Source organism: Salmo trutta, chromosome 30, assembly GCF_901001165.1.
Source record: "Salmo trutta chromosome 30, fSalTru1.1, whole genome shotgun sequence".
Classification (NCBI taxonomy): domain Eukaryota; kingdom Metazoa; phylum Chordata; class Actinopteri; order Salmoniformes; family Salmonidae; genus Salmo; species Salmo trutta.
In genome coordinates this window covers 7,073,914-7,141,534 of record NC_042986.1, presented here as the reverse complement: position 1 = coordinate 7,141,534, position 67,621 = coordinate 7,073,914, and the positions used below count along the sequence as shown (strand labels likewise).

Here is a 67,621-nt window from a genome sequence, read left to right as displayed (position 1 = left end):
ATAGATTTGAAATTATATTGTCTATCCATCCAGTTTCAACAATCATGGTCAATTAAAAAATAACATTTTACACTGTACATCACAAAGCTTTTCAATGGAATACAAACATAATTATTTTAATTTCAAAATGTTCAACATAAGTCATAAACTAAAATAAGGAAAGAAATCTATTTTATCTACCGCTGGAGGAATCAAGCGAAATGAAAGCGAATGTAAAAGGAGAATCAGCTTCATGTCTTGTTCAGTTTACTGCTCTATCAAGTAGTGAAAATGGAAGTGGTCTGTAATAGCGCTATGAGCTGGTTCAACACTGCAGTACCCCTCCATCCCATCACAAGAGTCCCTGCAGCATCAACTGTCCTGTCACCTTTAGATCGGAGCACAAAATGGCCGCCTTGTAAACAGCGGGAGGAGGAATGGAGGGAAGAGTGGGACTAAGGAGTCAAAAAAGGGGGGTTTGACCTCCAAGTTTAATGTCCCTCTGATGCAGATGTTATGAAGAGATCATACAGGTGCACATTTAGTTTACCTCACGTCCACACCTAGTAACACAAAGCTAAAGAATTAAATCGCCTCAGTTTAGGTGATTATCTTCTCGATTCTTCTCTGTTTTTACCCCCCAGGTGTAAGAACCATAGCCTGGTTTCAGATCTGTTTGTGCTGTCTTGCTAACTTCGTGGCAACATAGCACAAACAGAAATAGGACCAGGTTATAGGAACCTGAGTTTGAAGGGCAAAACAGACTAGATATCAGAGAGGTGAGTGGACTTACCGGTACACTGAAAATAACTCCCTGATCTTAAATCGATCCCTCTTCCCCTAGAGAGAAAAGAGAACCTCTCCCTCTAGAACCTCTCCCCCTGAGAGAAGAGAAAACGCGCCAGGTGTCTGCTAACACCAGCATGAAGCCACTGCATCATCATCATTTTGGTTTTCAGCCACATTTTGGTGATTTTTTTTCTTTAAAAGGTTATGTATAAGAAAGAACTACAATCAACTAAAAAAACGAGCTCGATCCACATAACAAAGCAAGTCAGGTTTTTTGTTGTTGTTATTACATAAAATGACACGAAATGAAAGCCAATCCAGCTGTCACACGTCTGTACATAAATCCGCTCTAAGGGCACAAGCTTTAATGAAAAAAAAAGGCATTCCAGAAGCTGAGTAAAACGTAACAGTCTGGTTCAGATAATAGTGGTACTGAACTGCATACAGTAAAAACCCTTTTATCTTCTTAGGCACTTAACATGGCTGTATCGAAGTCAAGGAGAGCCAACAGGTCAAAGAAGTGGAATTTTGTAGTAGAAAATTAATAATAATGTACAATTTGGTAGCTTTGCGGGTAGGAGACTTGCACCAGTAACCGAAAGGTTGCTGGAACGAATCCTCGAGCTGACAAGGTAAAAATCTGTCGTTCTGCCCTTGAGCAAGGCAGTTAACCCACTGTTCCCCGGGCGCCGATGACGTGGATGTCGATTAAGGCAGCCCCCCGCACCTCTCTGATTCAGAGGGGTTGGGTTAAATGCGGAAAACACATTTCAGTTGAATGCATTCAGTTGTACAACTGACTAGGTATCCCCCCTTTCCCTTTCAAGATGTATTTAAATAGAGATGGAGAATGATTTAACAAAAGACCTGTTCAGTTTTGTGTGTTGTGTGTTTATTTTGATATAAATCTGACTGTGTTTGTGCTCCCCTTGAAGAGACACAGACTCAGAACAATTTAACTTCAACGCAAAAATTGAAGGGCTTGCGATAAAAGGGGAGCACTCTAAATACGTTGTCTGTGAAACTACTAGTGAATCAGAACTTTACTGTAGCAAAATCAATGAAGGAGGAGGGGGGCAAAAGATGCTTCTTTCCCTTAGAATAAGCTACAGCGTGATGAATAAAGACAACAAAGCATGATAACGAACAAAGGAATTGTGGGAATGAAAAAAGGCCAGAATAAAAATGGTTTGCTAAAACAGGCACACACACACACACACAACACACGCAAGACTTGAAAATGGAATTTGAGTCGAATAAAATCCTCCTAAATTCTTTAAAGGTATAATATAACATACATGTCAGGTTCCCGAAGAGTCATGAAACAAAAACAATAAAACACAAGGGAGAGATTCAAACTGGATGAAAAAAATGAAAAAGCATGCAGAAGTCCACTGCTCTACTGTAGCTTCACTCCTAGCAGACTACAAACAAGAGAGAGAGAGAGAGATGCCCCTGTCCTGAGCAGTTATAGCCACCTGGTCAGCCAGGAGTGACCCATTCCCTACACCACAGGCCACAGCAGGGTGCTTTCTTCAGTGGCAACTAAGTCCTCTTCTTACCCTCCATCTTTATCCTGCAGTCCAAGGGGGGAGGTATGGGTAAGGGTCAGTGGTGGAGTGTTGGAGGGTGGTTAGGGCTTTGGCTGCCCTGTAATTCAGCATGTCCTGTTTCTGGATCAGCAGAGTGAGAATGAGGATGGTGAGGAAGGTGGAATTGTTGTGAGGGTGAGGAGGGTTTGTGTCTATGGTCCATATGTACTATGTGTGTGGGTGGGTTAAAGGGGAAGGGGGGAAGAGGTATGTGTGCATGTGTGTGTTGGGTGGGGTTGAGGGTTCAGAGGGGGTTTGGGTACAGAATAGGGGGATAGGGGGTTCAAAAAGCCAACCTTCTTCCACCAGGCTTATAGGGCCTGAGTCTTGAGCTCGATGGCCTCTCCTCGGGTGTCCTGCTGGCTCTCAGCCTCTGGGGGCCTGGTGCCCTTCAGTATGGCCATCCTCTCAGAGAGGCCGCGCATGCGGGGAAACAGCATGAAATCATAGATAATAGCTCCCATAGCACCACCAATCATCGGACCCACCCAGTACACCTGGCACAGGACCAGACCAGACCAGGGAGAGGGAGACAGAGACACAAAGAGAGAGATAGAGAGGGGAATGTGTTGGTGAGTTCATCTAGCTATTTCACAGTTCTAAACTCCAAACAACATATTGTAAGTTGTTGTAAATTGCTGTAAATTGTTGTAAAATTTTTAAATTGCTGTACGTTGTGGCTTTGTAAGGTGTGAACAAAGTGTCTTACCCAGTGGTTGACAAAGTTTCTGACCAGGACAGCGGGGGCGAAGGACCTGGCAGGGTTCATTCCAGCACCAGTGTAGTACATCTATATCAAAGAGAATAGACCGGGGTTATATTTTGGTAACAGTATGTAGAGTGCAGTGGTGAAAAACCTACCTACATCATACAGTAGTACTTTTGAATGCACTCATATTGGTCTATCTAGAGTCCTGACCAACCCCATCAAAATAATGGATTACACACCCTTTCTCTCTTGTAGTCACCTGTTTAATCAGGCATTCCTGCTTCTGACATCATCTATTCATATACATTATTGGATTTTACCTATCCCTAAATATCCTACATTGACTGATGTTCTATATTGTTCAGGGCCGGGTTTCCCAAAAGCGTAATGTAGCACTAAGATCATGTTTCGTCCACTCAATTTCAATGGAATTAAGATGATCTTAGTGCTACAACGCATTTGGGAAACCTAGCTCTGATCATATCATAATGAGTCATAATGGTCTCTTACCACCCCACTCCAAGCCTATGTCTCTTAGTTTAGTTTATTGCTCTTTCAGCATTATTACAAGTTATTAAAAACAGTTGTCAAAAAAGCTAAGTAAATAAAACATTTTTAAAGTGCTAAAAATCTCTAAGATTCAACCCACCCAACCCTGTGTCTAAGCCCGTTTTCACCCAATACAATTTCCTGTATTCTATGGTCTATAAACATATATTTGATATATTTGGAACACATGTCTTACCCCCAGCAGGTGTCCTATGAGGACAGAGAAGCCGATGGCTAGGGCGGCAGAGCCCAGGCGTCCATTACGCCTCTCATCGGTCACAGCGAAGATGCAGACAACCAGCTGCAGAGTGAGGAACACCTCCATGGTGGTGGCCATGCCCAGGCTGATACCTGGCTGCAGCTGGAGAAGGGGGACGAGATAGAACAGACAGTTGAATGAATGATTACTGTTCACTTTTTGAAGTTATATCTACTCCACTGGCTGATATGAAAAACTCTTAACAGTCAGTCAATCAATCAGTAGGTTAAACCTTTAATGCATAAAAATAGCTCACAAAAAAATATATAATTGGCAAATCTTACATTGCACACGCATTCTAAAGAGTGGTGTTTTTGTACACATTTAATTACAGATATTTTATGACTAACTATTCATAACATCTAACATTGTATACGGTACCAGTCAAAAGTTTGGACCCACCTACTCTTTCAAGGGTTTTTCTTTATTTTTTACTATTTTCTACATTGTAGAATAATAGTGAAGACATCAAAACTATGAAGTAACACATATGGAATCATGTAGTAACTATCCTTTGCCTTGATGACAAGTGCTCAGCATATGTGGGAACTCCTTCAAGACTGTTGGAAAAGCATTCCCCATGAGAGAATGCCAAGAGTGTGCAAAGCTGTCATCAAGGCTACTTTGAAGAATCTCAAATATAAAACAGATTTTGATTTGTTTAACACTTTTTTTGGTTACTACATGATTCCATATGTTTTATTTCATAGTTTTGATGTCTTCACTATTATTCTACAATGTAGAAAATAGTACAAATAAAGAAGTCGTGGTTACACACACAGATGTTCTTTATCACCTGTCAAGTTAATTTCATTTATTCATGGCAGGTGACAATGGAACTCTGAAATGTATGATTGTCACCACAGACTTTCCTATCAGGGTTGTGATCAATTGACCCCAACCCTGGTTCATTCCTATATCACCTGTCATTGGTCAGGTAGTCTTACCGTGTTGAGTGCCAGGTTTCCCCTCATGTTGTTGGGGGTGACCCCGTAGAGCACGGCGGCCCCAGCCAGCGCCCCCAGACACTGGGCCACGATGTAGAAAAAGGCGCGGAACAGGGACATCTGGGAGCCAATCAGGTAGGCGAAGGTGACGGCCGGGTTGATGTGTCCCCCGCTGATGTGACCGATTGACTGGATGAGGGTGGCAGCGGCCAAGCCAAAGCAAAAGGCCACATGGAGAACGTTGTGGGGCCCGGTGGTCCAGCGCAAAGCCGCCCCCAGACCAAAGAACACAAAGAACATGGTGCCATAGAACTCAGCGAACACCGCCCGCCAGAACGACATGGACCGGAACTCCCACATGGTGGCCAAAAAGTCAAGAGGCTACCCCAAAGCAATGGAGGGATGAAAAGAGGAGCGAAAACAGGAGAAAATGTGTATTCTCCTTTTGAGTCACCAAGCTCTGTTTACCGTATCAATAATGACTATCTCAGTGATGCCTTCAAGGTAGTATAAACAAAAAACAAGACAGCAAACTTAAAAGCAAAAAGTGCCTCTCTAAACCTAAAGATGCTTCCGCACTTAAACAACAGTTCCACATGCAACTCTCTAGGAGTCACTAACTTTACTGACTTCCAATGACCTGCAACGTCGCTTTCTGTCTAGTCTAGTCATAGAGACCTGTGTCCTGTCTGTGTGGAGCGGAGCGTTGGTCTCTGTGCATCTATATGCCAACCCTGCTGGTGGTTAGTAGAGGAACATTGATAGACAAAGGTTGAGCATGTCCTGCAGACATTTAGCCTCACTGTCAGAACAGGGGGAGCCCACGGGACTATTTATAACGGCCCCAGGGCCACGGACCCCAGGGGAGGGGGCTGGGAGGGGCCACCACACAATACAACAAATCAAAACCAAAATACTTAACCCTTCTAACACCCTGACCTCTCTCTGCCCAGTGCCCATGCCAGGGTTCATCATCCTAACCCTTAACCCTAACTATGAGCTTCATATTGTCCAGGGGCCATGGGGCCATGTAGACATATTACTTTTGATCATGTGTAAACTCAGAAAATTCATATTGAACAGGAATCAATATTTTCAGTAGGATTCATAACTGGTGATGTTGTTAATGTTAGATGTTGGTTGAGGACAGGAAGGCCAGATGAATGGTTTATTGACCAGTAGTGGATTGCTTCAGACAAATATAAGACCTGGGCTATACATATGGGTCTGGCGGTGCCTGGTTAGCCTTTCCAGACTCCCATTTGGCCCATCTCATCTCTCCAGTGGGGTAAAAAGGGTCTGGTCTTCCTTTCTCAACATTCTTCAAGTGCTGACAGACACCAGAGAACAATCCCAGTATTCATAACACCATAGAGCAAGTGAGGCCCCATAACGGAAACCAGCCTGAACTCACTACCTGCTGCCAATAGAAAGACTGGAATCATATGTGTTGTTATGCATGCAACTCTTATGGACACAGAGAGGAGCAGTACTCTTATCTCATTATGACATGAAAGATGGGCCGAGTTACTGTCTGTTCTGACAATATCAATGTAACTCTGACAATATTCTTTGATTACTGAGGACTTAGAATGTGTTGCTTTATGTCAATGCAAATCAGTGATATAAACTATACTCATATTAAGAAACAGATTTGCCTCTACAATGTTGTTCTCAACTGTCAGTATTTTCCAAAGTAGATCTCTACTTGAACTAGTGACAGGACTTCATCCTTTAATCATGTGTCATGTTCTGTTTAACCCCCTCAATTGGCAGCATGCCGAGTAGCACACTGCACCCAGAGGAATCCCTCACTATCAATCGGCCTTTCTCAATACTCTTTTGATTGTGTCCTTTTGTCCCACATACTCAACTATTCTCATTCTCACACATCCACTCTATTAAACACTTCAATTAAAACTCCTAGTGAAGGATCATTACATTCATTACAATACATGTATTACTTTATTCTCAATATGGAGTGCTCTCCATAGTATTCAGGATGGGTGCAAGTTGGTTCTACGCAGCCCCAGAATTGATTAGGCAGACTTTTACATTGTATAGGGTGACTGAGCGGAGAGGCTCGGGCTCAGGACAGATAAAGCAGCAGATAAACCCATGTTTGGAGGGGGGGGGGGGGGGTAGCAGAAGGTTTGGCTTTGAGCTTCTGCACTGGAGCATCCAGCATCACGCTGACCAGGCTAGCCCGCCAGAGAGGGCGGATGGACTGAGCCGTGAAAGCATAGTGCTGTGGTCAGGGGCTTTTCCCCTCCCATCCTTTCATACGCTGGAGAAACAAAACGCTGGCAGTAACAGATTCTGTCGCTTTCCACGATCTGTTTTGTCTTCCTGCGCATGCTGTCGAATGTATAAGAGCTTCCCTTATCCATGGTGGAGCAATAGCTGGTCAATTTAGCCTTCGCTTTCCATCCCATCCCTATATGCACTATGTAGCCTACCCCTTACCGGAGTGCTTATAGTACAGCACCATGGAACTAAGAATACATTGATTTTGGGTGAGCCATGTATGATATAAATGACCATGTGTATTCAAAGGAAAGGGATGTTTGGTTTTTATGATAAGATCAGTGTAACTCTAAGCTATTCTCTCATGCCAGTCAGCTGCACACTTAAATGGCATTTCCAAGCCACCTCTAGAGAAATTAAGGAAATTCAGTTGAGCACTTTGGATGCTATCACAAGTTACAAGTTGGCAAAAAACTGAAATAAATTCTGTATTATCTCCAAGTCTGAGATGACCAAATTTGTTAAAACCAAGCAGAGAGAATCATTAGATCATTTGTTTTGGTACTGTCCATATTTTCGCTTGTTTTTGGTTGCAGGAATGGCTGAAGAATTGCAACATTTACCTGGAGATATCTCCGCAGATAGCACTGCTGGGGGATTTGAAAAGTCATAGTCAAATCGATCAATAATATAGTAATACTTTTAGCTGAAATGTTCATCTTTAGTTTACAATCTGTAGAAACTATGAGAACAGAAAGGTTCAGAACCTTTGTGAAACATCACAGCACAGTTGAAAAATATATGGCAAATAGAAGTAAAAACTGGATGGTGTTCCGGGATAGATGGGAGGGGTTGAGTGGAGCTGAAGGGTGGTGCTAAAAACAACAAGATAACTCATGTAAAATATACTGTGTCCGGAAAATGTATATAGGTTCAGAACTTTATTGAAACAGCACAGTTAAAAATATATGGCAAATAGAAGATAGATGGGAGGGGTTGAGGGGAGCTGAAGGATGGGATTGAAAACAAACAAAAGATAACTATTGTAAAATACATTGTGTCCGTATAATGTGCATAAGCAGGAAGTAGAAGCCTACAGTAAGTGTTGTTGTCCATTAGTTTACTCCAATTAGAGGAGGGGTGGTAAGGTTAGGGGAAATGAAAAGAAAAATTATTTAAAAAATATATAATATATATATTTACCCCAAAATATATGGGGGATTGGAAATTATGCAGAAAATTACATTGATGGAAGCTACAATCTATCTGTAATATTAAAAGCTGTTTTCTGCTTGGCCTGTAGGTATTGTTAAGGCAAAGACAGACCAGACTCAGAATGAACTCGTTGGGTGGTGAGTTGCTGTATCTCTTTTGTGGTCTATGCATTCTGCCTCCCTCCCGGCCAGTTCTGCGTTGGTAAGCCTTCTATTGTGGGTGTAAGCCTGTTTTACAGAGGACGGGGTTAAAACCTGCTAGAGTGGGGAATTTATCTTCTATCACCTCTCTGCTTCAGACTGCTGACACCTACACAACTAACCAATCCACAGCCCCTCTCTCTACCATCCAACCCATAGCTCGCTACCATCTATCTCCCACTCTCCAACATCAGCTCTAACACTATGTGGTAGAAACGCACGCTACAGCATACAGAAGCCAGGACAATCTCCTACTCTCCTCAATACCAGCCCTGGGCTGCCTCACAGCCACTACATTGTGGTAGAAATTACAACTCTCACTACAGCACAGACAGACACCTGGTGAACTGAGTAGAACATACATAGCTGTAGACTAGTAATATAAGAATATAATGCACTGTGTACAAAACACTAAGGACACTTGCTCTTTCCATGACATAGACTGACCAGGTGAATCCAGGTCAAAGCTATGATCCCTTATTGATGTCACTTGTTAAATCCACTTCAATCAGTGTAGATGGAGACATGGATTGTGTATGAGTGCCATTCAGAGGGTGAATGGGCAAGTCCAAATATTTAAGTGCCTTTGAACGGGGTATAGTAGTAGGTGCCAGGCGCACCGGTTTGTGTCAAAAACTGCAATGCTGCTGGGTTTTTCATGCTCAACAGTTTCCCGTGTGAATTAAGAATGGTCACCACCCAAAGGACATTCAGACAACTTGACACAACTGTGGGAAGCATGATTCATGATTTCTTTTAAAACCACAATTAGAATCTCTCCACGGCCTCATAGAGGATCTAGATACTTTTGCTATCCTCTCTGGATTAAAACCAAATTATGATAAGTACTATATTACGTATTGGATCACAAAAAAAAGCCAATTTTACATTACCATGTAGTTTACCAATTAAATGGTCTGACGGAGATGTGAACATTCTCGGTATACAAATCCCCCCAAAAAGAAATGATCTCACTCCAATACATTTTTATAGAAAGTTAGCAAAAATAGATAAGATCTTGCTACCATGGAAAGGAAAATACCTGTCTATTTGTGGAAAAATCACCCTGATGTCACGTCCTGACCCTAGTAAGTTGTCATTTTCTATAGTAGAGTAGGTCAGGGCGTGACAGGGGGTGTTTTGGGTTTTTCTATGTTTTCTATTTCTATGTTTAATTAAGTTCTAGTTTTTCTATTTTTATGTTTTTGGGTTGATCTCTAATTGGAGGCAGCTGATCCTCGTTGCCTCTGATTAAAGATCATATTTAAGTAGGGGTTTTTCTCTTCCTGTTTTGGTGGGTTATTATCTTTTGAGTAGTGTGTTGTCCTCTCTGCGTCACGATTTGTTGTTTTTGTGTTTTCAAGTATTTAAGTGTATTGCATTCAGTTTCACGTTTAATAAATATGTGGAACTACGAACACGCTGCATTTTGGTCTGATCCTTCGAACAGCCGTGACAGAATAACCCACCACCAAAGGACCAAGCAGCGTGGAATGGAGCAGCAGGACAAATGGACTTGGGAGGAGATATTGGACGGGAAAGGACCCTGGAGGCAGGCTGGGGAGTATCGCCGCCCGAAGGAGGAGATCGAGGCAGCGAGAGCGGAGCGGCGATACTATGAGGCGCTATATCCACCCAGAGGCAAGTGCGAGAGGCAGCCCCAATTTTTTTTTGTTGGTGTGGGGCCCACAGGAAGTTGGGCAGAGTCAGGGTGGAGTCCTGAGCCAACTTCCCGTGCTTACTGTGGGGAGCAAGTGACGGGGCAGGCACCGTGTTGTGCGGTGATGCGCACTGTGTCGTCAGGGCGCATTCACAGGCCGGTACGATCTGTGCCCGCACCCTGCAGTTGTCGAGCTGAGTTGAGCATCCAGCCAGGGCGGGTTGTGCAAGACATACGCTCCAGACCTCCAGTGCGCATCCGCGGCCCAGTACGTCCTGTGCCTGCTCCTCGCACTCTCCCTCCAGTGCGCCGCCATAGTCCAGTACGTCCTGTGCCTGCTCCTCACACTCTCCTTTCAGTGCGCATCCATAACCCGGTACAGCCAGTGCCTGCTCCTCGCACTCTCCTTTCAGTGCGCATCCATAACCCGGTACAGCCAGTGCCTGCTGTGAGCACTCGGCCCTTAGTGTGTCTCCCCAGTCCGGTAGACCGATTCCTGCTCCTCGCACTCTCCCTCCAGTGCGCCTCCATAGCCCAGTACGTCCTGTGCCTGCTCCCCGCACTCGCCCTGAGGTGCGTGTTACTAGTCTGGTGCCTCCTATTCCAGCTCCACGCATCAGGCCTCCAGTGCGCCTGCCCAGTCCGGGGTGTCTTGTTCCTGCTCCCCGCACTCGACCTGAGGTGCGTGTTACCAGTCTGGCGCCACCTATGCCAGTCCGACGCATCGGACCTCCATACAGAAGTGGGGTGGATCAGCGGGCGGTGGGGGTACTACGCCCGGAGCCAGAGCCGCCGCCATAGACAATTATCACCCTCCCTACCCTCCCTTTTTGTTTTGTGGTTAATTTTTGTTGGTTATGTTGCATTCAGAGTCTGCACCTTTGGGGGGGGGGGGGGGGGGTACTGTCACGTCCTGACCCTAGTAAATTGTCATTTTCTATAGTAGAGTAGGTCAAGGCGTGACGGGGGTGTTTGGGTTTTTTCTATGTTTTCTATTTCTATGTTTAAGTTCTAGTTTTTCTATGTTGGGATTGTTTGGGTTGATCTCCAATTAGAGGCAGCTGATACTCGTTGCCTCTGATTAGAGATCATTTAAGTAGGGGTTTTTCTCTTCCTGTTTTGGTGGGTTATTATCTTTTGAGTAGTGTGTTGTCCTCTCTGCGTCACGGTTTGTTGTTTTTGTGTTTTCAAGTATTTAAGTGTATTGCATTCAGTTTCACGTTTAATAAATATGTGGAACTACGAACACGCTGCATTTTGGTCCGATCCTTCGAACAGCCGTGACACCTGATTAACTCTTTAGTCAGTTTACCTATTTGCTTATGGTTTTGCCTACACCTAGTGACCTGCTTTTTAAATTCTATGAACAAAAAATATTACATTTTATTTGGAATGGCAAGCCAGACAAAATTAAAAGGGCCTATTAAAATAACGAATATGAATTCGAAGTGTGATAAATAAAAACATATACCAATTTCATTTAAGGACCAAAACTGCTCTACCAACTGAGCTACAGAGTACCACTATTCTAGTGCGCTTTAGTGCAAGATGTTTATCTGCCTGTGAGCAAAAATCTGTGGCCATTGTGTAACTTCTCCTTCAAGAGGCAGTGAGTCTGGTGGGAGTGCTGATCTAGTATCTGTTATTCATTATGATTTAACAGGCAAAACTGATTCTAGATCAGCAGTCCCACTCTGGAATGTGTTTTGAATATGGGCTAGGAGGCAGGTGAATAGAAGTATGCTTATCATTGAACTGTGGACACTCCAGATGGCAGTTGGTCAAGTTATAGAGTTGTTTTAATCCCTGTCTTAATCCTCTTGGTGTTGATCTTATCGCTGTTTTGTGTGTTTCTTTGTCTAAAAAAGGAAATCAATTCAAGAGTCGAACGATTATATTGTTTAGAAGACATACAAATACTGTTACATGCAAAAGGATTGTTGCCTATATTTGATGATCATGATGAAGTCATTGAGGCGGGGCTTGTTAAATGGAATCAGCTGGGCAATAAAGGCATCTATGATAGACAAAACCAATGAAACCAACTATTAACAAATGTCTAAAGTAGTGACACAGCGATCACGTCATGTGTTGAATTTAAATCCATAACACTAGATCTAAGTAACAATTATGAAATTATTGGAACTAGTCATAACAGGAACAGTGACTATTGGAACAAAGCCACAAATAACAAAACTCTGGTGACTAACAACTTTTAGACTTTGACATCCACGCTCACTCAATTCCATGGAAAATATTAAAGATAGTTGAGTAGTTCTTGAGAAATCCTCAAATGCATTCCCTTGATTCCTCACATTTATTCCATTGGATGAGTTCAGAGGTCTCTGCCAGAGTTGATAAAGCTGCTGTTGAGAAAAGTTATGTTTTAGTTTTGCTTCAGACTCTGTTACACTGTACTTGAACCCTACTTACAGATGTAGGATCTTAATTTAGTCACTTTTGTTGCTGAGAATTTTCCTGCAAAGCAGGAAATGCAAACTTGTAGTGTATTCAAGGTTTTAAAAGGCTTCTAAAGTTAGTCATTTCCACTTTAAAATATGAAAAATGTATCAACCCCTACAAAGATGTTCCATTATTTATAATCCACATAATAATTCACAATTCCTGTTGCTGCAGGATTATTATCCTGCTGTAACAAACTGGCTCAAATTAAGATCCTACAGCTGTACATAAGGACTGAATAAGACTGTCATAGCCATGACATGACAGATGTCGTAAACAGTTGTGACAGTTTGACAACTCTTTAATAGTTCAAAGGAAAATAAATCTGAGTGAAGGTGGGTTGGTTTATATAGCCATGGGATTGACAGGAAATACATTTATTGTGGAACTATGAATAATTATGACTTGTGAAGCATTCTGATTATAGTGCACACCCACTTCATTTGCTCACAACAAATTTAAAAAAGAAGAGAGAATGCTTCCGAATACATGTTTGAGCAAAATATCAAGATACCTTTTCATAGTTGAGAATAAGACAGAATGTATCATGGAGTACGACATTCCCTTAGAGATAACAAAAGCGGCTCCTGGTCATTTAAAGGTAACGTAGTAAAAATTACAGAGAAATAACAAAGCATTGAATAGAAAAATGTTTTGTATAATACATATACTATCATAATAGCAACCTATATTTGTGTCTACTCATCTGAAACAACTATATTTAATCTCATCATCCAACAATCAATGATTTAACATCACATTTACGGACATTAAAACCAGATAAAACTAAATTATTTACAATAAAAAGAATACTTAAAAATGGAAAGATATTTTCATTTTAAGCATTGGCGATCCAAAGAGAATAAAAATGATTTTTTGTGGGGGGGTCTGAAAGTGTGGAAGTCCTCTTGTAATCTACTAGGATATGAGGAATGTATAATTTGTACATACAAGCAAACAATGGTAAATCATCAAACTACTACATAGTGAACTATCACATTGACAGGAAATAATGATGCCGGTGTATTAAAGAAACACTTCACCTATTTCTAACCTCATATTCATTATATCCAGCCCCATAAGTGTCTACATATGTGCAAATGGTGTTTCTGAAATACTCCTTTAAATGGAAACAAAGTTTACTGAATAGAAAATATGTATGTAAGTACTGTATGAACACCCAACATGTACTTAATATGGCTGTGATCTGGTTTATTCCATTGTGTTAGAAAGCCTAGAAGTTTGTTCTCAGTCTCATACTGTAAGTAGCCTGGTTCCATATATGTTTGTGCTGGTATATTGCTAACTCATATGGTCGTTGTCTTGGCTATACTATACTATTTATGTTGTCTGCATAATGTGGTAGTCTTCCCTTAGTGTACATCCATCAGTCTCATATCCTTTATCCCAAAGAAGACAGACTCGTGACAGACGAAACAGACCAACGCGCATGCGAGATTTGGTTCTGGGTGCCAAAATGCCAGGCCGCAGCCTTTGCAAGAGTTTTACTAAATAGATTAATCAATGGCTTTTAACACACTTCTATATTCTAAACTAGGGCAGTGGTTCCCAGATCTGGTGGGCCTCAGCAAGGAAAAAGTTGAGAAAGGAGTGATAGGGAGGTCTATGTCTCTGAGAACATCTCGTCTCTATCAATACTCTGAGTCGATATTCACGTCATAAGAAGAAAGAAGAAATTCCCCTTGACCACGGCCACAAATTGGAGAATACAAACATTGTTTCCCATTAACCCACCCCCATTATAAAAGAGCTAACTTCGTTGTCAATTTTTTGTTATACATAAATAACAAAACATGCCGAAAAGCTGCCGTGTTGTTCAATGTACATGTAACCAGGTAAAAAAATCCCAACCTATGGTTTGCAATGCTCCCACGTAGGGAAATAGAGCCTGCGAGAAGAGCCCTGTGGCTTCAGGATTTTTGCCGTGGGAGTGTGGGAAATGTGGGCACCCGGTGTCCAAGTAGGCTACACATATGTGTATGGAAAACATTACATCACAGGTAAGACATTTAACTTATTTAGTATACTCTGTCATGAAAAGGGGCATGAGAGAAGGTCTACAATATTAGAGCTAAGTATTGAGAACCCTCGGGAGCAGGCAATGTTGAAAAGTAATCTTTAAACATGTTTTACTTGTCTTAAATGTAGTTTTGTAATTGACTAAAATAAGCAGACAACAAGAAAATTGCGTTTGAAAAAGGTTGAGGTTTTGCTGTGAACCAACGGGGTAACCTAGGTAACCCCAGGTTATTTTCCCCACAGGCGGGCAGGGGGCGCAACGTTCTAATACCGACTGGGACTATAGATGCAGTAAATAGGTCAATCAAACTCGACTAAAACAATGGAATTGGCATGAAAACGCGTGGGGGAAAGATCCCGATTCTCCTCATTGCCCCCCAGCAAAATTAGCTTTCATTTAGGCTAATGTTTATAAGCGTATTTCACACTATGTTGAGGTAAAAATCGGAGTATAATGCTTGTATAGATGTCAACCGCATCACATGTTCATGTCATCATTACCAATCCAACTGAATTACAGTTAAAAAAATACTACCACCAATTTCTGTATGCTAGCTATGCTAACCATCTTATACAAACGGGAGTTAGCATTTAGCAGTCACTTCTTCTAAACCTGAAAAGGGACAACTTCTACATGTTATGCAGCAAAAATCCTTATGAAAAAGATTGCAGTCAGAGTGCAGTATAACTGCAGTATGCAACAAACACCGTTTTTTTTACTGCTGTAATTTTGCAGTGTAACTGCAGTTAGAGTAATTGCAGTTAGAATAATTGCAGTTATTCTACAATTATGTTTCTAAAATACCACAGTCGACTGCAGTTCATGCACTTTTACTGCAGTTTCAAAACTGCAATCTTTTTTTGTAAGGGAACAGCCAAATACATCCAAATCAGACTTAAGTAAGCACATTATGGGCCTGTTACAATACATAACTCAAGACCGATTTGACGAATATCCACTTTTTTTAGATCAGAGTGATGAGAAACTGTCTTCACTGGGCTCTTCCTCCTCTTACTTTCCCCCCTCGTCCTCTTCCTCCACTTCTTCCTACTCCTCCTCCTCCTTCTCCTACTCCGAGAGTGTGTTCAGAATCTCCTCTAGCTCCATCTCAGTAGTCGGGCCCTGGGACCTGAAAACACAAACACACAGTATATGGAGGGGTCTGAAGTGCTGTCCCAGTGAGGTGTCAAATACAGTGCCTTAACATACCCCTCAAATACATACCCCTCAACTTATTCTACAATTTGTTGTTACAGCTAGAATTCAAAATCCATTAAATTCCTTTTTTTCACCCATCTACACACAATAAATACCCCATAATGACAAAGTGAATTTCTTTTTGTTGTTGAAATATTTGCAATTTTATTGAAAATGAAATACAGAAATATCTCATTGAGATAAGTATTCACACCCCTGAGTCAATACATCTTAGAATCACCTTTGGCAGCGATTACAGCTGTCAATCTTTCTGGGTAAGTCGTTAAGAGCTTTGCATACCTGGATTGTACAATTTTTGCACATTATACTTTGAAAAATTATTCAAGCTCTGTCAAGTTGGTTGTTGATCATTGCTAGACAAGTCTTACCATAGATTTTCAAGTCAATTTAAGTCAAAACTGCAACTAGGCCACTCATGAACATACAGTATCATCTTGGTAAACAACTCCAGTGTATATTTGGCCTTCTGTTTTATGTTATTGTCCTGCTGAAAGGGGAATTTGTCTCCCAGTGTCTGTTGGAAAGCAGACTGAGCCAGGTTTTCCTCTAGGATTTAGCCTATTCCATTTCTTTATATCCTGAAAAGCTCCCTAGTCCTTGCCGATGACAAGCATACCCATACCATGATGTAGCCACCACCATGCTTGAAAATATGAAGAGTGGTACTCAGTGATGTGTTTTGTTGGATTTGCCCCAAATATAACACTTTGTATTCAGGACAAAAAAGTGAATTACTTTGCCATATTTTTTTATTCTGTCCAGGCTTCCTTCTTTTCACTCTGTCATTTATGCTAGTATTCTGGAGTAAATACAATGTTGTTGATCCATCCTCAGTTATCTCCTCTCACAGCCATTAAACTCTAACTGTTTTAAAATCACCATTGTCCTCATGGTGAAATCCCTGAGCGGTTTCCTTCCTCTCCGGTAACTGAGTTAGGAAGGGCGCCTATATCTTTGTAGTGACTGGGTGTATTGATACACCATCTAAAGTGTAATTAATAACTGCATCATCCTCAAAGGGATATTCAATGTCTGTTTGTTTTTTTGCCCATCTACCAATAGGAGCCCTTCTTTGCAAACCATTGAAAAACCTCCCTGGTCCTTGTGGTTGAATCAGTGCTTGAAATTCACTGCTCGACTGAGTGACCTTACAGATAATTGCATGTGTGGGGTACAGAGATGGGGTAGTCATTTAAAAATCATGTTCAACACTATTATTGCACACAGAGTGAGTCCATGCAAGTTCTTATGTGACTTGTTAAGCACATTTTACTCCTGAACTTATTTAGGCTTGCCATAACAAAAGTGTTGAATACTTATTGACTCAAGACATTTCAGCTTTTCATTTTTTATTAATTTTTAAAAACATAATTCCACTTTGACATTATGGGGTATTGTGTGTTGTAGATCAGTGACACATCTCAATTTAATCCATTTTAAATTCAGGATGTAAAACAACAGAATGTGGAAAAAGTCAACGGGTGTGAATACTTTTTGAAAGCACTCTATAGCCCCTCTTCGAGTGTGGTGTCACTCACATGTCCGGGCCAGGGAAGAGTCCATTGGGATTGGAGAGGGGGTCAGAGTACATTCCCCCCTGTAGGGGTACTGGGGCCAGCTGGAAGGGGGTTTGGAACTGGTTGTTCCTGATGAGAACAAACAAAAGACTTAGATTTTTATTTGTAGCTATATTCAATTAAGTAACTGTTATTTAACCAGATGAGTCAAGTTAGCCTGTTTTTGATCTTGCCAACTCCAGTGACAACGAGTTGGCATGATAGCAGCAAACAGACTGGCACTCAGGCTAGAGTCCTGTCATTGGTCAACACATGAACTTCACAGTAGCTCACAATTGCATGAGACATGAAACTGACGGAGTCTGTCTGGGATTTAAAGCAGCTGTCCAGTGTTTCCAGATTCCTATGAAATATGACCTTGAATGAATTATACGAGGGGCAGCTTTTCTGTATTGGAATGGTGTGGGCGTATACCGGTCATAAAACATATAGCAAAACACATGCATAAACACACAAATTTACTCATAATATCATGCTGTTCTCAAGGCATAGAAAAACAGATTTTTGTTAGGTATATTGTTTGATCAAAGAAAGGCTGGTTCTAAGACTCTGTGTGCTATATTGCTTCATTTCGTGTTACAAAAGGAATAAGCTACTAGAATTTATTATTGTGACAACCAACCCCATACTGTGTGACATCCAACCGCGTGATGGGGCTGCTTGTCACAATTAAACCGAGTATGTTTGCTGACTAACGACTCCATGTTGGAATAAGAGATGCTAACGTTGAAATGAGTCTATTAATATATACTGGTGCTGAGAAAAACACATAAGAGTAAAAAGTGTGACAACCAAATACCCTACACCCTACCGTTGTACTTGCCTGTCTTGCAGGAACACTTACACTTCTATTTTCTTACTAGCGCTGACTTTGCTGACAGCTGCTTTGTTGAGGATAATGTTTACTATGACATGTGGTTGTCTTACCTACAGTCCCGTGAAAAAGTATTTGCCCCCTTTTTAATTTTCTCTACTTTTTGTTACTGAATGTTACCAGATCTTCAATCAAAACCTAATATTAGATAAAGGGAACCTGAGTGAACAAATAACACAACAATTACATAATTATTTCATTTATTGCATAAACAAACGTATGCAACACCCAATGTCCCTGTGTGAAAAAGAAATTGCCCCTCAATAGCTGGTTGCGCCATCCAAACGCTTCCTGTAGTTGTTGATCAGTCTCTCACGTCGCTGTGGAGGAATTTAGGCCCACTCTTCCATGGAGAACTGCTGTGACTAAGCAACATTTGTGGTTTTTCAAGCATGAACTGCTCGTTTCAAGTCCTGCCACAACATCTAATTTGGGATTAGGTCTGGACTTTGACTAGGCAAGTCGTCCAGGTCCTGAGGCAGCAAAGCATCCCACAAACCATGGTATGAGGTTCTTACTGTGAAACGCAGTGTTTGGTTTTTGCCAGGCATAATGGGACCCATGTCGTCGAAACTTTTGAATCATCTGTCCATAGAACATTCTTCCAAGAGTCTTGATGATCATCCAGGTGCTTTCATGTTATATTTGGCAAACTTCTGTCAACTTTTTGGACAACATGGGTCCTATTATGCCTGGCGAAAAACAAATACTGCATTCCACAGTAAGAACCTCATACCAACGGTTAAGTATGGTGATGGCAGTGTGATGCTTTGGGGATGCTTTGCTGCTTCAGGACCTGGACGACTTGCCTTAATAGAAGGAACCATGAATTCTGCTCTTTTTTAAAGAATTCTACAGGAGAATGTCATCCATCTGTGAGCTGAAGCTGAACGCAGCTGGGTCATGCAGCAAGACAATGATCCAAAACGCATAATCAAGTCTACATGAAAATGGCTAAAAAGCAGCACATTTGAAGTTTTGGATTGGCCTACTCAAAGTCCAAACCTAATCCCAATTGAAATGTTCTGTCAGAACATGAAATGAGCAGTTCATGCTTGAAAACCCACAAATGTCACTGGGTTAAAGGAGTTCTGCATGCAAGAGTGGGCCAAAATCCCTCCACAGCGACTGATCAACAACTACAGGAAGCATTTGGTTGCAGACAATGCAGCTGAAGGTTGCACAATCAGTTATTGAGTGTAACGGGGCAATTACTTTTTCACACAGGGGAATTGTGTGTTGCATAACTTTGTTAATTAAATAAATAAAACAAGTAGACTTTTTTTGCTGCTATTTGTAAACTCAGATTCCCTTTATCTAATATTAGTTGTTTTTTTGAAGATCCGATAACGTTTAGTATCAAAAATATGCAACAATAGAAGAAAAAAAATCAGAAAGGGTGCAAATCGTTTTTCACGGCACTGTAGCTATCTTAAGATGAATGCACTGACTGTAAGTCGCTCTGGACAAGAGTGTCTAGTAAATGTGTCTTCCTGGCACTGTATAGTTTATCACATTGACTAACAAGGTACTTACGGAGAGAGAGAGTAGAATGGTGATGCACTGGCTCCATTCCCCTGGTCCCTAAGAGAGAATGATGAAGACCTTGTGAAGTGTGTGTGCATATGTGAGTGAGTGATTCAGACTCGTGTGTGTGTGTGTGTGTGTGTGTGTGTGTGTGTGTGTGTGTGTGTGTGTGTGTGAGAGAGTGATTCAGACTCACATGGAATAGAAAGAGGAATTGTTCTCATGTGGGGTCTCACTGCGCTGAGGAGAGTCACAGTGGGCTTCCCTGCAAACACACACACACACACACACCAATAATTAACAACACATAGTTTGCTTTTAACAACATCATGTTAGCTAACAAGGTTGTTAGGTAACAAGGTTGTGTCGCCAATGCCACCATATTCCCTGGTCAAAAGTAATGCACTATATAGGGGATAGGGTTCCATTTGGGACAGAACCTTGGTTAGTTACATAGCTTCTGTGTAACTTACACTCCTACTTTGGTCTGGATGGAGACTACGAGGTATCCCGAGGTGGTATCCCGAGGTAACGGGTTATCTGGTCAAATGAGGCAGGGAAGAAGATTGGAATTCCCATTTAAACTGAGAATTCTTACAATTGTCATAATATTAATCTAATTCAAAGCTTCTTCTCACAAATAATATTCTATCGCTCTCTGTGTGTCTCTGTCTCTCTCGTTGTCGCTGTCTATCTATCTGCCTCTCGCTCGCTGTCTCTCCGCCCCTTGCCCCACTCTCTCATTGTTCATAAATAGGACTTGCCTGTGTAGTATTTTCTGAACACGTCATTCTTCGGCAGATCTGGATACACGTGTGTGATGAAGTCGATGTCTTGAATACGGTCACCAAGGGAACGGATCTCCAAGTCTCTTTTGGTGGACGGTTGAATATTCTGGATCTTCTGGCCCCCGTCTGGAAAGAGGGATGGAGGTTGGAGGGAGGAAAGGAGAGAGAAAGAAAGGCCAGTTTAATAGGAATGTATCTCAGGATTTTTGGAATCCAGTGTTCCATTCCAGAGGTGTGCAGCCAGAATGACTAAACCCTTACTCTCTGATGGAGCCACGTATGCGATGGTGATGCCTCCTATCTCAGAGTCGCTGAAGCGCAGTAAGAAGGTCCCGTTGGGCCGGTCCTTCAGAATCAGGTGGAGGTGCTGCTTACCGATGAAACCAAATATCAACCTAGAGGAAGGAAGACACCAGGACACACAGTTAGCTATGTGTGTGTGTGTGAGTCATATTAATTTTCTTTCAAATACTTTAACTGTGCTCGATTGAACCAATGGAATAGTCCCAAAGGTGCAAACCCTGCCCATCTGACACTCAAAACAGGCTTGAATCTTTCAAACACTATTTGAAACCAGGTCTTCTCTGTGTCTCTCACTGGTAGACAGTCTTATGACACACTGTAGCAAAAACATTTTCAAAGACAAATTAAAACAAGAGTTTCTTATTGGATAAGTTCAGGTAGTCCTTTCCTGTTTCAGTCGTTTTTCTTCCATTTGGTGCTTAATGAACAGGCCTAGCTCTGTCTCTGACTGGCAGACATGACTCACCCGTCACTCCAGTAGCTCTTCAGGTGCTTCTTGGTAAGCTCTATCACACCATCAAACCACTGCCAGAAGGTGAAAGGTCGTCCAGGGAGCACCTCCTGACCAATGAAATTATACTGTTTAATCCCTCTACTTGTCACATTTCACTCTGTTCTGTCCACAATATTACTAGCAATCATGTGGCATATGGAGTTACCCTAGAGGTGGTGGGTGCACAGGACCTTGTGCCTACCCACTGGGCACACCACGTAATTTCAACGTAGAAATGTGGGTAATATTTGGTTGAGACGTTGATCAATGAGATTTCAACCTTTATTCACCCACTCAGCCAGAAGTTTGTTGAATTCCCAATGTGTTATCCCTATGCTTCAACCCATCTAAAAGCACAATTGTAATTATGTGCGCTGAGAGTCGGGAAGCAAGTTCAGAGTGAGTGTTTTAACAATGATGCCTGGGGAAGGAACCAAAGGGAGTGACATATATAGGGAAGTGATGGAGTCCAGGTGAGTCTGATGACACACAGGTGTGTGTAACGATGGTGACAGGTGTGCGCCATAACGAGCAGCCTGGTGACCTAGAGGCCGGAGAGGGAGCACACGTGACAACAAAGTTCCAGTGGAAAAACTAAGTCTGACTTTTGGTTTAAACTTCACATCTAAATGTGTTATTACGGCACTTTCAACCATTTAAAAGCAGAACAAAGTTCAAATGGGGATACTACAGATATTTTGTATTTACACAACTTAATGTGTTATCACTGTGCTTCAACTAATAGCACAACCAAATGACCAGGGCCTGGTTTCCTAAAAGCATCTCAAGGCTAAGTTCATCGTTAGAACCTTCGTAGGAACATGGTTAAATCTCTGAGCTGTTTCCAAAAACCATCGTTACTAAAGTTGCACTTGAAAATGCACTTTAGCGACTGCCTCAGACCACATAGAACAGCTAAGTCCGTTGGCAAATGCGTTTTTTTTTACCCCTACTGTGTCACTTGATTCATAGAAGATCTCTTCTAAACATACATTCAAGATGTTTATCTGTCTCTCTGTGAACGCTGATAACTTCCCCACAAAGTTGACTACAAATACAAAGTTGCCGATGTCTGTGCGATTGTTACAAACAAGCAAAGGATTCAAATGAAAACTGAGATGACTGCATTAACAGATAAATAGCCTACCTACACTGAGTATACCAAACATTAGGAACACCTTCCTAATATTGAGTTGCACCCCCCTATTTTGCCCTCAAAACAGCCTCAATTCATTGGGGAATGGACTCTACAAGGTGTCAAAAGCTCCAATGTTGACTCCAATGCTTCCTACAGTTGTGTCAAGTTGGCTGGATGTCCTTTGGGTGGTGGACCATTCTTGATATGCACGGGAAACTGGTGCGCCTGGCACCTACTACCATACCCCGTTCAAAAACACTTAAATATTTTGTCTTGCCCATTCATTCTCTGAATGGCACTCGTACACAATCCATGTCTCAAGGCTTAAAAAAATCCTTCTTTAACCTGTCTCCTCCCCTTCATCTACACCGATTGAAGTGGATTTAACAAGTGACATCAATAATGGATCATAGCTTCCACCTGGTCAGTCGATGTCATGGAAAGAACACGTGTTCTTAATGATTTATACACTCAGTGTACAGTAGGCCTATAGGCCAGACTGGTGTTTATATTTCAAAGATATTAAAATCAATTTCATGTTCATTCAATTGAATTTTATTTAGCTATTTGGGTAGTCTGTCATTTTTGCCTCAATATATTTCATGATGTGTAGCCTAACGTGCTCGATGATGTGCCAAATCTTGATTGAGTGCATTATTATAGGGTAAGCATTCGAATAAGACGCCTCAATATTTGCAGCCATAGGTGATAATATCTCTCTAGGACCTGATCTGTCATCAGTATTGTGGATTAACTCTAATGTTAAGGTAATATTTGAATGGAGAAAGCTTTATTTTGATCCTATCAGTATCGAAACATGCCTCAACGACGCATTTAGCGAGCATTTTCTCTGCATGTGCATGGTGTTTTGGGAAACACATGGTACATCTTCGGCCATTGCAGGTAAGATGCATCCTTAAAATACTCATAACCCTAAATTCCATTGCTATCGGGAAACCGGGCCCTGGATTTTAGTTGAGATTACATTAAAAGTACATGATCAATGTCGTTCAAGATTCTGTACAGATTATAATAGCAATTGTGAAGATCACTACAGACCTGCAACCTTTGCATGGTATCTTGAACATGCACGCTTCAGAGACAACGATAGACAGCTGCCTCTGATTAGGAACCATACTTGGCCAAAAACAAAGAAATAGACAACATAGAATGCCCACCCCACATCACACCCTGACCTAACCAAATAGAGAAATAAAACGTCTCTCTAAGGTCAGGGCGTGACAGAACCACTGGCTTAATTCTATTCTTTCCCTTTGGTTTTTGCTCATGAGTCCAACATATGAATTATTAATTTGTAGACAAACTGGAATTAAGAGATTAAGTCAGTGGCCCAGATAGAACTAGCCAAGCAAAAGATACATCTCATTCAAATGTTGATATTTGGTTGCATTGACAACCAAAACACAATTCAAGATCCAGTTTGTCTACAAATTAATAATTTATATGTTGGATTCAGGTCGCCATCCTAACCAAAAATCTAAGTTAAATAGGACTAAAACAAATCAAACTTTAAATGCACCTTTAAATAAAGTTTAATTTAGTCCTATTCTAAGTTAGATGTTTGGTTGAGACGTGAATCCAACATATTCAATATTAACTATATATATTGTCTATTTTTAGTTGAACCCTGGGTTAAATTGAAACAATAGCTGTTACAAATGCTATACAGGCCTAAATAGTCTCATTGATGATATATGACTTATAAAGTATGGTTACATTTCATTTGCTCTGTTAAATCTACCCTTTGGAATTACTTCAATAGCAACAGTGAATCTCTTTAGTTATTAAGAGATATCTCAGTAGTCATTCTCACTATAGCACATTGCTAATAGTCAGTGACAAAAATCAAAGCTGGGCTTGGTTAAAACACTGGATGGGAGACCAAATGGATCGCTGTAGGTAGACCCAACTCTCCTGTAGGAGGTGCTGCCCAGTCTATAGTTTTTTTTCTGATAGTGGATATAAGATTGAATATCTGACGTTGTTTCAAAGTTACAAATTCAACATATTTTATACAAGGTTTGCCAATGTTGAAAATTGGTTACCATCAAAACAACTGTTTATGTATAATATATATGTATTTAAATCCAATGTATTGTCCATGTAGATTCCACGTCACAATACGCTGACAAAATACATTGAAACAACATTGATTCAACCAGTTTGTACCCAGTGGGTAAAGACTGGTGTGTGTGTGTCCATGTTGTGAAATTGTTAGGTTAGATTACTTGTTAGATATTACTGCATCGTCGGAACTAGAAGCACAAGCATTCAGCTACACTCGCATTAACATCTGCTAACCATGTGTATGTGACAAATAACATTTGATTTGTGTGTGTGTGTGTGTGTACGTGCGTGCGTGTACCTTGTTGAACTGTGCCCAGGATACCAGCATGTTGCTGTAGTCTCCAGCGATGTCTGGCTTGTCGAAGATCTTTTGGGCCAGGAAGTGTTGGTTGTAGTTGTCTAGGCAACGCTGCGTTCCGACCTCCGACATGAACTTACTGTTCAGGGTCCTGCACATCTGCTTCCAGGGAACGCGTTCCGGAACCAAAAACGGAATCCTTTCCTGATGACGTCATAAGATTAGAGGTCAAAGGTTGATGTTGTGAGTGAGGTGAGCAGACGTACTGTTCAGTCTGTGTTGATAATGGGTGTGATATGAGAGGGAAGAGAGTTGTGAGAGTGAGAGAGCGAGGAATGGCCAAAGGCAGCAGGCACTCACCGGTTCAGAAAAGGCACAGTCCCAGATGATGGTTGCTAGGGCATTGTTATCCTGACTACCGTGAACGATCACCACCACTGGCACAGAGATCATCTACAAGCACACAGGAGAGCAACACCATGTCAGTACAGCCATACTAATAACTGATCATCAAGACAAATCCTTTCCATTGAGGATCTAAACTATGCTTGTATAGTGTGTCGTGAGATACTGTCAGTTTTGCCGTTCAAATTAATAACATTTCAGCCTGGGTGCCAGTCTGTTTCTGCTCTCTTGCCAACTCCTTATGGAATTGTCATGCCAAGGACAGCAATGGAGTTGGCAAGAGCATAAACTGATCTGGGACCAGGTTAATAACACATGTCACCCCAAGAGAATGTATCTGTCTGCATGTCTCAGGCCTGCTGTGCTATAATACTGCTATTACCAAGATGTTAAGAGATGTATTGCCAAGTCACCCAAAAGTGATGTCTAATCGTACCTCAATTCACATTACACAGGCCAAAGGGCGAGACCAGAAAAAGAGTGTAGAAAGAGACCAATACTTTGCTGCCATACCACACATTGGTGTCATTCGAGCTTTGACATGTTTGATCTGGCTGTACAAGTGTTATTGAATCTTGAATTAAATAGAATATTAACATTACAGAGGCCAAAGGGAGAAAGGGTTTGGAGCAGAAAAGGAGGGGAGAAGGACACCTGACCTGTATTCTGTAGGGAATGTCACAGCCAGTGATGCTGATCTCTGTGGTGAAGAAGAGCGCAAACTTCTCCTCTGTAACAGACTCTGACCCCTTTCTGTCTGCTCGCTTGATCTTCTTTATAGACTGGAGGAAATGACAGAATAAGATATATCACTTTATGAAGAATATAACAACAGAACAAGATAAATCACTTTATGAAGACTTAACTATAATTTCATTTTGACATAATTATAAGAATTTGACTTTTTCTTACATATCCTTAAGACTTACAGAATAAACCTTCAAATCTGGTTGATTCAAAAAAATCTGCCAAATATGACATTACAGGAAGCTACACAAGAAGTTTGACAGTGCATGGTAACAGCAAGGCTGCAGTACCTACCATATTCCTGAAGGTGGCACATGTACTCTTGCTGGAAGTGTTGTGTTCCAAAATGGCTGTGTTATTGATCAACTCTCCAACATTCTCACTGGAATAAACGGAACAAAAACACTTATTTAAACTCGAATATAACTTCTTAAAGGCATTAATATGGTGAGTGATATCAGTGTCTATTGTAGATTGTGACTAATTGGCCTACTATGCTCTCTGCACAACTATTGACAGCCACCAAGGAGGTTGCTCACAAAAATGTGTTATGGGATGGATCGAAATGTACAGAATGGGTACCTGGAGAAAAATGGGGAAGGGTCATGCTTTTTACATTTCAGTCAAGGGAAGGGTTTAGTTTTTGTGGTTTTCTTGTCCTGGGGAGGGACATGTTATTTGGAATTGCTGAAAGTTCAACATTTATCAGTGTTTTGGAATTAGTTGCTTATTAGGCTATACAGTGCATTCGGAAAGTATTCAGACCCCTTGACTTTTTCCACATTTTGTTAAGTTACAGCCTTATTCTAAAATTGATTAAATTGCCCCCCCCCACATCAACCTACACATAATACCCCATAATGACAAAGCTAAAAAAAGCTTTGGATTTTTTTAAAACAATTATATATTAAAAGAAAACAGAAATATCACATTTACATAAGTATTCAGACCCCATAGTTGGGAAGAGATTTTCGACATACACCATGTGCCGATTCCACGGCATACTGACACGGAAAACGACGCCGGATTCAAAACTTAAATTATTATACAAAATTCTTGCAACCAATAGAATGTTATATATATGGGGATACAATCTTCCCAGCTCTGCAGATTTTGCTGTGAGGAGGCAGAGTCATTAGATCATTTATTTTGGTACTGTCCATATGTAGCTCGTATTTGGTCACAGGTCCGAGAATGGCTGAAGAATTGCAACATTTACCTGGCGCTAACGCTGCTGATAGCAATAGTGGGTGATTTGAAAAGTCATAGTCAATCGATCAATAATATAATAGTTATTTTAGCAAAAATGTTTATCTTTAATTTACAATCTGTAGAAACTATGAGAATAGAAAGGTTCAGTACTTTTGTGAAGCATCACAGCACAGTTGAAAAATATATGGCAAATAGAAATCCAATATGGATGGTGTTAAGAGATAGATGGGAGGGGTTGAATGTAGCTGAAGGGTGGGTTGAATAAAACAAGATAACAAATGTAAAACATACAGGGACAGTAAAATGTATATAGGCTCAGAACTTTTGTGAAATAGCACAGTTACAAATATATGGCAAATAGAAATCAAACTGGATGGACATGAGAAATAGAGGAAGGCCTGGACTAAAAACAAACAAAATATAACTATTGTAAAATAGATTGTGTCTGTGAAATGTATATAGTATGTATAAACTGGAAGTAGAAGCCTAAGTGTTATTGTTTATCAGTTTACTCCAATCGGGGGTGGGGTAGTAGGGTTTGCGGGGAATAATAAAGGCAAATATATTCTAAAAAGATATGTATATTCAGTTGAAGTCGGAAGTTTACATACACTTAGGTTGGAGTCAATAAAACTTGTTTTTCAACCACTCCAAAAATGTATTGTTAACAAACTATAGTTATGGCAAGTCAGTTAGGACATCTACTTTGTGCATGACACAAGTAATTTTTCCAACAACTGTTTATAGACAGATTATTTCACTTATAGTTCGCTGTATCACAATTCCAGTGGGTCAGAAGTTTACATACACTAAGTTGACTGTGCCTTTAAACAGCTTGGAAAATTGATGTCATGATGTCATGGCTTTAGAAGCTTCTGATAGGCTAATTGACATAATTTGAGTCAATTAAAGGTGTACCTGTGGATGTATTTCAAGGTCTACCTTCAAACTCAGTGCCTCTTTGCTTGACATCATGGGAAAATCAAAAGAAATCAGCCAAGACCTCAGAAAAAAAATGGTAGACCTCCACAAGTCTGGTTCATCCTTGGGAGCAATTTCCAAACGCCTGAAGGTACCACAGGCCTACCCATTGTTAGCTTAAGATTTTGAAGAAAACTAAACGGATCCGATTGTTTAAAGTGATCTACAACAGTGCTTTGGTCCATGATGCTTTATGCTAGAAACAAGGAAAGATGTGACTCCAATGTATATGGGGATATCATTGTTTAGTTTTTTTGACATTCAGATGCTGATCTAGAACCTTTTATAGCTGAGGAGACAAGAAATGGACTTTGCTTGGGAAGTAAACTAATTCTGTCACTATCAATTGATTAAGCTATTTGGAAGAGTTTCTAAAACGGCATATCTAAGGCTCTGGTCTGTCCAAGAAGTGAGAGTAAATGGTAGACATGTTCTCTGCTATCCACTTTGTTTTAATTATTATTTTGGGTATAGGGGACGGTCACTTGTTTTCTTTTAAGCGTTCCGGGAGGGTTTAAGTAAAATATATTTTGCTGAAGGGAGGGTCATCCATTTTCATTCCAGAGGTGTCCGCTTTTCTCCACGTAACCCGTATTATAAGTAACTTTAACTCTCTAATCAGACTGAGAGAAGACTCTTTTTTGGGCCATCTTGTCATGGGTTTACAATCTAGTATGCATTCTAAGTGACTGAGTGGGCTAAGTGTAAACAAGTAATAGAAGAAGACAAATGTTACTAGACAAATATGTAAACAAAGAAATAGCCAATATTAAATTAGTTTGAGGAAGTCCAAAATCTCCCACTGGTGAACAATGATGTAGACTACTAAACGACATTTGGCAGGAGCTTTTGACCAATTCAGACCAATTCAACTCTCTAGCTTTTCTCTACCTTCTGATCACCAACCATGTCATGGCATTCCTGGGTCTGGGACAACAATGCTTCATGTCTCATATAGTGGGTATGTGTTACACAGTGGATGGAAATAGATGTAATTGTGATTATTATTTTTTTATCATTGATCTACACAAAATACTCCATAATGTCAAAGTAAAAAGTGAATACAATTTTTTTTCTTACAAATTAAATAACAAAAATATAGTCGTTGCATAAGTATTCACCCCCTTTCTTTAGGCCAGCCTAAATTTCACACAACAGAGGAATACACTTTTTGGCCTAAATGTAAAACGTTAAATTTGGGGCAAATCCAACATAACACGTCACTGAGTAACTGCCTCCTTATTTTCAAGCAGGGTGATGGCTGCATCATGGTATGGGTATGCTTGACATCGGCAAAGACTGGGGAGTTTTTCAGGATAAAAATACATGGGATGGAGCTAAGCACAGGCACAATACTAGAGGAAAACCTGCTTCAATCTGCTTTAAGCCAGACACTGGGAGAGGAATTCACCTTTCAGCAGGACAATAACCTACAACACAAGGCCAAATCTACATTGGACTTGCTTACCAAGAAGACATTGAATGTTCCTGAGTGGTCAAGTTACAATTATGATTTAAATCTGCTTGAAAATCTATGTTAAGACCCCAACACCTCGACAGAGCTTGAGAAATGTGCAAATATTGCACAATCCAGGTGTGCAAAGCTCTTAGAGACTTACCCAAGAAGTCTCTCAGCTCTAATCGCCGCTTAAGGTGTTTCTAACCTGTATTGACTTAGGGGGTGAATACTTATTTAATCAAGGTAAATAAGTGTTTTATTTTTCCTCCACTTGAGTATGTTCTGTAAATCATGGACAAAAAGGTAGCCTAGCGGTTAAAAGCGTTGGGCCAGTAACCGGAAGTTTGATGGTTCGAATCCCAGAGCCGACAAGGTGAAAATGTGCCCTTGAGCAAAGCACTTAACCCTAATTGCTCCTGTAAGTTGCTTTGGATAAAAGCGTCTGCTAAATGACTCCAATGTAAAAAAAAAAAGACAATTAAATCCATTTTAATCCCACTTTGTAACACAATAAAATGTGAAGTAATCCACGGGGTGAATATTTATGATACCCACTGTAGTTCAGCAAGACAGTAGTGACGCAAACTTAAACATCCACCACAGTGTTTTTCAACATCCGGTTCGTTGATGGAAGCAGTCCTCAACCTCACAGGAAGAAGGACCATAACGTACTGGTCCCAACACAAAAAAAGACTGTAGCTTGCCTGTCCCCGGTACAAAAAAGTTGAGAAGTACTCCACTACATCACTGACCTGGGTACGCTGCCCAGCTGTCCGAGGTTCCTAGCCTGGGCCTCAGTGATGATCTGGGCCTTGAAGAGGACTGGTTTCCCGGGTGCCACCTTCTCCCCCAGCAGGTAGCGCACCGTGGTGGAGAACTTAGACTGGGTCTTAATCACCTGGGGAGGCTGCTTGTCCACCATCAGGGAGCTGCAACCATAGAAATAGAGTTAGTAGAATGATCAATGGGTCTGTGATGTGTAGACTGCTAGCCATAATGTCCCCCCAAGAGAGCTGCAACAGGGTAGCACAGGAGAGGAAACATGACTTAGTCAAATGAGTCAGTAGTGTGCTGGTATGTCCGCACTACTAAAGGTTTTTAAAGGAATGGGGTACTTGTCTGGGGAAACATTGTCGATTCTGAGCATTTCCTGAAAAAGGGAAAATAACACCCAAAAATGAAATGACCAGCAACAACAATATGACCCAGGCATAACACTAGGTGTTAGAAAGGCCCTCTCACTGCCCAAACTGGTTGAATCAACATTGTTTTCATGTCATTTCAACAACAAAAAAATCTATGTGACAACATTGAATAAACATGGAAAACTGAGTGAATTTACAAAAAGTCATCAATGTAAAGGAATTTCGTGTTTTTTTTGTTTTTTTTATCCAACTTTTATATATATTTGTTGATTGCACGTAGAATTCACGTCAGTTGCCAACTCAATCAAATGTAAATCAAAACTAGATGCTGAACTGACATCTGTGTCCAGTGGGCTGGCCGACTGGCAGGTCATAAAGGGAGGGACAACGTTAAGTCATGTGGGTTCCAGTAGGGCCTACAAAAACGTTTTGTTTGGTTTTCAAACGGAAGACATTTCAGTGAAGGCAAATTTGTTTTCTAATACATAATACCACGACATTAACGAATTAGATCAAACATATCAAGAAAACACAAAACTGTATTTTAATAAGCCTACAGTTTGGGTTGAAAGCACAGTCAATGCGGGATGAGGGACTAAGATAAGCTTTTACTGTCTGTTTCCACAGAAATTTGATTTGCGTCTTTAAAACTCCATACAGGACATATACTTTCTCATGGACAGACTACGTAAACATGAATGGTACCAAATAATACACGATTTTAGTTCTGGGTTAACCAAGATTACAGGACAATACACATACAAAACATAGAGGACAGGGGATTTCCTAGGGAACTATGCAAGTGAACATAGAACTAACAGCATTCCCTATATAGTGCACTAGTATTTAAACCGGTCTTATTGGCTCTGGTCATAAGCATCACACTATTATAGGTAACACAACCGACCTCTGGATTAGAGTTTGCAGCAGACGTCCCAGTCTCTCTTGCAGCTCCGGGATTGGTTCCCCGGCCAGCATCACTTCCTGTCTCAACTTCCCGTTCACCCCCAGGAGTTGTTCACACCTCAAAAGAGGAAGAGATAGGGTGTTAAATTCATCAGAGAGAAGGGGGAGGGAGAGCGATAGGGGGAAGGGAGAGAGAGAGAGAAAGAGAGATGTAAAACACCAAATAATGCATGCAGAGCAGAATTAGGCCGATACCCTCTAATTATCAAAATCCAGAAAAGAGCCACCTAAAAGGAAGCAATTCACAAATCTTCCATAACAAAGCCATCACCTACAGAGAGATGAACCTGGAGAAGCGTCCCCTAAGCAAGCTGGTCCTGGGGCTCTGTTCACAACCACACACAGACCCCACAGAGACCCAGGATAGCAACACAATTAGACCCAACCAAATCATGAGAAAACAAAAAGATAATTACTTGACACATTGGAAAGAATTAACAAAAAATGTAGCAAACTAGAATGCTATTTGGCCCTAAACAGAGAGTACACAGTGGCAGATTATTTGACCACTGTGACTGACCCAAATTTAAGGAGAGCTTTGACTATGTACAGACTCAGTGAGCATAGCCTTGCTATTGAGAAAGGCCGCCCTAGGCTGTCATAAGGTGAATGCACCAATTTGTAAGTCGCTCTGGATAAGAGCGTCTGCTAAATGACGTAAATGTAGGCAGACCTGGCTCTCAAGAGAAGACAGGCTATGTGCACACTGCCCACAAAATGAGGTGAAAACTGAGCTGCACTTCCTAACCTCCTGCCAAATGAAGGACCATATTAGAGACACATATTTCCCTCAGATTACACAGATCCTCAAAGAATTCAAAAACAAACCCAATTTTGATAAACTCTCATATCTACTAGGTGAAATACCACAGTGTGCCATCACAGCAGCAATATTTGTGACCAGTTGCCGCAAGAAAAGGGAAAAAAGTGAAGAACAAACACCATTGTAAATACAACCCATATTTATGTTTATTTATTTTCCCTTTTGTACTTTAATTATTTGCACATCGTTACAACACCGTATATAGACATAATATGACATTTGAAATGTCTTTATTCTTATAGAACTTCTGTGAGTTTAATGTTTACTGATCATTTCTATTGTTAAATTCCCTTCTGTTTATTATCTACTTTGCTTTGACAATGTTAACATATGTTTCCCATGCCATTAAAGCCTTTGAATTGAACTGAGAGAGAGGGGGGAGGGAGGGAGAGCGAGAGAGGGGGGGAATGGAGGTGGGGGGGGGGAAATGGCAGGTCACAAAGCAATGTTACACTTCAAATCATACACCTGCAAACATATACAAATGTTGATGTGTGTCATAACTGATTAGACAAACCAGTCATTCACAGAGGATTAACCTTTACAGACAGTTTGCATAAAAAGGCTCAAATAGTCAAACACGACAATCTGAAACTTGAGAGTCTTCATTTGTATATGTGTTTACCCATATGGGCTTTAGCTGTTTAATAGTAATTTGCCTAGAGAAATTGTTTTATATGGATGGATGCAGTCGGGTATGCATGCGCAAGGAATAGGGGGGGCGGGGACATGTGTCTCGGCGGCTGGGCATGTGTCTGCTTGTCCGTGCGTATGGACAGGGTAACATGGCTCCTCGGGTATCTGAACATCTTTGTGGTATGGTTGACTGTTTACAGGAAGCCTATGTGAGGAGAGCTCTATGTATATGAAGGGACGCTGTTGTTATGCATACAGTGGCAAGAAAAAGTATGTGGACCCTTTGGAATTACCTGGATTTCTGCATAAATTGGTCATAAAATGTCATCTGATCTTCATCTAAGTCACAACAATAGACAAACACAGTGTGCTTAAACTAATAACACACAAATGATTGTATTTTTCTTGTCTATATTGAATAAATAATTTAAACATTCACAGTGTCGATTGGAAAAAGTATGTGAACCCCTAGGCTAATGACTTCTCCAAAAGCTAATTGGAGTCAGGAGTCAGCTAACCTGGAGTCCAATCCCTGAGACGAGATTGGAGATGTTGGTTAAAGTTACCCTGCCCTATAAAAAACACTGACAAAATTTGAGTTAGCTATTCACAAGAAGCAGAGCCTGATGTGAACCATACCTCGAACAACAGAGATCTCAGAAGACCTAAGATCAAGAATTGTTGACTTACATAAAGCTGGAAAGGGTTACAAAAGTATCTCTAAAAGCCTTGATGTTCATCAGTCCACGGTAAGACAAATTGTCTATAAATGGAGAGTGTTCAGCACTGTTGCTACTCTCACTAGAAGTGGTCATCCTGCAAAGATGACTGCAAGAGCACAGTGCAGAATGCTCAATGAGGTTAAGAAGGATCCTGGAGTGTCAGCTAAAACTTACAGAAATCTCTGGAACATGCTAACATCTCTGTTGACGAGTCTACGATACATAAAACACTAAACAAGAATGGTGTTCATGGGAGGACACCACAGAAGAAGCCAATGCAAAGTCAGTTACTTTAAGGAGCAGTTCTCTCTCTGTGGGTTTAACCCAGGAAGTTCTGGAAAATGGTTCAAGACCTGGAGAATATACCCAACCCTCCTCATCACAGCTGCCCATGTCCCTTAATGTTGATGATGTGGTTGTTACTGACAAGGAGCACATGGCTGAGCTCTAATCACCAGTTCATTAAGTCAGGATTCCTATTTGACTCTGCCATGCCAGTCCAACATTTCCTCATCTCCCACCCCTTCTAATGTGACTATCCCTGATGCTCCTCTCTCTTTTTCCCCTGCCCCGCTACAAAGTTTCTCCTTGCAGGCGATCACTGAGTCCGAGGTGCTAAAGGAGCTCCTTAAACTTGACCCCAAAAAAACATTTGGTTCAGGTGGTTTAGACCTTTTGTTCTTTAAGGTTGCTACCCCTATCATCGCCAAGCCTATCTTTGACCTTTTTAACCTGTCTCTCCTCTCTGGGGAGGTTCCCATTGCTTGGAAGGTAGCCACAGTGCATCCTTTATTTAAAGGGGGAACTCAAGCTGATCCTAACTGTTTTAGGCCAACTTCTATTTTGCCCTGTTTATCAAAAGTGTTGGAAAAACGTGTCAATAATCAACTAACTGGCTTTCTTGATGTCTATAGTATTCTCTCGGGTATGCAATCTGGTTTCCTCTCAGGTTATGGATATGTCACTGCAACCTTAAAGGTCCTAAATGATGTCACCATTGCCCTTGATTCTAAGCAATGTTGTGCTGCTATTTTAGCTAAAGCAGTAGGAAGCTCTCTCATCCATTTATATGCAGATGATACAGTCTTATACTCAGCTGGCCCCTCTCTGGATTTTGTGTTAAACGCTCTACAACAAAGTGTTCTTAGTGTCCAACAAGCTTTCTCTGCCCTTAACCTTGTCTTGAACACCTCCAAAACAAAGGTCATGCGGTTTGGTAAGAAGAATGCCCCTTTCTCCACCGGTGTGATTAATACCTCTGAGAGTTTAGAGCTTGAGGTAGTCACCTCATACAAGTACTTGGGAGTATGGCTAGATGGTACACTGTCCTTCTCTCAGCACATATCAAAGCTGCAGGCTAAGGTTAAATCTAGACTTGGTTTCCTCTATCGTAATTACTCCTCTTTCATCACAGCTGCCAAACTAACCCTGATTCAGATGACCATCCTACCCATGATAGATTACGGAGACTTAATTTATAGATTGGCAGGTAAGGGTTCTCTCAAGCAGCTAGATGTTCTTTACAATTCAGCCATCAGATTTGCCACCAATGCTCCTTATAGGACACATCACTGCACTCTATACTCCTCTTTAAACTGGTCATCTCTGTATACCCGTTGCAAGACCCACTGGTTGATGCTTATTTATAAAACTCTCTTAGGCCTCACTCCCCCCTATCTGAGATACCGACTGCAGCCCTCATCCTCCACATACAACACCCGTTCTGCCAGTCACATTCTGTTAAAGGTCCTAAAAGCACGCACATCCCTGAGTCGCCCCTCTTTTCAGTTCGCTGCAGCTAGCGACTGGAACGAGCTGCAAAAAACACTCAAACTGGACGGTTTTGTCTCCATCTCTTCATTCAAAGACTCAATCATGGACACTGTTACTGACAGATGTGGCTGCTTTGCGGGATGTATTGTTGTCTCTACCTTCTTGCCCTGTGCTGTTGTCTGTGCCCAATAATTTGTGTACCATGTTTTGTGCTTCTACCATGTTGTGTTGATACCATGCTGTGTTTTCATGTGTTGCTGCCATGCTATGTTGTCGTCTTAGGTCTCTCTTTATGTAGTGTTGTCTCTCTTGTCGTGATGTGTGTTTTGTCCTATAGTTTTTATTTTTAATCCCAGCCTCCATCCCAGCAGGAGGCCTTTTGCCTTCTGGTAGGCCGTCATTGTAAATAAGAATTTGTTCTTAACTGACTTGCCTAGTTAAATAAAGGTTAAATAGAAATAAATGATGTCTGAGTGTTGGAGTCTGTCTGTGTGTACATTTAAAAAACAAGAAAATAGTGCCGTCTGGTTTGCTTAATATAAGGAATTTTATGTACAGCATTTGTTTTTACTCAAGTATGACAAATTAATGTTTTCCACCACTGCACACACACACACACACACACGCGCGCGTGCGCAGGCCTCACCACGTCTGCAGAGGGCTGAGGTTGTCATCGAAGGGGTGTCCAATAGTAGCTTGATGCTGTTCCCACCTCCAGGCTTTGATCCTGCTGATCAGACGAGACTGACACTTCTCCAGACTAGACACTGCCTCCTGGAGCAGCTGGACACGCTTCTGCAAACAGACACATGTGCACGCACGAACACACGTACGCACACATAGTTTAGCTCATAGAGAGAGAGTTATGCAGAGAAAGGCAAACACAGTTTACAGTACTGGGAAACTCCGACCTCAGGGAGACAAACAGTTCATACAGGGAGAGGCAAACAAAACTAGTTTAGACGGCCCTCCGGCCATAGAGATCCACTTAGAGTATAGGTGTAGCAGGGTCATGTTCAGAAGGGCACACCGTAGCAAAATGTTTTAGACAACTTCAGGTATAGTCTCTCATGACAGACGTAACAATAGCAGGCTCACACGTGAGAACAACAATTGTGTGTGTGTTACGTAATAGCTTACCTTGGCTATGACTTGGCCATTGTACTCATGCTGTTTGATGTTAGTCTGGAGTTTGGTGACTTCTGAGATGCTGGAGTCCATCCCATTGGTCTGGGTCTGCTGGAGAGTGCCTGTCACCCAATTCAATTTAACATTTATTTATTTTATTGGGCCGTTTACACATGCAGCCAAATGTGGATATTTTTTCCACTAATTGGTCTTTTGACCAACCACATCAGATATTTTCACATCAGCTCTTTTCCAGAGCTGATCTGATTGGTCAAAAGACCAATTAGTGAAAAAATATCAGAATTTGCCATGCTGTGTAAACGCAGTCAAAGTAGCCTTGTCCCAAGCCAGAATGGCCCATAAGCCAGGAGCCTATCTCCTGTTTCTATAGCGTGAGGCAGCTGTACAAGTCAGGGGAGAACGACTGCCCCCTCTCACTGAAGCCAAGGAAGTTCAAGGACGACCGCGGTACTGCAGGCATTGTTAGCAGAAAACAGGATCCCCCATTATAGTGAATGGAGAAATTACTATCTTCGTGGTTAATCTTAGAGTAAAAAAAAAAAAAAAAAAAATTGAAGACAATCATGGTACCAATAATTGCTTCTAACACACCAGATGTATGTCCTTGAACCAATTATTTGAAAATTGTGCACAGAAATAGTTATAAGGATAATTTAGTTGCTAATGGCAGCCTGCAGTAACCCGGTCGGCCTTCAAATTGAGTTACTCAATGAGAGGGGGAAGCACTGAGCTAGCCTGCAACTTCACTTCCTGGAGAAGCTCAACTGTGCATGTTATGTCTCCATGAGACGCCATCTTAAGCGACTTCATTTGGCTTAAATGCGCTATTGAGGAATTAATGGTGTCACTTGATCAATGGCTTTGTCCAATCATATATATAGTCATTGGTACTAGTACACCCCCTAAACAGGACGCTAGTCTGTCGCAGGGCCTTGGAGGAAAATAATGCACACTGGGCTTCATTTCAACTAGACACAGAATTAAATGGCTGTGTTTACACAGGCATCCCAATTTTGATCTTCTGCCCAATTATTGGTAAAAGATCTGATCTGACTGGTCAAAAGACCAATTATTGGCAAAAGATCACAATTGGGCTGCCTGTGTAAAAACAGCCAAAGTCCGCCATGAGCTCATAAAGAGTTTCAGAACAGGAGTGAACAAGATCCCATGGACAGTGAGAGACCTGAGCCAAGATCAGCACTCCTACTCTGAGACACTTAATGAATACTGGCCCAGCTCTCTGTTCCCAGTCTCTCAGCAACAGGGCGTTCCTTCCTTTATTTTATGTCTGCTAAAGTCAGCAGGCAACAATGTACTCTATGTATCCTGGGAGATATTCAAAAGCTAGTCAAAAGCTCTTTCTTTCCCTCTCTCTAAAGCACCTGCTGTCTTGGCCTTTTAACGTTTTAGTTACATTCGGATGAATGACGTGCCCAAATTAAACTGCCTACTACTCGGGCTCAGAACGTAGGATATGCATATTATTAGTAGATTTGGATAGAAAACACTCTGAAGTTTCTAAAACTGTTTGAATTATGTCTGTGAGTATAACAGAACTCATATGGCAGGCAAAAACCTGAGAAAAATCCAACCAGGAAGTGGTTTGTAGTTTATCAAGACTGGGCCTATTCAGTATACAGTGACTTAGGGTTCATTTTGCACTTGCTAAGGCTTCCACTAGATGTCAACAGCCTTTAGAAAGTAGTTTGAGGCTTATATGGTGAACAGAGAGCGAACAAAGGAAGTTGGAAGTTGTTGACTCAGGAAAGGACATGAGTTCATTGGCACGCATTCACGTGAGGGGTAGCTGTGTTCCATTACATTTTTCAAGACATTGGAATCGTCCGGTTGGAATATTATTGAAGTTTTATGTTAAAAAGGCCCTAAAGATTGATGCTATACATCGTTTGACTTGTTTGACACGTAAATAGAACTTGTTTTGACTTTTCGTCGTGAAAGTTTCAGGGCGCTTCCTACATTTGGAGTAGCTTACTGAACGCGCTAACAAAGAGCACATAAATGATGGACTTTATTGAACAAAACAACATTTATTGTGGACCTGGGAATCCTAGGAGTGCATTCTGATGAAGATCATCAAAGGTAAGTGAATATTTATAATGCTATTTATGATTTTAGATGACTCCAAAATGGGGGGTATCTGTATTGCCTGCTGTTGTTTTCTGAGTGCAGTACTCAGATTATTGCAATGTGAAGCTTTTTTGAAATCTGTCACAGCGGTTGCATTAAGGAGGTTCCTATATGGTAGGCAAAAACCTGAGAAAAATCCAACCAGGAAGTGTGGAAATCTGAGGTTTGTAGTTTTTCAAGTGATTGCCTATATACAGTGACTTAGGGTTCATTTTGCACTTCCTAAGGCTTCCACTAGATGTCAACAGTCTTTAGAACGTTGTTTCATGCTTCTACTGTGACTGGGAAGAGCATAAGAGGTCCTGGAGTCAAATGACTGAGAGAATGACATGAGCTCAGAGGCGCACGCTCACGTGAGAGTTAGCTGTGTTCCTTTTCTTTTCTGAAGACATTGGAATTGTCCGGTTGGAATATTACTGAAGTTTTATGTTAAAAACATCTTAAAGATTGATGCTATACATCGTTTGACATGTTTCTACGAACGTAAATATAACTTTTTTTTACTTTTCGTCGTGACATTTTGCGCGCGCTTCCTGCATTTGGAGTAGTGGACTAAACGCCTGAACAAAAAGGAGGTATTTTGACATAAATTATGGGCTTTATCGAACAAAACAAACATTTATTGTGGACCTGGGATGCCTGGGAGTGCATTCTGATGAAGATCATCAAAGGTAAGTGAATATTTATTATGTAATTTTTGTCATTTCTGTCGACTCCAAAATGGCGGGTATCTGTATGCTTGTTTTGATATCTGAGCGCTGTACTCAGATTATTGCAAAATTTGCTTTCGCCGTAAAGCTTTTTTGAAATCTGACACAGCAGTTGCATTAAGGAGAAGTGTATCTATAATTCTTTGAATAACTGTTGAATATTTTATCAACGTTTATGATGAGTATTTCTGTAAATTGATGTGCTCATTCACCGGGAGTTTTGGGAGGCAAAACATTTCTGAACATTACACACCAATGTAAAATGGGGTTTTTGGATATAAATATGAACTTTATCGAGCAAAACATACATGTATTGTGTAACATGAAGTCCTATGAGTGCCATCTGAAGAAAATCATCAAAGGTTAGTGATTCATTTTAGCTGTATTTCTGGTTTTTGTGACACCTCTCCTTGCTTGGAAAATGGCTGTGTGGTTTTTCTTGTCTCGGCGCTGTCCTAACATAATCTAATGTTATGCTTTCGCCGTAAAGCCTTTTTGAAATCGGACAATGTGGTTGGATTAATGAGATGTGTATCTTTAAAATGGGATATAATAGTTGTATGTTTGAGAAATTTGAATTATGAGATTTTTGTTGTTTTGAATTTGCCGCCCTGCTATTTCACTGGCTGTTGAATAGTGTGTCCCGCGGGTGGGACGCTAGCGTCCCACATACCCCAGAGAGGTTAAAGACATGCTCCGGAAATTTAGCGACAACAATTTTTTTAACTTGGGCTGAATGTGTCAATGTCTAGTTCATACATGCATAATCTATGAGCAGAATTACTGTTTTACCTCAACTAGCCACAAAATCCCTAGTTTAAAAGTGACTGTTTACTAGAAGCTGTGCGGCACCATTTTCCCTACATTTCCTCCCACATGGATCAGCCCACTAGCAATTCGAGTTCCAGCCAATGACATTCAGAACCTCACCATTTAAGTGACAGCTAGCAAGATACACAATGACGTGGTGCACATAATGTATGCACGCAGGACTGTCAGTCAATTGTTGATTAAAAACGTCTACTAAATGGGGCAACTTTTGGCTCGTGAGCGCTACTTTCAGAACTACTGGCTAAAAAGTATACAAAAGTACCAGAGAATCTCTTTATCCCCAGCCATCTCCCGCCCCGGAATGGATTCATAGTTCTGCCTCTCTCATAGCTATTTGCTATGCAAATGCTCAGCTCGAATTAGGATTGCGGCTAAGTGTGACATGTTTTGCTATGGGGAAATGCTAACGGTTCCCCGTCTTAGTAATACGTGTCTTTGGTATTTCTCACCCTGCATGGACTCATAGTTCTGCCTCTCCCAGTTGAGCTCCTCCTGCAGCTGGTGGATCTGCTGTCTGCAGTCCTGGATCTCAAGCACCTTGAGCACAAGCAGGTCCACGTCTCTGGTGGGGGGGGCTGCAGCCATGGAATCCTGGGCTGGGGGTTGAGGGAAGAGGGCTAGGGCCGGGATCTGGGTAGACTGTGGAGGGGGAAGACAAAGTATTAGAGGTGTGTCTGGTGGTGGGGGCAGGGCCCATGGGGTCCTGGGCTGGGTTGGGGCCAGGGGGAAGTGGCGTGAGGGGATTTGGGTAAACTATGGAGGAGAGGAGCGGACTGGTATTACCTATTATGCCCACATATTAAACATTCAAATGTTTTAAAAGTTAAATGTAAAAAAGTATAATTTTTTACACGCAGTTTTCTTATCATATTAACAATCCAAAACATATTTTGTGTTGGAAGTGAACTTTTGTGGTTTCTGTGGCCCTCCTATGTGCCACAAGACTGTGTTGGCACGCTGAGCTAAAGGCTTTGTTACACTTACCGCCTGACTGAGCAGCTCTCTCTCCTTCCTCAGGACATCCCTGACTGTGAGTACCAGCTGGAAAGGTTGGGAGCGGAACATATTCTGGAAGGCAGGCAGAGTTCCCATCAACCACCAGACCATATCCACATAGTCAGGTCAGTTGATTCAATATAAGATAACGATATTACTGAGGTCAACATGTTCCCTCTGAGTACTGAGAACTGTTAGCCTGGTCCTAGATCTGTTTGTGCTATCTTGCTAACTCCATGTGTGACAATTCCATAAGGACTTGGCTAGAGAGTAGAAACAGACTGGCACCTAGGCTACTGAACTGTATGTTTTGAAACCTGTATTGTCAGTTTTTCTCTTTACAGTAAACAATGGCGAGAAGGCCATGTATAAGGCCCTGAGTGGGCCACTTCAGTACATTTGTGTGTGTGTGTGTGTGCGCTTGACCAGGTTGACAAAATAGGAAAACAAGAACAATACTGAAAAGTAAATATGCTATCTTAGGTTTAAGGTTTACGGTCAAATGCCCACACCAGTAGAAATCCACTATTTAGAGCTGAAAGACGATGGACGAAGATTACCCATGATGTTGCCAACAATTTAAGTCAACAAGTCATCGTTTTAGTCAAAGTATGATATACACTGTGTACAAAACATTAGAAACACCTGCTCTTTCCATGACATAGACTGACCAGGTGAATCCAGGTGAAAGCTATGATCCCTTATTGACGTCACTTGTTAAATCCACTTTAATAAATGTAGATGAAGGGGAGGAGACAGGTTAAAGAAGGATTTTAAAGCCTTGAGACACACAGTTTCCTGTGTGTGTCAAGAATGGACCACCACCCGAAGGACATCAAGATAACTTGACACAACTGTGGGAAGCATTGGCGTCAACATGGGCCAGCATCCCTGTTGAACGCTTTCGACACCTTGTAGAGTCCATGCCCTGACGGATTGAGGCTGTTCTGAGGGCAAATATTAGGAAGGTGTTCCTAATGTTTTGTACACTCAGTGTATTAGGGCTTGAAGTGACAAATCCGAAATGCCCACTTTGTACAAAACCATGAGCTAGATTAGGTTAGCAAGATAGTTAGCTAGCTAGATAAGGTTAGCATGCTAGCTAGCTACACTGACAGCTGTCAGTGCCCTATTTGTTGATGTTTATCAGCTCCATGTAGAGATTCCCACACCCAATTTGTGAATATGTATAAATAGCCTCCGTCCGCTGGTGGAACCTAAACATACATTTAATCTCTAGGACAGGAAATTGCTTTGAAATAGTGTCATCAACTTCCTCAGGGGCTAGGTTAGGGTTAGCTTTATCCCCACCACCGTCTTCAAAACAGTTTCGAATTGCATATCTGAAGAAGTGCAGGCTATTGTTAATCACTCCCTGTTCACAGTCACTTTCCCCACTGCAGTAAAAACTGCTATGTGTCTGAAGAAAAGTAATCTAGATTCTTCAGCTGTTATACATTTTCGGCCACTCTCCAACCTTCTATTCTTAAGTACATTTCTGGAGAAATTGATTTTTAAACAGCGAAATTATTTTTTAAGCGCTAGCTGCATTTAAAAAAAAATCCTATCTGTTTTTTGTGCCCACCACAGCACAGACAGCCTTAGTTAAAGTGGTAAATGATCTTAGAGCCAACACAGATGCCAAACAGCTCTCTTGTACTCTTGGATTTAACTGCTGCATTCGACACTGTTGACCATGATGTCGTTCTGGACTGACTGGAAAGGTGGGTTGGTCTCTCCGATCCAGCTCTAAATTTTGTTCAGGGACTAAAGTATTTAACTGGTCAAGAGTTTTTCACCCTTGGTGAACATAACTCAGAGAAAATAGATATAATGTTTTAAAAAATAAAATAAATGCATGAAATGAAAATGAAATGAAAAGGAAATGTATGTATTCACTACTGTAAGTCGCTCTGGATAAGAGCGTCTGCTAAATGACTAAAATGTAAATGTAATGTTTGGTGGAGAGGATAAGTGTGTGTGTATCTACTGTACCATGTTCCTGGAGATATGCTGCAGCCTCATCCTCTCCACCACGTTGGGGTTCTGCCCGGCTAGATTCTGTAGGCAGGATATGATCTGATCGAGCAGGGTCAGAGCCTGGGGCTCCTGGTCTACCTTCTCTGGTTCAAAGTCCTCCCTGGGGAGGAAAGAAAGAAAGAAAGAAAGAAAGAAAGAAAGAAGAGAGAGAGAGAGAGAGAGAGAGAGAGAGAGAGAGGTGTTTGTGTATCCACTTTCCCACTTTTATTTGTCAAAATTCAGACTGTATGTGTGCGTCATACCATCTCTGCTCCTCGATCCAGTTGGCCAGGTAGCACCTGACGTCCATGGGAAAGGAGGGGGAGTAGAGCTCGTTGAGGGTCTGTGTGGCCAGATAGGGGATCAGCTGTTTCATCTGCGTCCACTGTGCCATGGTGAAGCAGAGCTGGAAGAGACAGGAATAAAGGACATTGAATTATGTAATATATCCATAAACATACAGGCTGCATCACAAATAGGACCCTATTCACTATATAGTGCACAATGTTTTACCAGACCCTTTGGCATAAGTCATTCAAAGCCACATTGCTGTGTTATTAGCAGTTCATGTGTCAGCTAATGTAGCTTTGGTTGAATTCCATCTTAAACCAAAGGGAATAGTGAATACTTGAGATAAATCTGTGAATATAAATCCATCATAAAGAGGTCATTTTTTAGAGAAGATTGACACGAGGTCAATGTAGGGTCCATGCATCATACAAACACCAAAACACCAGAGGGGTATACTACAAAGCAGGATCAGGATCGAGGATGTAGTCTTTACATTTTTGTTGAAAGATAAGCTTGAAATGGGCATGGTCTAATTGATTTAACAAAATATATATATATATCTAAGTTTAGCTATAGTTATTTCTTGTTGCTTATCAAAGTTAGCTGGCTAACTCCTCGATTCTGCTTTGTAGTATACCCCTCAGAACAGTCACTTCTAGACATGTCAATTATTATCCTAACTCGGTAATAAAATAACATACAGTAAGTTCTCAACAGGACAGTGGAGGGACTGAGACAAATAAAATGATTCATCATTGTCCATCTAGTGTTATGTTAATAACGCAATGCCGTCACCCCTCAACAGATTAAAGCAACAAAAACGTTGCTATGAGAACTACAGAAGAAATGCAATGCAAATGCAAGACATGCCGAGCAGACAATACATGGCAGTAGGATAAACAGTACAGAACAAGACAGGACAGTCGTGAGACTGATCCCCAATCTATTTTGTTCTGAGTGTTCTAAATCTGGAACACGTGGAGGAGAGGCTTGCACAAGACATGAAGGCAGTAAAAGTCTGTGTGCAAAGTGAGGATATAGAGAGGGCCAAGTCCCCAACAAGACAATATAATGCCTGACCCCCAATCTATCTTGTTCTGGGTGTTCTGAAATCTGTTTAGGGGAGGACAGGAGAGGCTAGCACTTCCTGTGTTGTTTTTATCTTTGGCCCACAGGTGTAGCTATACTAGAGTCAAGAGATGACAATACAGACATGACGGTATTGTGTTTGTGTTGTTTCACATAGCTGAATATTGTCACATCTTAATACACCTAGGCTATAGCTTAATACACCTATAGCCTATATTCACCTGTAAAACTAAAAGCAAAGAGAAAAAGTAAAGAGTGGTATTATTGTGTAACATGGGGTGAAAAGCACCAATACTGTATCTGATACTGTAGAGCTGGGACGATAAACTGAAAAGGATCAACACTGACCATACGGATCACTTATCGCAAGCATTTTGACGATAATGTTCATTACGATAAGTAGCCTATACTAAAGAAATGTGAAGTTTGAAATGAATTATGTTCTCATATGGGTGATTGTTAATTAGACAATTGATGGCTACAACCATCACACTAGTTGTGGCAGTTTAAAGGATAATACATAAATACAAACTGTGGTGCACATTAATGTTATAAACGTATTGCTCTATTTTATCGTTAATCAATTCAGGAAAGTTATCGCATTATGGATTTTTGGCGACCCAGTTGAGTGGCACTACAACACTTTCACTTCTTCCTCTTCTCTACAGTATATGGCTGTGTGACCTACGTCCAAAATGGACCCCTATTCCCTACATAGTGCACTACTTTTGACCAGAGCCCATCAAAAGTAGTGCACAATGTAGGGACTAGGGTGAAATTTGGGACGTATCCTATGGCACTATTTGGGAAGCAACCTGTGGCTAGCCCCATGGTTTCCTGTTTCTCTCTAATTGTACTGTACTGTCAGTTGGCATGTTTGAAGTGCAGAATCCCTAACCTTGGTCACATACTGTGATTAGTACCGTAATTTCCGGACTATTAAGCGCACCTGAATATAAGCCGCACCCACTGAATTACATTTTTTATTTCTTTTGGAACATAAATAAGCTGCACATGTCTATAAGCCGCAGGTGCCTACCAGGACATTGAAACAAATTAACTTTACACAGGCTTTAACGAAACACGGCTTGTAACAAAAATAAATAGGCTTTAACGAAACACGGCTTGTAACAAAAAATAAAAAATGAGCAGTAAGCTTTAGTTGTCTTTTTGCACTGAGTCAATTCCTCACGCTGCTGTTTCCAACGTCTTATCATCGACTCATTAAGACCAAGCTCCCGTGCAGCAGCTCTATTTCCTTTTCCAACAGCCAGATCAATCGCCTTCAACTTGAAAGCTGCATCATATGCATTTCTCTGTGTCTTTGCCATGATGAGGGTGACAAAATGACTACCGTAATCAGAATGATGGGAAGTTTGAGAGCGCTCGATTTAATCTAAACAGTAAACCAAAAAGTTGTTTGACCTTAACCCGTTCGGCAATTTCATTGGTCTAATGAAAGCTTCATGCACGTCACAGAATTCGTTTTTTTGGAGAAAAAAAAATTGAAAGCTGGAAAAATCCATGTATTAGCCGCGTCATTGTTTAAGCCGCGAGGTTGAAAGCCTGGGAAAAAAGTTGCGGCTTATAGTCTGGAATTTACGGTAGTTATTTGGAGTGCAGTTCCCGTATTCACAGAAAGTCTCAGAGTATTCATATAATTGTATTCATTATGATCTAAAAGGGAAATATGATCGTATATCAGCCCTTAAAACTCTTTGTGAATATGAGCCCAGACTGCAATGTAGTTGATCTTAAACACGCACTTTGACAATGAGCAAGCACCTGCTATTCTAGTCAAAGAGCTCTTCTTTAGTGAAAACATTTCCTGGCTCCCAAATGGCACCCTATTCCCTTTAAAGTGCACAACTTCTGACCAGGGCCCATATGGAATAGGGTGTCATTTGAATAGGGTGCCCCCCCACATACTTTTGTATATACTGTACCAGTCAAAAGTTTGGAAAACTCAGTCGGTGTCTCAACTTGCTGTTGAGAATTAGAATAATAGAACACAACAGGTGCCATTTAAAAATGTGGTTGTGCATCAGCAGTCATTCCATTAGCCCATGTCAGCTAACACTTTTTACATTGGCAAGTTAGCCTAGCGGCCAGCTATCTAAACTTGTAGTAAGCATGGTCAAATTACCGACCAGGGTGGGGCCCAATGATCATCAGTTATCATATTAAAAACTGCAAACATTTGCCTCCATCCTATGGCAAAATGTGCAGAATTGCAAGAAATGAACTTTAAAACGGCTTCTCAGACCCACGAGCCACTGCAGCCCCTCATGATGAGTTATGATTTTTTTTGTGGCCCCCACCCCCATCAAAGCTGTCAATCCCTGCTCTAGAGGAGGTCAAAGGTTTGAGAGATATTGATTAGTACCAACTACCCAGTGGGCAAAACTGGTTTAAATTATGTTGTTACAAACAGAAACCTGCTGTAATGGCGTCTTTTCAACCAATTTTGCCCTGTTGATGTACAGTTGAAGTCAGAAGTTTACATACACCTTAGCCAAATACATTTAAACTCAGTTTTTCACAATTCCTGACATTTAATCATAGTAAAAATTCTCTGTCTTAGGTCAGTTAGAATCACCACTTTATTTGAAGAATGTGAAATGTCAGAATAATAGTAGAGAGAATGATTTATTTCAGCTTTTATTTATTTCATCACATTCCCAGTGGGTCAGAAGTTTACATACACTCAATTAGTATTTGGTCACATTGCCTTTAAATTGTTTAACTTGGGACAAACTTTTCGGGTAGCCTCCCACAAGAGTCCCACAATAAGAATTTTGGCCCATTCCTCCTGACACAGCTGGTAAAACTGGGTCAGGTTTGAAGGCCTCCTTGCTCGCACACGCTTTTTCAGTTCTGCCCAGAGATTTTCTATAGCATTGAGGTCAGGGCTTTGTAATGGCCAATCCAATACCTTGACTTTGTTGTCCTTAAGCCATTTTGCCACAACTTTGGAAGCATGCTTGGGGTCATTGTCCATTTGGAAGACCCATTTGCGACCAAGCTTTAACTTCCTGTCTGATCCACAATTTTGCAAGCCTCCACCTTTTTCCTCCAAACATAACAATGGTCATTATGGCCAAACAGTTCTATTTCTGTTTCATCAGACCGGAGGACATTTCTCCAAAAAGTACGATCTTTGTCCTCATGTGCAGTTGCAAACCATAGTCTGGCTTTTTTATGGCGGTTTTGGAGCAGTGGCTTCTTCCCTGCTGAGCGGCCTTTCAGGTTATGTCAATATAGGACTCGTTTTACTGTGGATATAGATACTTTTGTACCGGTTTCCTCCAGCATCTTCACAAGGTCCTTTGCTGTTGTTCTGGGATTGATTTGCACTTTTCACACCAAAGTACGTTCATCTCTAGGAGACAGAATGCGTATCCTTCCTCAGCGGTATGACAGCTGCGTGGTCCCATGGTGTTTATACTTGTGTACTATTGTTTGTACAGCTGAACGTGGTACCTTCAGGCATTTGGAAATTGCTCCCAAGGATGAACCAGACTTGTGGAGGTCTACAATTTTTTTCTGAGGTCTTGGCTGACTTATTTTGATTTTCCCATGATGTCAAGCAAAGAGGCACTGAGTTTGAAGGTAGTGATAAGTGAAATAATCTGTCTGTAAACAATTGTTGAAAAAAATTACTTGTATCATGCACAAAGTAGATGTCCTAACCGACTTGCCAAAACTATAGTTTGTTAACAAGAAATTTGTGGAGTGGTTGAAAAACAAGTTTTAATGACTCCATCCTAAGTGTATGTAAACTTCCGACTTCAACTGTATATTGGGCAGCAGCCTCTGAGGCAGCAGCCTCTGTAAGTAGATGAATGCTGGTTTGTTTAGTATAGCTTAACCAAAACATTTGGCATAAGAACATATGCTACTCAAAGCATTTGAGCACGTGGATCTGATAAACAGAGAGATAGATCTCTTTGTGGCCATATAATAGAATAAGGATGGACATTTGTCTATGTCATCACCATTAGAGGTCGACAGATTAATCAGAATGGCCGATTAATTAGGGCTGATTTCAAGTTTTCATAACAATCGGTAATCGGTATTTTTGGACACCGATTTGCCGAATTAAAAAAAATATTTTTTACACCTTTATTTAACTTGGCAAGTCAGTTAAGAACACATTCTTATTTTCAATGACAGCCTAGGAACGGTGGGTTAACTGCCTTATTCAGGGGCAGAACGACAGATTTTCACCTTGTCAGCTCGGGGATTCAATCTTGCAACCTTACGGTTAACTAGTCCAACGCTCTAACCACCTGCTTTACATTGCACTTTACGAGGAGCCTATCTGTTACGCGAATGCAGTAAGAAGCCAAGGTAAGTTGCTTGCTAGCATTAAACTTATCTTATAAAAAAAACAATCAATCAATCAATCATAATCACTAGTTAACTACACATGGTTGATGATATTACTAGTTTATCTAGCCTGTCCTGCGTTGCATATAATTGATGCGGTGCGCATTCGCGAAAAAGGACTGTCATTGCTCCAACATGTACCTAACCATAAACATCAATGTCTTTCTTAAAATCAATACACAAGTATATATTTTTAAACCTGCATATTTAGCTAAAAGAAATCCAGGTTAGCAGGCAATATTAACCAGGTGAAATTGTGTCACTTCTCTTGCGTTCATTGCACGCAGAGTCAGGGTATATGCAACAGTTTGGGCCGCCTGGCTCGTTGCGAACTAATTTGCCAGAATGTTACGTAATTATGACATAACATTGAAGGTTGTGCAATGTAACAGGAATATTTAGACTTAGGGATGCCACCCGTTAGATAAAATACGGAACGGTTCTGTATTTCACTGAAAGAAAAATTGTTTTGTTTTCGAGATGATAGTTTCCGGATTCGACCATATTAATGACCTAAGGCTCGTATTTCTGTGTGTTTATTATATTATAATTAAGTCTATGATTTGATAGAGCAGTCTGACTGAGCGGTGGTAGGCACCAGCAGGCTCGTAAGCATTCATTCAAATAGCACTTTCGTACGTTTTGCCAGCAGCTCTTCGCAATGCTTCAAGCATTGCGCTGTTTATGACTTCAAGCCTATCAACTCCCAAGATTAGGCTGGTGTAACCGATGTGAAATGGCTAGCTAGTTAGCGGGGTGCGCGCTAATAGCGTTTCAAACGTCACTCGCTCTGAGACTTGGAGTAGTTATTCCCCTTGCTCTGCATGGGTAACGCTGCTTCGAGGGTGGCTGTTGTCGATGTGTTCCTGGTTCGAGCCCAGGTAGGAGAGAGGAGAGGGACGGAAGCTATACTGTTACACTGGCAATACTAAAGTGCCTATAAGAACATCCAATAGTCAAAGGTATATGAAATACAAATCGTATAGAGAAAGATAGTCCTATAATTCCTATAATAATAACTACAACCTAAAACTTCTTACCTGGGAATATTGAAGACTCATGTTAAAAGGAACCACCAGCTTTCATATGTTCTCATTTCTGAGCAAGGCACTTAAACGTTAGCTTTCTTACATGGCACATATTGCACTTTTACTTTCTTCTCCAACACTTTGTTTTTTCATTATTTAAACCATATTGAACATGTTTCATTATTTATTTGAGGCAAAATTGATTTTATTGATGTATTATATTAAGTTAAAATAAGTGTTCATTCAGTATTGTTGTAATTGTCATTATTACAAAAAAACGAATAATAATTGGCCGATTAATCGGTACCGGTTTTTTGTGGGGGGGGGGGGTCATCCAATAATGGTATCGGCGTTGAAAAAAAAAATCATAATCGGTTGACCTCTAATCACCATACATAAATTATTAAAAACATCAGACTAATCCAAACATACCTTTTTACTGTGCTTTCTGACTCACTGACCAGTGTTAAGACAAGGACTCTTCTGAAGACTTTAGGAAAGGCAGCAGCACAAAGGCAGCTCTATGAGGACACTCTCATCCTGTCCAGTGTTAGTGGGAACCTCCTGCTCTTCACTCCTAGAGTTAGAACATGTTATGTAGGTGTCACTCCAAAATATTACAGTACACAATACAGACTTAAAAAACACATTGTGGACACTGTAGGCAATCAAAGTATGCAATCATAGTACATCATGTCACTGGTATCACCTATCATACATTAGATTACCTATACACCATTGGTATCCTATAGAATAAACAGTTACTTCTCAGGTAACAGGCAAACAATAAAAGCCTGATAAGACATATTAATTACAAACTATTAAATCATTTCATGTCACTTTGACCGGAATTGTAAGGACTTGAGATGAGGAAATGTTGAGTTTAGAGAGAACTTTCTGGGATTACGTAACTATTCAGATATCCTAATTTACTTCTCAAACCACAAACAGCTTAAATAGACACACACACACACACACACACACACACACACACACACACACACACACACACGTGCGCGCACCACTGTGCACGTGAGCAAGTGCACACACACACAATGCATGCATGAGCACATACACACGCACACACATACGCACACACACTGCTGGATTATTGTCGTGTTATGATGGGAGATAGAGCTTTAATACCGTTTTTCTTTATCACTTTGGAGCCATTTTCACAAGTATGTGCTACAACTCTAAGCACAAAAATCGAAACAGATCATCGAAATGGCTCATGTTTCAAAACACTAAGCACATTTGCAATTGACTGAAGACAACAAACAAATACAAACTATATACACTACCATTCAAAAGTTTGGGGTCACTTAGAAATGTCCTTGTTTTTGAAAGAAAAGCAAAACATTTTGTCCATTAAAATAACATCAACTCCAGGATGCTGGCCTTCTATGCAGAGTTGCAAAGAAAAAGCCATATCTCAGACTGGCCAATAAAAAGAAAAGATTAAGATGGGCAAAATAACACAGACACCGAACAGAGAAACTCTGCCTAGAAGGCCAACATCCCTGAGTCGCCTCTTCACTGTTGATGTTGAGACTGGTGTTTTGCGGGTACTATTTAATGAAGCTGCCAGTTGAGGACTTGTGAAGCATCTGTTTCTCAAACTAGACACGCTAATGTACTTCTCCTCTTGCTCAGTTGTGCACCGGGGCCTCCCAATCCTCTTTCAATTCTGGTTAGAGCCAGTTTGCGCTGTTCTGTGAAGGGAGTAGTACACAGCGTTGTACGAGATCTTCAGTTTCTTGACAATTTCTTGCATGGAATAGCCTTCATTTCTCAGAACAAGAATAGACTGACGCGTTTCAAAAGAAAGGACTTCGTTTCTGGCCATTTTGAGCCTGTAAATCGAACCCACAAATGCTGATGCTCCAGATACTCAACTAGTCTAAATAAGGCCAGTTGTATTGCTCTTTAATCAGCACAACAGTTTTCAGCTGTGCTAACATAATTGAAAAAGGGTTTTCTAATTATCAATTAGCCTTTTAAAATGATAAACTTGGATTAGCTAACACAACGTGCCATTGGAACACAGGAGTGATGGTTGCTGATAATGGGCCTCCATACGCCTATGTAGATATTCCATACAAAATCTGCTGTTTCCAGCTACAATAGTCATTTACAACATTAACAATGTCTACACTGTATTTCTGATCAATTTGATGTTATTATGGACCAAAAATGTATGTTCTCTTTCAAAAACAAGAACATTTCTAAGTGACCCCAATCCTTTGAACGGTAGTGTATATAACTGTTATCAGTTTAAAGTTGAAACCGTTTAAAATGTAGGCCCCTATCCCACCCCTCTGGAAACTTCTTTCTCAAATCAAAGGATCCAAATCACATTCTGTGCATGTGTTATTATACACACACGTTTCTCACGTTTCTCTCTTTACTCACCCTCTTCTGAACCCTCAACCAATTTGATCGATAGGCTACATCATCCTATCTCTCTGCCTCAAATTTCAGAACAGCTGCGATTTGAACAAAGGTTCCAAAAATATATACAGTGCATTTGTAAAGTATTCAGACCACTTGACTTTTTCAAAACATTTTTACATTACAGCCTTGTTCTAAAACGGATGAAATTATTTTATCAATCTACACACAATACCCCATAATGAGAAAGCAAAAATGGGTTTTTAGAAATGTATTCAAGACCTTTTACTATGAGACTCGAAATTGAGCTCAGGTGCATCCTGTTTCCATTGATCATCCTTGAGATGTTTCACAACTTGATTGGAGTACACCTGTGATAAATTCAATTGATTGGACTGGATTTGGAAAGGCTCACACAGTTGACAGTGTATGTCACAGTTGACAGTGTATGTCAGAGCAAAAACCAAGCCATGAAGTCAAAGGAATTGTCCGTAGAGCTCCGAGACAGGATTGTGTCGAGGAACAGATCTGGGGAAGGGTACCAAAACATTTCTGCAGCATTGAAGGTCCCCAAGAACACAGCAGCCTCCATCATTCTTAAATGGAAGAAGTTTGGAACCACCAAGACTCTTCCTAGAGCTGTCCGCCCGGCTAAACTGAGCAATCGCCCGGCCAAACTGAGCAATCAAGCATTTATGGTAGAGTTGCCAGACCGAAGCCACTCCTCTAGAAAAGGCACGACAGCCCGCTAGGAGTTAGCCAAAAGGCACCTACAGGACTCAAGCTTCTCTGGTCTGATGAAACCAAGATTGAACTCTTTGGCCTGAATGCCAAGCGTCACTGTGACGTGGTAAGGTCGGACCCAGGTGCAGAGAAGAGACCAGACGAGGAATCAGTGGTTAAGGATAAACATATTACTTTACTGAGAAACAGTAGCCGCAGGATCACAGTACACTTGAGAAAAAACCCCACTAAGTCTCCTAAACCTCACTCAGGAAACAAACACACACGGTAAACATTTCAAGCTTCTGCAAAGGACAACAGAAAACACACCTCTTTTAACAGAGAAACCATAATGAGTAAATTGGACACACCTGAGTGTCGTTACTGTCTCTAGGACGGTCTCTGCCGCCCATTGGTGACAGGTGGAACCATGACAGTCACGTCTGGCGGAAACCTGGCACCATCCCTACGGTGAAGCATGGTGGTGGCAGCATCATGCTGTGGGGATGTTTTTCAGTGGCAGGGAGACTGGGAGACTAGTCAGGATCGAGGGAAAGACGAACGGAGCAAAGTACAAAGAGATCCTTGATGAAAACCTGCTACAGAGAGCTCAGGACTTCAGACTGGGGCAAAGGTTCACCTTCCAACAGGACATTGATCTTAAGCACACAGCCAAGACAACACAGGAGTGGCTTTGGGACAAGTCTCTGAATGTCTTTGAGTGACCCAGCCAGAGCTTGGACTTGAACCCTATCGAACATCTCTGGTGAGACCTGTGCAGCAACGGTCCCCATCCAACCTGACAGAGCTTTAGAGGATATGCAGCGAAGACTGGGAGAGACTCCCCAAATACAGCTGTGCTAAGCTTGTAGCGTTCGTTATACCCCCAAAAAACTCAAGGCTGTAATCAGTGGCGGTTCTAGCTTGCATGGCTCCCTGGGCAACCCCCCCATGTCACCAATACCTAAATCTGAATACTTATGTAATTGTCAATGGGTCTGAATACTTTCTGAATGCACTGTATAGCCAGCAGTCTGCCTCCTGTTTAGCCAATGTTTGCAATGATGATGAAAAAATAACAGTAAATCGCTATTGACTGACTGTCTGTGTCTTGCTTGTTTGATATGCTGTGTAGGCTACATATAGCTTGCCTAAATAGCTGCATGTCACTCCCCTCCAGAAAAAATAACATGAAATTACTGTACAACCTTTAAGAAAAATATAGTTTACTTAACCAAAGTTACAGTTCGATACTTCCAAACAACCTCGTGAAAAAAATATATCTAAATCTGAAATGTCATAGGCTACAAATTGCAAGAACAGATCACTCTGTAGTCAAATGGTAACAGAATGTGTGATTTAGCCTATTAAAGAAAAAAAGTGAGATTCGACACACAAAAAGTGTTTCTTGTGAGAATTAGGCAGGTCTGATGCCAGAAAATAAGGAAATTCTTGCCTACTTTACCCATATGTAATTTTATTTTTGAAAAAAAAGTAGTGTGTAGTTCCACTAGTTAGCTACACCACTACATGGCAAAAAAAGTAATTAACTACAGAAAACATAACCAAGATTTGAATGTACACTACCGTTCAAAAGTTTGGGGGTCACTTAGGCAGAGTTGCAAAGAAAAAGCCATATCTCAGACTGGCCAATAAAAAGATTAAGATGGGCAAAAGCACACAGAGACTGAACAGATGAACTCTGCCTAGAAGGCCAGCATCCTGGAGTCGCCTCTTCACTGTTGATGTTGAGACTGGTGTTTTGCGGGTTCTATTTAATGAAGCTGCCAGTTGAGGACTTGCTGTTTCTCAAACTAGACACTCTAATGTACTTGTCCTCTTGCTAAAGTTGTGCATCACGGCCTCCCACTCCTCTTTCTATTCTGGTTAGAGCCAGTTTGCGCTGTTCTGTGAAGGGAGTAGTACACAGCGTTGTACGAGATCTTCAGTTTCTTGGCAATTTCTCGTATGGAATAGCCTTAATTTCTCAGAACAAAAATAGACTGATGAGTTTCAGAAGAAAGTTCCTTGTTTCTGGCCATTTTGAGCCTGTAATTGAACCTGGAGATGCTGATGCTACAGATACTCAACTATTTTAAAGAAGGACAATTTTATTGCTTCTTTAATCAGCTCAACAGTTTTCAGTTGTGCTAACAAAATTGCAAAATGGTTTTCTAATGATCAATTAGCCTTTTAAAGTTAGATTAGCTAACACAAAGTGCAATTGGAACACAGGAGTGATGGTTGCTGATAATGGGCCTCTGTACGCCTATGTAGATGTTCCATCAAAAATCTGCCGTTTCCAGCTACAATAGTAATTTACAACATTAACAATGTCTACACTGTATTTCTGATCAATTTGATGTTATTTTAATGGACAATAAATGTGCTTTTCTTTAAAAAACAAGGACATTTCTAAGTGACCCCAAACTTTTAAACAGTAGTGTATATAGTTGGAACTACCACCAAGCTACTGCATAATTAAAAAAGTTATTAAAATTACTAGTTGAACTGCATGTAGTTCAATACTCCCCATTCCCCAACACTGGAATTAGGCTAGTGGATCATGCATATTCAGAAATCTCTGTGTTTTTACCAACGGCAAATCCAGAACCACTTGTACCTGATAAATATGTCAACGTGATTAAAGAACATGTGACCTCCTACTGCAGGATAAACATAGTTTGCTATGTCTGAACCTGCACCAAGCATTATTACTCAATGAGTATGTATGCAATGGGCTCGAGTTCTTGGATTTCTAAGGAAAGGATCTGTGATAGGACGATGACTCAAAAGCACATTTAAGTTCCTAGAAACTTCTAAATCTGGGCCTACGCCTAACGATGATACTAATAACTTTGGTCCAAAACATATCACTTTGTCAAACTGAAAATGGCTAATATGTGACATCCCCCCTCATTCCAGAAAGCAACCCATATAGGTAGTAGGTGTAAACCTACATTCTAATAAATGGTTCCTTCAGTCTAAAAATGTCCTTCCTGTTCATTATGTTAAGTTTGGACACCGCAAATGTTAAGCTTGAACTTTTAATATTTTATTATAAAATTATTAACATTGTTATTTATGTACTGTATCCGAGTGGTAACTATCCCAACATTGGGATATGCATAGGTTCTTAATATATTCATATAAGGCATTCTGCAGATGCTTTTCTCCAAAGCAATTTACAGTCATGCGTTCATAACAGAATGGTATCAAACCCAGAATGAATGGGGCATTGGCCACTGTGGGTGACAATCCACTGTGGGTGACAATATATATATAATTATTTAACTACAGGTAGATGTGAAGCGAAATAGCTGTAAGTAGCAGTGGAAGTATTATTTGTCTGTTAGTTTACTTCAATTAGGATAGCAGTGTTGTGTTCGAGACCACTTGAAGCGAGACTGATTCAAGATCAAGACCGGGGCGAATCGAGTACGAGTCAAGACCAAGACCCGGAGGGGGGTGAGACCGACTCAAGACCAATACCGGGAGGGGGGCGAGAGGTCCAAGACAGAGTCAAGACAGAGACCAGAAAAATGTGAGTCCAATGCAAGACCATGACTGTAATTTTGTCAAATCATCAACATAATAAAAGTTCAAAATGTCCAATATTTCTTTGTTCATATTTCAGAAGAACATACTGTATGGACATTTATTCTTTACACATTCAGAATGGCAAAAAAAAATGCATGCCGAGTGCAAATAGAACCACTCTACAAATTTGTACTAACCCAAAGACAGTGGGGAACAATGAGGGCCATCTTTCAGAGAAAGGCTAAGGATTTATAAAATAATAAAAATAATAATTATTATATTATTCTTTTCAATTATGTTCTGATTCAATCTTTTCAGTTTTTGTTAGAAAGGAAAGGGTTAGCAAAAAGATCCAACCAGGATTTTTCTTTGGTGGTCTCAGCTAGCTAAGCCTGTCATTGGCTAGACCACCAGAAGCTTGATTGAAGGCATCTGCCATTCAACTGTATTAGTCCCACATTTTGGAGTGACAGTGGAATCAACCAATTACATTGACTTGTAATGGGTGGGACCGTTTTTACGAAAACATGGAAACTTCTGCCTTCTCAAGGCCAACGGGTCACTGTGCAATAGCTAGCAGTAGTTTTCCCACGGTCTAGCTAGCTAGCTTTTGTCGTAGGCTAGTTTGCAGCCGCTGCACCAGGTGTTATCGAAGAGGACGTTGTTGCTAATTTGTTAGCTTCTCCCTTTTCAAGAATAACTTTCAACAAGAAGTTTCAAATTATCATCATGTGGTGAGTGGAACTGTGTTAATTATTGCAACTCTCATGCTGTTGTTAGCCATCGCTTTGAAAATAACTTGTGTGTGAAACATTGTTGCATTTAAACTTTACATCACCTTTGGTGCAAAACGTGAAATGTTTTTTTGCAATGGGAAGTAATAGTTGTACATTTAGATTGGGAAATTCTTAGCCTAATGGTTGTGTTTTTGTATTCTTATGATTGGAACCTACTGGCTTATTATCTCAGAGTGATAAGACTGCTGTCTTTCCATCGGCCCTATGCAGTAGTGTGGAGAAGTGGGTCCTGTGTGAAGGTAAGGTGCTCTGTGTGAAAAATCACAGATTTTCACTGTCAAAGTCACACTTTTTAAAATAAAATAAAAAAATTACAGAAATGTGATGTTCTAAGTCCACAACAATGCTTAAACCACATTATGAGACCATTTTTGAGGTCTTGGAAAAAAATTTAAATATATTTTTGGAGGGTGTAGTTGCCCTTTAATTCTTTCCTACCTACCAGCTGCCTATGTCATTATTCTGTGAGCTGCTCCATATGACAACCAGTTGAGAGCTGCATGCTCTTGCTGCCTGCAGATTACATTCTGCTGAAACTAGGCTATGTGTGCTGCACGGATGTGAATATATTTCACATGCTTTGCAATTGTGTAGGTTACTTTGTGCATGATTTTTCTATTGTACTACATAATTAATAAGTCATATACCTCCACTAAACTACTTTCATACGTAACAGAAGGGATTAAGAAGTGAGTATAGGCAATGCCCACTGCAAAACAAAGTGGGTATATGGCTTATACCTGCGTATAGCCTCTACTACACCACTGGCCTTTTGTGATTTACAAAAAGTGCACTCTCCTACATGAGTGCGCTAGTATTACGGTTGCTGTCCTTTCAGCATCAGGAGCCTGTCAGACACTGAAGGCCTAGGTCCAATCACACACTGAAGACCTATGTCCTACAGGTTTGCTACTGTGCAAACATGTCTATAATAGGGAATAAAATAAAGCCTGTTAATATTACCTTCTGTCAACCCTTACTAATAGTGAGCTTGCAAATGTCAAACAATTTCCTCCACTCTTCCCTACCAGAAAGTCAAAGAAATTCTGACAAAGTTTGAGGATATTTTTTAATTAAAGTAAAGGACAGTAATGTTACTATTAAAGTAGGAATCCAAGGTTTCAATAGGCGATAAGATAATACTGTTTCAAGAAAAGGGAGTATATATTTTGCCTGGTGAATCGCTTTTATGCGCTGAATGAATGAAGCCGATATACTACATCACCAAAAGTATGTGGACACCTGCTCATCGAACATCTCATTCAAAAATCATGGGCATTAATATGGAGTTGGTCCACTCTTTGCTGCTATAGCAGCCTTCACTCTTCTGGGAACGCTATCCACTAGATGTTGGAACATTGCTGCGGGGACTTTCTTCCATTCAGCCACAAGAGCATTAATGAGGTTGTGCACTGATGTTCCAATTCATCCCAAACGTGTTCGATGGGGTTGAGGCCAGGGCTCTGTGCAGGCAAGTCAAGTTCTTCCAAGCCGATCTCGACAAACCATTTCTGTGTGGACCTCGCTTTGTGCATGGGGGCATTGTCATGCTGAAACAGGAAAGGGCCTTCCCCAAACTGTTGCACACAAAGTTGGAAGCACAGAATCATGTAGAATGTCATTGTATGCTGTAGTGTTAAGATTTCCCTTCACTGAAACTAAGGGCCCTACCTGAACCATTAAAAACAGTGCCACACCATTATTCCTCCTTCACCAAACTTTACAGTTGGCACTATGCATTGGGGCAGGTAGCGTTCTCCAGGCATCCGTCAAACCCAAAATTGACCATCCAACTGCCAGATGGTGAAGCGTGATTCATCACTCCAGAGAACATGTTTCCACTGCTCCAGAGTCCAATGGCGTCGAGCTTTACACCCCTTCAGTCGACGCTTGGCATTGCGCATGGGGATCTTAGGCTTGAGTGCGGCTGCTCGGCCATGGAAAACCACTTCATGAAGCTCCCAACGAACAGTTATTGTGCTGACGTTGCTACCAGAGGCAGTTTGGAACTCGGTAGTGAGTGTTGCAACCGAGAACAGATTATTTTTACGCGCTTCAGCACTTGGCGGTCCCGTTCTGTGAGCTTGTGTGGCCTACCACTTCGCGGCTGAGCCGTTGTTGCTCCAAGACGTTTCTGCTTCACAATAACAGCACTTACAGTTGATCAGGGCAGCTCTAGCAGCGCAGAAATTTGATGAACTGACTTGCTGTCAAGGTAGCATCCTATGACGGTGCCACGTTGAAAGTCACTGAGCTCTTCAGTAAGAACATTCTACTGCCAATGCTTTTTCATGGAGACTGCATGGCTGTGTGCTCAATTTTAGACGCATGTCAGCAGTGAGTGTGGCTGAAATAGCCAAATCCACGAATTTGAAGGGTTGTCCACATACAGTTGAAGTGGGAAGTTTACATACACCTTAGCCAAATACATTAAAACTCAGTTTTTCACAATTCCTGACATTTAATCCTAGTAAAAATTCCCTGTCTTTGGTCAGTTAGGATCCCCACTTTATTTTAAGAATGTGAAATGTCAGAATAATAGTAGAGATAATTATTTCAGCTTTTATTTCTTTCATCACATTCCCAGTGGGTCAGAAGTTTACATACACTCAATTAGTATTTGGTAGCATTGCCTTTACATTTACATTTACGTCATTTAGCAGACGCTCTTATCCAGAGCGACTTACAAGTTGGTGCATTCACCTTATGATATCCAGTGGAACAACCACTTTACAATAGTACATCTATATCTTTTTGGGGGGGGGTAGAAGAAGGATTACTTTATCCTATCCCAGGTATTCCTTAAAGAGGTGGGGTTTCAGGTGTCTCCGGAAGGTGGTGATTGACTCCGCTTTAAATTGTTTAACTTGGGTCAAATGTTTTGGGTAGCCTTCCACAAGCTTCCCACAATAAGTTGGGTGAATTTTGGCCCATTCCTCCTGACAGAGCTGGTGTAACTGAGTCAGGTCTGTAGGCCTCCTTGCTCACACACACTTTTTCAGTTTTGCCCACAAATGATCTATAGGATTGAGGTCAGGGCTTTGTGATGGCCACTCCAATACCTTAACTTTGTTGTCCTTAAGCCATTTTGCCACAACTTTGGAAGTATGCTTGGGGTCATTGTCCATTTGGAAGACCCATTTGCAACCAAACTTTAACTTGCTGACTGATGTCTTGAGATGTTGCTTCAATATATCCACATAATTTTACTTCCTCATGATGCCATCTATTTTGTGAAGTGCACCAGTCCCTCCTGCAGCAAAGCACCTGCACAACATGATGCTGCTTCACGATTGGGATGGTGTTCTTCGGCTTGCAAGCCTCCTCCTTTTTCCTGCAAACATAACGATGGTCATTATGGCCAAACAGTTCTATTTTGGTTTCATCAGACCAGAGGACATTTCTCCAAAAAGTACGATCTTTGTCCCCATGTGCAGTTGCAAACCGTAGTCTGGCTTTTTTATGGCGGTTTTTGAGCAGTGGCTTCTAGCTTGCTGAGCGACCTTTCAGGTTATGTGGATATAGGACTCGTTTTACTGTGGATATAGATACTTTGGTACCTGTTTCCTCCAGCATCTTCACAACGTCCTTTGCTGTTGTTCTGGGATTGATTTGCACTTTTCACACCAAAGTACGTTCATCTCTAGGAGACAGAACGCGTCTCCTTCCTGAGCGGTATGACGGCTGCGTGGTCCCATGGTGTTTATACTTGCATACTATTGTTTGTACAGATGCACTGGACGCTTCAGGCGTTTGGAAATTGCTCCCAAGGATGAACCAGACTTGTGGAGGTCTGCCATTTTTTTCTGAGGTCTTGGCTGATTTCTTTTGATTTTCCCATGATGTCAAGCAAAGAGGCACTGAGTTTGAAGGTAGGGCTTAAAATACACCTCCAATTATGTCAAGTAGCCTATCAGAAGCTTCTAAAGCCATGGCATCATTTTCTGGAATTTTCCAAACTGTTTAAAGGTACAGTCAACTTTGTGTTTGTAAACTTCTGACCAACTGCAATTGTGATACGGTGAATTATAAGTTAAATAATCTGTCTGTAAACAATTGTTGGAAAAATTACTTGTATCATGCACAAAGTAGATGTCCTAACCGACTTCCCAAAACTATAGTTTGTTAACAAGAAAATTGTGGAGTGGGTGAAAAACAAGTTTTAATGACTCCAACTCTGATCTTCCGACTTCAACTGTACTTTTGTATATATAGTGTAATTATTCGTTTTTTACTCTGCTGGTCTCGGGGAGAAATTACGAGTCCTCACTGTCCGAGACTGAGTCAAGACCAAGTACAAATGTATCCGATACTGATACAAGACCGAGATATTCAATGTATGGTCTTGAGACCAAACAACACTGGATGGTAGGGTAAGAGAAATTGTTTTTACATGCATTTGTTCATTCAATAAAAAGGTGGTATCGAAAACCATACAATCAATCATGATTGTAGGCCTGATACACATGCAACTCAGACAACAGCAACCACTGGTGACACTTTCCATTACAGTGGCCTAGGCTAATGTTTAATTATTCCTGTAAGTACAGTGTAGCTAGCCTATGGTACTTACTTACTCTTAAACGGTACTTCTTACAGTTAAACTACTTAGGGTTAACAACCATATAATAATGGGTTAATAAGCCACAGTGATCATAACCATGATGATTTGAAATAAGTTAGACTACTGAAAATCACTAGTTTGAGAACTTCATGTCGGCCTAGAATAGCAGAACATAGAGACAACATCAAGACATAAACAGCGTGAGGAAGGCCGATCTTGACAACTAACCTTTAGCGTCTCTGAGTTTATTATGGTTGCCTGAATAATCATGGATCTGATTATGCATGTTGATATAAATTATAATTATATGACAGGGTTGGTAGTTGTTGTATTCTAAAAATAGTTGATCTTATAAATTGTTGACGAACTTCAACTGAAGAAAGCACTTTCGATTTCGCGGTGAACGCACCAACAGGCTGCCCAAACGATTAAAACTTGAATGTTTGATAAAAACCGATCTTCTGTGTAGTTATTCCATAATTTAACACCAATATGAGACATATTTAGGATATCAATAACTTACCGTTCACAAACTCAATAAAAGTCAGCTATAAACATTTCAAAAGAGTTTAGCTATAATTCCGTTCCGTTTCTTCTCTCCGTCTTCCTTCACTCATGTGAAGACAGCTGAATATGTATATCGTACCGTTGTAACGTCAATCCATCTACAACAGCATAGCCTGTTGACTAATAGGCTATTTCTTAAAAGTTTAGCAAAGGAAAATAAAAATGTCGCGGCCGAATAATGTTTTGGGGCAATAAGGTGAACGCGAGGAGGAGAGGACTTCCCTGTTAGGCATAACGCAATACACGCATTTAATAATGTATTCTACGGAAGTGATCGTAGATCACGTTTTCGTTCACATACTTCTAAGGCGGGGGGGATAAAAAAAAAAAAAATACATAGCAGGGTAGCCTGCTTATGGAACAACATTTTCATGGTATCAATAACATTTGGTTTGTATTCACACATTCTTTTTTTTTTTTACAAATTTACCGCAAATTAGTGGGTTGTTTATGTTTCGGTTTGCTCTAAATTGCGCAAGAAACCCTCCCCTTCTTATAAAAGATATATGGAGTTATTATGTATTATTATACGGATATATGGCCTATAATACTTCAATAATACCATTCCACTTCTACATATATTCAAATTAAGGGGCCTACAAAAATGGTATAGTCAGTAGCTTATCTGTAAAATAGAGACCATTTGAAACTACTATAGAATTGACATACTGGCCTATCTGCTATTGAGGAAGCATTAAATACATTCGATAGGCATATGCATATCATAGCTCTAGTTTAGATCCCTGTAATATGGCTACGGACGGAGTTGAGTTTACTTTGCTATTGCGTATCCGTGTAAAATGACTGAGTAAACGACTTTAAGCTGCTGGCACTCTGAAAAGGAAACTAACCAAGCATACAGTGCTAGCCAATGGGCATGATATTATAGTAACAGACATAGTAAAGGTCCATTGAGTGGTAACAGTAGGCGGACGAAAGTATTGCCGCACACTACACACAGTAACTTCCAGTAAACAGGTGTTTGTGGTAGGGTTCTCAGGACTCCGGCATGCACGCCCACGCAGTACTGTTGGCATACGTTCATGAGGTGAAAAGGCAGACATAAATGGTGCATCATGTTTGGAGGACATAGTCATAGCATATTGGTTTAAACAGTACTGACATTTACAAACCACAGACATGTACATATTTACTTTGGTTCATGTGTACTGATGACCAGACGCTTTTATCCTTACGCGTCATTTCACCTTTCTTTGGCACACTTGAACGTTGGGCCAGTAACCGAAAGGTCCCTAATTCGAATCCCACGAGCAGACAAGGTAAGATGGGTACATTTCCATATCCGTCATCAAGTGTATGGCTACAATCATATTAGGACAAGGCCATTTGCCAATTAGGCTACTTTAGCCACCGCCTACATGTCATGTAATCATTTTCGATGTCTGCTGCCTTCTAGTTGCTTGCGCCTCAACCTCCAGCTCTGACAGGCCACCATGCCCACATTAACGCTGGTGGACACCAGAGCAAATTCGATTGAACATGATAATACATCATAGCCTGAAGGTAAGTCCTAATTAACTTCATTTAAATATCGTTCAACGGCCTAACGATGAGCGTGTTATCTAAAACATTTATGGTATGCTACTGTAACCACAGATGAAAGGGGAAGTTATCAGTATCTTTGCTGTAACTTTCCATTGCAATTTTTTTGTTGTTGACTTTAGACGTGAGACCATAGAGATGCCACAAGAGGGAGTTGTTATACCGCCTAAATTAGATTCATCTTCATTCACTGCCGTCAGGAGAGGCAGCGAGGAGGCCAGGGCATGACATGAGGTGGAGTGATGTTCTCTGATGGATAGATCAATTGGGATGTATGCAATGACCTCAACATGGTCAGTGAATGTGTTGGACATAGAACCACCATGATATAAGCCTGGTTGTAGATTGATTAGGCCCTCTCAGTGTTTGCTTCTTCCTGCTTGGGTTAGTATTTGGGACAGGGAATGCAGATTTTCTTTTAGATCAGTGATTGGGTTGATTATAGGGGACCCGTAAAAACAGTTAAATTGCGTGTTTCACTGAGTATGTGTTGTATGTGTTTCTCTTTGTGTTCTTGTCTGTATTTTTGTATGTATAGGCTTCCTGTGTGTGTGTGTACAGCTTGGTTGTGTGTGTGTGTGTGTGTGTGTGTGTGTGTGTGTGTGTGTGTGTGTGTGTGTGCGCGCATCATGGTGTACTATTAACATTTGCAGCGATGAAGCTTAATGTGTCTGTACCGCAATGCTGTAATCAATATCAGTTATGCACTTAAAATAACATACGGTAGAACAAAAACACAATAAGAAATAAGAACATGAGAAAGTAAGCATACTACTTACAGGGTCAGTTCCAATACCATATTTACAATGTGCAGGGATACTAAGTTGATAGAGCTAGATATGTGTAAGGGTAAAGTGACTAGGCATCAGGACATGTTAGGATTAACAGTGTATCCGCAGGGTAAATGAAGAGTGCGTGTGTGTGTGTGTGTGTGTGTGTGTGTGTGTGTGTGTAGAGTCAGTATAAATGTGTGTGCATGTTATGTGTGTGTTGAAGTGTCAGTGTGTGTGTGAGTGTAGAGTCCTGTGAGTGTGCATAGAGACAGTGCAACAATAGCAATAAAATACAAGGGTCAACTCAGTCTGTGTAACCATTCTGTTAGCCATTTAGCAGTCTTATGACTTGGGGATAGAAGCTGTTCAGGTGCCTGTTGGTGTCAGACTTCATGCACCGGTACCGCTTGCTGTACAGGAGAACAGACTATGGCTTGGGTGGCTGGAGTCACCCAAGTGATGTACTGGGCTGTCCACACTACCTTCTGTAGCGTCATGCGATCGAGGGTGGTGCTCTTGCCATACCAAGCAGTGATGCAGCCAGTCAAGATGCTCTCAATGGTGCAGCTGTAGAACTTTTTGAGGATTTGACGGACCATGCCAAACCTTTTAAACTTCCTGAGGTGGAAGAGGTGCTGTTGCACCTTCTTCACGACTGTGCGTGTGTGAGTGGACCATTTTTAAGGGATTTGGACACCAAGGAACTTGAAGCTCTCAACCCACTCCGCTGCAGCCCCATCGATGTGGATGAGGGCGTGCTCACCCCCCAAGTTTCCTGTAGTCCACGATCAGCTCCTTGTGCTTACTGACACAAACACACACACACCATTCCCTGGCAGACCTCTCTCTCTCTCAACTCTCTCTTTCTCCCTCAGAACAGAAGTACCGCAGTTAGGGTTTCCTATGTGTGTGTTTTGTAGTATTTTGCCTTGTCCTCTTCGTTGCTATTTTCATTTTCTGCACAGCTGAAGGACTGCACCATTGAAACACTGTTTGAGATGGTCCACATACCAGAAAGACACAGCTCAGCTGGAGGTTGTCATGACTGAAACACTAGCAACACACACACACAATATTGTACTTGGTTGTTTTCTTGTGTCTTAGCCAAGGTTTTCTACAGGTTTTGAACAGCGCCACAGAAGGGTGGAGAATAGAGCCAGAGTATTGATTTGATAAAGGTAAGACTATCTTGCTTGAAAGTGAGAAGGAATTCTTTCTTTCTCTCTCTCTTTCTTTACACAGCACCTTAGCTTCCCTGTTTCTACGTTGCCCAATACTAAATCAGTCAGTATAGTGGGTGTAACGCATAACAGAATTTGTCCCTCACAGCAAATAAACCTTTGAAACGGGAACTAAAATTACAGTTTGAAATATGGTTTGAGACAAAACAATAACGGTCGGGCCTATTAACATCACCACCAGGGGTCAACAGTTCAGCACGTCATCTTTAAAATGTATTTAGCCTGTTAATGATGGCCATCAGATTCCTATCTCTCTTTCCTGCTCACTCGCTCCCTTGCTCTCTCTCTCCCTGCCATAGCCTGGAGGAGTGTTGTAGCCAGCATCTGGAGTCAGGCTGTGTGAATGGGATCCTTTCTTACGGGGGCCTGCGCTCCACTGAGCGCACTCAGGGCATGGGGCGCTGCACTGCAGGCCTACCAAGGTAGGTGTAGGCCGGGGAAAAGGAGGTGCAGGGGTAGGGCCAGGCAGGCAGGGACATGGAGAGGCAGGAGGGATGGAGTAGGAGAGGGGGTTGGGGATATTGGGAGACCACAGAGTTTATCACCAAACACGGCCACTAGCTTTGAGGCTCTTTTCAGAGTCTCACCTTTCCTGCTGTATACGATCTAATTTCATGTTCTGTCCTCTCCCCAATTTATTTCTTCTTCCCATCCTCTCTCTCTGTTTTAGGGGAAACAGTGGGGACAGGTCTGGTAGTATAAATGAAATGGAGAGGGCCAAGTGGCTGGGGTTAGGGAGACAGATTTATTGGGGTTTGGGATTGGAGGAAGAGGCTTGGTGGTCCAGTGCTGGGACTGGGGCTGGTGGGGAGGCTAGCTACATAAAAATGGTTGCCGGTCTTGTCTTGTAATGAGATAATAAAAGCTGGGGATCATGGATAATACCTTCCAAGGCCCTCCTCTCCACAGGGGACCTGGTGGGTGGGCTGACTGGCTCTCTCTATTTATTTATTTTACTAGGCAAGTCAGTTAAGAACAAATTC

The 67,621-nt window shown here is 41.1% G+C and overlaps 2 protein-coding genes and 1 long non-coding RNA gene across 5 annotated transcripts; 1 reads left to right on the top strand and 2 right to left on the bottom strand.

Annotated features, from left to right (window-relative positions):
- Positions 1 to 1,534: 1,534 nt before the first annotated feature.
- LOC115167801 (lens fiber major intrinsic protein) lies at positions 1,535 to 5,617 on the bottom strand. Of its 2 annotated transcripts, XM_029722426.1 has the most exons (5): positions 4,825 to 5,617; positions 3,815 to 3,979; positions 3,070 to 3,150; positions 2,657 to 2,857; positions 1,535 to 2,441 (listed from the first exon to the last, which is right to left on the bottom strand). In XM_029722426.1, exons 1-4 carry the CDS (start codon positions 5,182 to 5,184, stop codon positions 2,672 to 2,674), a joined length of 792 nt encoding a protein of 263 aa, XP_029578286.1. In that variant the 5' UTR covers positions 5,185 to 5,617; the 3' UTR covers positions 1,535 to 2,441; positions 2,657 to 2,671. The 2 variants fall into 2 exon arrangements, with proteins under 2 accessions (XP_029578286.1, XP_029578285.1); XM_029722425.1 differs by having other exon boundaries at positions 1,535 to 2,857.
- A 7,275-nt stretch (positions 5,618 to 12,892) lies between these two features.
- stat6 (signal transducer and activator of transcription 6, interleukin-4 induced) lies at positions 12,893 to 63,331 on the bottom strand. Of its 2 annotated transcripts, XM_029722423.1 has the most exons (22): positions 63,018 to 63,331; positions 50,909 to 51,053; positions 43,940 to 44,082; positions 43,653 to 43,797; positions 41,646 to 41,729; positions 41,111 to 41,300; positions 36,964 to 37,073; positions 36,470 to 36,618; positions 31,811 to 31,927; positions 30,511 to 30,687; positions 26,401 to 26,488; positions 26,019 to 26,141; positions 25,315 to 25,407; positions 24,955 to 25,158; positions 21,404 to 21,498; positions 20,896 to 21,029; positions 20,611 to 20,760; positions 20,320 to 20,386; positions 20,043 to 20,111; positions 19,856 to 19,903; positions 17,407 to 17,514; positions 12,893 to 15,779 (listed from the first exon to the last, which is right to left on the bottom strand). In XM_029722423.1, exons 3-22 carry the CDS (start codon positions 44,068 to 44,070, stop codon positions 15,719 to 15,721), a joined length of 2,343 nt encoding a protein of 780 aa, XP_029578283.1. In that variant the 5' UTR covers positions 44,071 to 44,082; positions 50,909 to 51,053; positions 63,018 to 63,331; the 3' UTR covers positions 12,893 to 15,718. The 2 variants fall into 2 exon arrangements, with proteins under 2 accessions (XP_029578283.1, XP_029578284.1); XM_029722424.1 differs by lacking the exon at positions 50,909 to 51,053.
- Positions 63,332 to 64,262: 931 nt separating this feature from the next.
- Positions 64,263 to 65,359, top strand: LOC115167800 (uncharacterized). Its single transcript, XR_003870573.1, has 2 exons — positions 64,263 to 64,341; positions 64,479 to 65,359. It is a non-coding gene; the product is annotated as an uncharacterized LOC115167800 (long non-coding RNA).
- The last annotated feature ends 2,262 nt before the right edge of the window (positions 65,360 to 67,621 follow it).

Coding starts and splice junctions, on each gene's coding strand:
- stat6 (XM_029722423.1), bottom strand. CDS start 44,070: ATGGCACAGTGGACGCAGATGAAACAGCTGATCCCCTATCTGGCCACA. Junction 25,159..25,314: donor ACTGTGCCTTTTCTGAACCG/GTGAGTGCCTGC, acceptor TGACGTCATCAG/GAAAGGATTCCGTTTTTGGT. Junction 15,780..17,406: donor CTCTTCCCTGGCCCGGACAT/GTGAGTGACACC, acceptor TTGTGTTTTCAG/GTCCCAGGGCCCGACTACTG.
- LOC115167801 (XM_029722425.1), bottom strand. CDS start 5,184: ATGTGGGAGTTCCGGTCCATGTCGTTCTGGCGGGCGGTGTTCGCTGAG. Junction 3,151..3,814: donor TCATAGGACACCTGCTGGGG/GTAAGACATGTG, acceptor TCTTTGATATAG/ATGTACTACACTGGTGCTGG. Junction 2,858..3,069: donor GAAACTTTGTCAACCACTGG/GTAAGACACTTT, acceptor GTCCTGTGCCAG/GTGTACTGGGTGGGTCCGAT.